The sequence below is a fragment of the Lygodium microphyllum genome, chromosome 12 (genome assembly GCF_053477565.2).
Source record: "Lygodium microphyllum isolate KBCC chromosome 12, Lygodium_microphyllum_v1.1.10, whole genome shotgun sequence".
Taxonomy (NCBI): Eukaryota; Viridiplantae; Streptophyta; class Polypodiopsida; order Schizaeales; family Lygodiaceae; genus Lygodium; species Lygodium microphyllum.
Window position 1 is genome coordinate 23359056 of NC_141146.1, and position 72089 is coordinate 23431144.

Below are 72089 nucleotides of genomic sequence, written 5' to 3' on the forward strand. Positions count from 1 at the left end.
AGCTTGGATGCTATTTGGCCCTTAATGCCCCAATTATGGATCTTGGATTTACTTGGATGCAAATACATGTTTTGAGCAGTGCTTGCTCCATTGTCTTGGAAGTTTCTTTACTCCTTGATCACTAGACTTCTTGATAGTGCTTGGGCTTAGCAGTTATGGCTTTGTTGCTTCTCTGATGCCTAGCTTCTATACTAGTTGGGTTGCTTTTGCCCAAATAGGTCAGAGAGCAGTTGCTCTGGATGCTTACCTAGCTATGTACTTTGTCTATTGTCATGTACTTTATAGAGTCACCTATTTGGATGTTGTTGTATAGACACTTGGGCTTCTCTTGGAGCTTGACCATTGTAGGATCTTATGCCGCTTACTGATCTTGCATTGACTTGGATGCTACTATGTGGTCTGATGTATTGCAGATTCATGTTTGCCATTATGGTTATGGGCTGATTTCATGGCTGAATACCATATGCTCTTATGACAGATGTCTTATGCTTTACTGTACTATGGTTGGTTATGTCATGTAGTTGGCTATGACTCTTCTTCCTGTGGGAGCTTTTGCATCCTTGGTTGATGCCTTTATGTCCTCCCGTTTGTTGAGGTTTCATGAGCCTTTGCAGCATGCTTCTACCACTAATGTACTTGCAGATGATTGTCTTTATGAGTAGGTTCCCTCCTTGGGATAGCCCTTGACTGCTTGAGCTCCGTGGATACTATGGATAGCCCTATTCATGATGACTTGGATTCCTTATCGTCTTCTACAGGTTCTTCAGTTATAGATGTTGTATGCTTCCATTGTGGAAAGCTTGGGCATGTTAAAAGAAAATGTTTTAGATGGATTAGAGAGCAGTAGAGACAGAGACGGACTCAACATGAGCATAGAGTCAGAGATACAGGAGATGCAGTGGGTGTTAACACTGTTACTAGTGGTGAGGTACATGTTGTTACCCATGAGGATGTAGTTGAGCATGTACTCTTGTCATCTAGTTTTCCTATAACTTTTTTGCTCAATGATATGGCCTACACCTTCAATTGGCTATTGGATTCTATGGCATCTTGTCATGTTACTCCACATAGAGCATGGTTCTCTACTTACAGGGAGTTTGATGGATGCATTTCTTTGGGCCTTGAGCAGACTTATTCTATTCTTGGTATAGGGGACATACACCTAGCTTTTCCTAATGGGAGTTCTCTTATGCTTAGGGATGTTTTATATGTTCCCATGCTCAATAAGAGCTTGATTTTTGTCAGTCAGTTGCATGATGCAGGCTACTCTATTTCTCTTCAGGATAGGTCATGGAAGATCTGTCGTGGTTTCTTGGTTTTGGCCAGAGGTTCTAGAGTTGGTTCTCATTACCTAGTGCATGTCTCTCATGTGGGAGATTCTATGGTTGCAGTTATCTGGATACCACATGCATTGTTATGGCATTATCGCTTAGGCCATATGCACCATAGAGAGATGGAGATCTTGTCTCATTTAGACTCATTGCTACCTCCTATGTCACTTACAGATCTTGATGCTTTCCTTGAATGTACTCTTGGTCCTTGTAGAGCCCCCTTGGCTTATGGCAATCGTATAAGGCATGCTCCTCTAGATATTGTCCATTGTGCACTATATGGACCTATGCCTTCCCAGTCACTTGGTGGAGCATCATACTTTGTGACCTTTGTTGATCATGCTACCCACCATGTTTGGGATTTTCCATTGGTGTAGATTGAGGATGATGCAGTTATGCTTGACAAGTTTATGGATTCTACTAGTAGCAGGCGTAGGGGCTTGTAGATGGATTATGAGAGTCATGCTCTCTCTCTCAGCTTTCGGACCTCTTGTCAGTAGTATGGCATTGATTTCTTGTGCCCATAGTATTATGAGATTTCTCATGGCATCTGCCTGACCTTACATGCAAAGGTTGCTTCTATGCTTACCACAACTGGGTTGTCTTATGGATTTTGGGTTGAGGCCCTTATTGTAATTTTTCCGTTTGAAAAATATTGCTAGTCCGACTTTCCACAACCCGTGTGAAACTCATGCAAAGGTTAATTCCGGCATCGGAGTTACCGGCAGTGCAATCTATAAACCGTACCGAGGAATCATGACCTCTCCATTGGCAAATCGGGGCCGAGGTTCAAAACCCGCATAACCACAGGTGAACTCCCTCTTGGGAGGAGGTCAAGAGGATAATGATAGGATTATTGCAAATTTTTTTATTTACCTTCCCCAGCCGATGCATGGCTGAGGGAAGGGGATGGGTCATTAAGGGCAACCTGAGGAGGTGGGGGGGAGGATGCCATACAAGGGGGCCACATAGGGGGGGAGGTCCCCTCTCCCTCAGACTATAAATACACCCCTCTAAGGGGGTGAAAGTGAGAGGATGGACCAAACTGTGGAGGCAGTGAAGCTGCCATTGTAGACATGGAGGACAAAGGAGCTGCCACCGTGCTGCAGAAGAGCCGCTGCCTGAGGCTCGATAGCCACTACCAATCCGCCAGCTCTGCCTTCACTATGCCACGGCTGGCTATTGCTGACACCGCCCTTCCCTCGTCCACGTGGTCCTGTACTGACTTCCCAGAAGCTTCTTAGAAGCTTATAAGGGGGCTTCTCTAAGCCCCCTTCCCATTGCAACTCCCACAAGTCCATATTAGTCTCGGTTTTTTTTTAATCCCCCCTTCCTGTGGATTCCCCATAAAGCCCATTTTATCTCTGGAATTTAAGGCCCTTCATATTGGATCTCCGTAAGTTCATTTAACCCCTGGGATTTTTGAGTCCCCTTCCCATTGGATTCCCCCACAAAGTCCATTTACCCCAGGATTTAAGCCCCCTTCCCATTGAATCCTCAAAAAGGCCATTTTCACCCCCAGGCTTTGAATAGGAAGCCTATAAGGCCTTCCTACCAAATATCCCTTAAGCCCCAAGGCCCAGTTCCTTGTAGTGAAAAAGAGGGGTTTCCCTAAGCCCTTCCCACTCCGTTTCCCCCATAAGCCCATTGAAGAGGGTTTCCTTAAAACCCAGGATTTTGAAGAAATTAAGCATAAAGGCCTTTCCACCAATCACCCATAAGGCCCTAGGCTTGGGATTTAGAGTTCCCTTTTTCCGCAAGGCCCACAAAACCCTTCCTAAACTCGAAATTTCAAGGTGAAGAATAGCTCTCAAGCCTCCGTTGACCAAGGGCCCTCAAAAGAACCCTAAGGCCTTCCAAAGCGAAATTCCACAAGTCGGAACTTCAGTCAAGGAAGGCATACCTCAAAGGGAATTGCGCGTACGAGGGAGATGGGCCAAGATAATAAGACTGCGAGCCAAGGCAAGAAGTTCGAATCCACAAAGGCAACCCAGAGGTTGAATTCACGATGGCCCCTAAAAAGTCACAAGGCACAACCGTAGGAGGATCATCTCCTAATATTCATGTGGACATTTCACTGAACCCAGAAGTCCCAAGTTTTCTTGCTATTTTTGATTTACGTCGAAGTATTGCAATTATGCATGGTTAATTCATGGAATTAGAATGCACTTATGCTTGTCAAATCCACTAGTTTGATGCGATTAAAATACTTTGGCTATTTTAAAGGAAGTAACTCACGATTGAAGATCGGTCATTTGTATTGGAATGAACGAAAAAGAACATAAGATGTCTATGCATTCTTAGCAAGTTGTTTTTGTGCATTGTAAAGTAACGAATCTAGATCAACTAATGACTATCATTACAAAGTCAAAATTATTGTAGTACACATTTGATTATGCATGGAAAGATTAAATCGCATGTCGCATTATTAGACAAATCTTTCTTCATAATGATTCATTAAAAAGTCATTATCAACCATAAGAAACTGCAAAGCATGGAAAGATTCTAAAGTTGCATGAAGTAGGTTAACTCTAGCTTCAATTGGCATAAATATCATTTAAACTGTGTAGTAATTAGGAAAGGTTGCATAATGCCCCTTCGTCGTACGAATAAATTCATTCAGAAACGTAGTTAGGGAAAGGCTGCATGGTTCATTTTAACATAAAACCCTAAAAGCTTAGTGGCATGAATCCTGAATGCATGTCCTAGTAGGATCAATGGAAATTATGCCATAACTTAACATGCGCTTTGATCTTAACAAGAAAAGTTAGGGTTTGTAAATCTAATCATACGTAGAGGCAATGAATCGTGTGCTTACAAGAATTGTATCGTAATGCAACTAGTTTTTCCCTCTTTGATCAAGACAATATATTTAGGAATAGCTTGTCCTTGTCGTAAGACAAGTAAATTGGTTTACCCAAAACACCTAAACCGCAAAGGATTCATTTAGGATGGTTAAATCGATACAATATACTCCAAGTGCTAACTAGGGTTTAGCACGTTAAGGACTTGACCTAGTCGCACTTATCGCTAAGTCAAAACTCTCATATCCTAAGTCCTCCCTACATTCATGGAATGTAGGGACAATTGGACGTACTTGCAAGAAACGAACTAGGGATTCTGCCCTAAGGACCACTCGTTCAAAAGATGAAACTCGGATTGAGTTGGAACCCCTAGGACTGAACGATGTCGGCCTAGTGCAATCAAGGAATGGATTGGATATGAGGACACCCTAAACCCTATTTCTTATCTAATCATGATTCCATGATTAGAAGATGTCGTTCGATGGGTCAAATAGTCCCATGGATTAGATGCGATACTTGTGCAACAAGTTGTAATGTCGCATGAACTTGTGGTTTGATCACAAAAGAATGGCCAATTCCTTGGAATGAGATTGGCAGATTCTTACGCAAGTTTAACTTGTAAGAGGATGAGTAGTCATCCTGTTATATCACCTTTCTTGGGAAAAGTTTCCAAGATAAGGGAATTAGATATTTGCTTGGAAGCAAAGGACCAATCAATAATTTGGAGCAACATATTCGCCATGATTTACTATTAATAAAACCTAAGGTATTGGTTAAGTTGGGTTAATAGGGTACAACCCTAACCCAAGGACATAAGGGTTAATAAACAAACCCTTGGGGATCTTGCCAAGTCGTAATTGATCCCGGATCGAATGTTGGATGCATTCGGAGAGAAGGATTCACTCCTTAGCAGTTGGCCAAATAACGACCACTGGAAATGATTGTGCTTGTAACAGTTTAGAGAGCACTATTTGCTTTGTTTGCTTAAGGAACTAAAGGATGAAAATATATCTAATGCTTCAAGTTGAAGGCCTGAAGGGAGAGGTAGCCTAAGTTACCACCGATTGTCTGCCTGACCCTAACCAAGGGGGTTGTTAGCCATGCCGGGAAGGTTGACCGAACCTGCCACGTGAGGTCTCTCCATTGAGCGATACTTGGAGCAGGAGGACGCTTGGGTGCCAGGGGGGCTCTGGCCGTAAATCCCTCACCTTCCGGGCCCTGCATAAGAGGCCAACGTGACTTGGGATTGGATCTCGAGGCTCGCATACTAGTCTACGGGTGGAATCTTGAATTAGTAATCCTTGTGGATTGCTGGATAGCCTTCGGGCGGATTATGGATAAGCCTGCAGGCTGGACTTTATGAATGTATTCCAAAGATAAATATGATAACCTATTGAAAATGAACTTGTTTGACACTGCTTTTCTATGTCAAGTGCTAATATTATGTGAAGAAACCAGTATCTAACAGGCTAATTACGGAAGCTGCTTGATGTATGTCCAACTAAATGTGGTAGATAATTAGACAACTAAAACAACTTGAGGAAAGTGCAGTGGATGTGGCCATGGGTCCGTCCTACGGACGGGTGGTCCCGGTTGGCCGGGAACTTTTCTCAATCATAAAGGACAGCAAGGAGATCTTCTTAAAGGAAATGAATAGCAAGGGCGCTGACCTAGAGTCTAGATTATAATAATCCCAGTTTACGCTATTTTAGGGGAACGGAATGGGACTATGCCTTATGGCAGAGAGGTCGATCCTTGCATCCCTCTCGTTTTCCATTCTCCTTGAACCAAGTGCAGCGTGAATTCACTTCGGCCCTAGCGTTTTTGCGTAAAGTAGTTCGCTCCGGGTTCGACGCTAGTTGCTGTTTAGGAAATGACCATTAGGGGAAACCTTGATTCAGGTCTGACCCTAAGTGGGAATGGCCAGAATACTTCCGCTACATGGCAGACGTGGAAATTCCTAGATCGCAAACCCGGTAACATTCCATGGGAGTGTCGGGCAGAGCTTTATAGACGTCCTTTCCGATGGACTGCTAAGACGTGTCCTGAAGGGAACAGGTGGACACGTTATACTTATGACGACAATCTATTTGATGAATAGGATGATGTGCTTAACCTTGGATCATATTACACCCCATGAGGCATGGAGTGGCATCTAGCCCTTCTATGATTACTTGAGGATTCTTGGCTGCTAGGAATCTATACATATGCCAGATGAGCCTATGTCATGTAGATGTATCCTCCTTGGTTATGGAAATGGTGACTTTAAGGCCTACATATTATGGGATTTAGATGCCTAGTGTGAAGAATCGTGTGGTGGGGGGACTTGCTTGAGTTGCTGCGCCAAATACATACTGTATATACAAGAGGAAGCTCACTCAAGAACACAAGAAGAGAGATGGAGGCCAAAATGTCTTCTTGCTAGTTTTTTCTTCTTCTTCCACATACTATACAATGTACACAAAGTATAGATAAGATACAACATAAAGAAAAGTGGCCTACTAAGTCAAACAATGTATAACTAACTACACTAATCGATTGGCGCTATGTCTTTGCAATTGTAGGTAGGTGTAACAAACTAAATATAATAAATGATAAGTTAGTGGCCATGTAAGTATTATAATGACCACCAACGTGCTAACTGTAGACGTGTGGACCCATCTAGCCAGGCAGTCCATCATCAATGTCCCCACGTGTTGAGCTTGTCATCTCAACACTCCCCCTCAAGCTCAACTCTATCTCTGCAACTCCAAGTAAGCTTCTAAACTTTTGAAGCTTCTCTGCACCCAATACCTTTGTGAAAATGTCAGCTATTTGATCCTGTGTACTGACATATACCAAGTCAATCTCTCCTGCAAGTACCTTCTCTCTCACAAAGTGGTAGTGCACCTCAATGTGTTTTGTCCTAGCATGGAACACTGGATTCCTAGCTAGTTGTATGCTGCTCATGTTGTCACAATGAATGAAAACTAGACCATCTCCCTACACATCCAAATCACCTAATAACTTTTGTAGCCATATCACCTCACATGTTGCCATAGCAACACCTCTATACTCAGCCTCTGTACTCAATAAAGCAATTGTAGGTTGCTTTTTGCTACTCCATATAACTACTGCACTACCAAGGAAAAACATGAATCCACTTGTAGATCTTCTGTCTGACATGCTACCAGCCCAATCTGCATCTGTGTATCCAAAGACTTGTACATCCTTACATACCTCATAAAAAGTCCATAATGTAAAGTGGACTTCATGTACCTCAATATACATCTAATTATATCCAAATGAGGCTTTCTAGGCATCTGCATAAACTAACTGACAAGGCCAATAGCATAGCTCAAGTCTGGTCTTGTGATACACTACAAGATATAGGCCTTATACCGATGTTAAAAGTGACAAAAATATAAAGAACAAAATTTGCCCCCATCGTCGCAAAAAACATCGTCATTGGCGATGCCATAGAACTGTCAGTATCAGTGTTGCTATTTGCATCGGTATCAAATAGCGACAGTGATAACGACACTCTGTGATGCTAATAACGACTCAAATAATGATGCGTGTAGGTAAATTTGTGATACTAATAGTGACAGTAACAGGGATTTTTTTTTTTGGTGGCAGGGCAGCATATAGCACTATGTGCTTTATTTGGGCCATACAAAATAGTTTCTGCACTATGTACAATGCTCATGTAAACAAAAACAAAGTGTACTTAAATCATAACACTGATACATGAAATAAATACATGATCGCATAATGAAAGCGACTGGTACAATCATGACAAGATATCACTACTACATAGAAAATGTCTGCATAGATCAGGCGACCAAAAAAGAAGGGTGTGTGAGCTCTAGGGATCCAAGGGTGAGCTATATATCCTCGCCATCCAAAAGCTCCTCTCACCACAAAGGAGCATCAAATGGGCTCTGCAAAAAAAGAAACAACTACACATCAGTTCACTATACAATAATGCATTCTAATTAAACATGGTAACTACCGACAAGAAAGATGAGTGACTTACATGGTCGTCGCGTGTATACAATTGGTCGATCAATGCAGTGAGACTGTGCCTCTCTGCATATCGAGTCTCAAGGCCGATCGGATAGCAATTTGTAATGGAGTGCTGCAAAGAAAAAAAAATACTAACTATTAGAAACATGATTGTTAGTACAAAGGATATTGCAAAAAAATAAGCAAGCAAAACAAAAGAAAAACTTACAAAATCCTCTAGATATGTCCTATGGCCGCCACTCCCAAGATGATGGACCACTCCGGCCTCTAGTCGTGCCCTCGCTGCCTCGCGCTGCTGTCTCCAATGTCTTGGAGAATCTATAGTCTCCTCCCTTAGTCGGCGCCAGTCACCCGCGTCTAGCCACTCGGGCTTTGCAGCCCCACTCTTGAGTGCCTTGTGTGCGTCTGATTGTCTGTGTGACATATATGCACGCATGCAGTTCATCATCCAGCCCATAGAAAATCTATCTACTATGGCTGGAAGAAGAAACTCCTCATGCAAGGATGCTACTATGTAGTCCTTGCTCTCCTCCAGTATGTTTTTTCAATTATCTAAGACGTTGTGCCAAAAAACTTGTTGGCATAACTCTCTCATGTGAGCCATCACCCTCCTCCCCTTATCATTCATGATGATGGCTCCTGACCTATCATCGACAAGATAGGCATATCCCTCTGGAGTATGCCTAAGATGGGTCCTCTCCCACATGCGTCCACACTCCTGGGTATATCCAAGAGACCCCTGTATATCCGGTGTACCGACCGGGGTAGTATCTATTAGTGTAGCACCCATAGGGGTGCCATCTGCAAACGGCTGAGCAAAAGCCAGAGTAACTAGAGTAGACGTCTCCACAGGTGTGATAAATCCTAGAGGTAACACAACTCTAGTAGAACAACGAGACGGAGACATCGCGTCCGTGCCTCCATAGCAACCACCTGAGCCATGGTCCTTGGAACTGCCATGAGAGCGAGGAGTCGCACCTATATCTCGTGCCGAACGTGGGCTCACTCCCTCCGTATCTCTACAACATCCCCCTAACCCTGAAGCACTTCCTCTCTCTAGCCTAAGTCTAGAGTGTTGACCTCGTCTGCTCGAAGGTGAAGCATCTGATCGTGCCAAAGTAGATCTAATAGAGCGGCCTGACGATGTCCCAGACAGCTCCTGGTCCGCCATGTCTCTGAATCTTGCCATCTGATCTGGAGACATGCACGTGAAGATATCCTGCAACTCCTCATCGCTCATCCCTCAACTCATCTTACAAAGGTCACCTGTAAGAACCAAAAATGATGTTAGCATAATCAATTTAAATCATACAAAGCGGCAATATAAATCCTAAAAAAATGATCTCACTTAAAATGCATATCTTATGTACCCTTATAAGCGATTAGTCAATAAATTGAGTAAGTGGATGCTCCAAGTATGAAGTATCCTATGGTCCCATGTCAATCTCCTGACACAACTTTGCATTCACTGGAAGGTCGATAGACATGTCACCACAAAAGGATGAGTCCACCTCATTCACAAAGAATTCTTGGACTCTTGTATTTCCATCATTGTTAGCCGATGCTGGCTCCTCTACATGCTCCAAGCTTTCAATGGCCTCCACCCCTTGCAATATCCACCCCTCTATTTGCATATTTTCCTCATCTATGCTCGGAACATCACTTTGATCATATACTCTCACACTTCGGGGAGCTGAAGGTATAACATACCACCATCCAGGTTGTTGGGGGTTTGGATAGAAGATTACCTATTCACAAACACGTACAAGAGAGATTAAACTATTGTGACATGTACCATATTGTAATACAATTAACAAACAAATGAGTTCATGCACTTGTTCACAATGGGCCCGCAACACAAAGGTGTCACGCAAATCCGTCCATTTTTTTTCAGAATCTATTTTGAGAAATCGAGATGGACCTCATCAAACTGTTGCTCCAACTCCTTTAAGTACCACTTTGAACCACTGCACATTGAATAGTATCATGGAGAAGCTACGATAATCCACCGTAACAATACTTTGCAAGTTTCCAAAATACTCCATCTCATCTATAACCATGTTTGGATCCATTGCTCGTCGTTGGATCTCCTGCTCGAACCTTGCCATGATACCACAGTCCATTATGGAGCGCATTTTGTCAATACGCTCCACGCGAAAATGCCTTCTGCAAGACCACTCTGCACTACATTTTTTGTACTGTACATTGAAACACTCAAATTAGTTGTTGCATATAAAATATAGACACGAAAAATCCTAAACGCATCATCACCTTTGGACTACATCCCCTCGAGAATTCCCACTCCTCCATTGAGACCTCCGCCCCTTCGCGAGACGCTGCGGTCAAAGCTCCATGCAACCATCGCGTTGACATGAACCGCGGCATCTCCTCCATGCCCTCAGGATATTGAATCGGTCGATGGCACGTACTACCGTCGAAATTCAAATCGTGCTTCCTCTCGATCTTGCCTAGCGATCTGGTACCTGGCGAGCCACTTCTCCATAGAGGCATGGTGCAACATAAAAAAGCGATTCACCTTCTCCTCCATTTCAGCATTCATTCTTTTTTCTACCCCATTTCCAACCACCACATCTTCAGTCAGTCTATCATCATCCTTCAGTGACCATAGCATTTTGTTGTCTAGATCCACCGTTGGTAGCCATTGTGAAATATGCACTAGTGTCTCAGACACCAACCAACCTTTAGCCATGCTACCTTCTGGCTGAGCTTGTTGTTGCACAAAGCCTTTCAGGGTTTTCATAAAGCACTCCAAGAAGAACATCCATCGCGTATGGACAGGTCCAACAATCTCCACTTTATCTACAAGATGCACAAGAAGTGGATTTGTATCGTGAACATGCTAGTAGGCAGGTATTTCTCAAAGAGATAGACCGTCTCCACTGCTCCCCGCCTTACGGATTCAATAGAGGACGTCTTAATCTCCTTCTGTGAGATCCATTGCACCAAAGTCGGCAACCTGTAAATGGCCTTGGATATTTCTAGAGTAAGGCATCTTGCGATCGCAATTGGTAGTACAAACTGCCACAAATGAGAAAGCATTACGAACAATGGCTACACTCCAAATAGCAAAATGCGCATGCCAATTACAATCCATTCGTAGTAAAAACCTGACATATCTTATGCCAGTCATGGGATTTTAGCCCTAATAATTGGTCGTCTTTAGAAAATGCAGACCTAAGAGAACACATCATACCGTCAGAGTGCGGATAGACTTAATTACTTGCTTCACAATGCACTCTTATTTAGTGGAAAAACCCCAAGGAGCGTGAGGTAGCTGCACGCGACCATCAGCACTCGACTGTGGCCAAAGCACCTCCATCTTGCCTACCTCCTTCAAATCCATTCGTGCCCCTATAGTGTCTCTCTTTCCTGTGATGTGGTCCCATAGCAAGTTGCCCACATTCTTGAAAATATGCATGGGATCCAACAAGTGGTTGATCTGTAAGTGGGTCCGATATGGCAACTCATAGAAAACTGAGAACCGTCGCATTTCGTTTGGATGTGACTCCGTGTGGACCATTTTCAGCTTATACTAGCTTGCGGCACTCATACGTGTTGGAGGTCATCCAAGAAAACCTTCCCTGAGTTCATGACCCTCTGGCAAGAAAGTGGCGTGTCCTTGATATACCTTCTTCTTCATAGTTCGTGACCTTTGGGAGTCTAACTATGGCCTACACAATGGACATGCATGATAACTTGAGGTAACCAGACCTGTTCCAATAGCTCTATCTAGTGAATACAAACTTGAACGAGATAAAATCTAGATATTACCAATGAGAACGGAAGCCTATTTACTTGAGCAATCTCTGAATCCTAAAAATTCATGCATCCTCCATATGAGAATGGCTCAAATATTGGCGGACCGTCGACCATCATGCTTGCTCATATCTTGCACAGTTGTTGAGACTCAAGCTCATTAGTCTTCTGTCAGTTGTTTACCTTAGTGAATAAGGTTAAGTCACACTAACTTAACCATGATTAGATCTAGGTCAGTTGATCTTAGTATGTGTGTTGTACATACAGTTGACTTTTAGTGTGATTATGTGTTAAAGGAATGGATTACAGAGAGCATGTCTGCTACCCTTTGAGCTTGTGCCTTTGTCTCCATCTCTTTCTCTCTGAACTGTAATATGGTATTAGAGCTAGAAATATTGATGATTCAAAATCAAATTCTTCCCATTTGCACACGACACTGATCCGATCTTGTGCTGAAGAAGCCTTGCAAAGGCTCAACAGAGTTGTTGTTGGCCCAGCAAGCAATCCATTTGTCCTTAACACTCTCAACACTAGATCTATCCCAAGTGCGCCTCTGAACAGCAATGCATACAATCTTTGTTGACTCAGCAGGAAACGATAGATCAGCTTCATAAACTTCAGCTTAGCAAACCTTCTGCCACTGTACAGGGGAGTCAAACTAGTCATCAAGGGAGGGCATGCTGAGTCAAGCTGTGCCTTTTGCAAATGGACTGGCTTCTGTGCAAGCAATGAGGTGTGGATGGAGGCCATATGTGGGTGTTGTGTGTAATGAAGGAGTCAGAGATTATCCATCAAAAAATGAGGGTAAAAGGGGGTGCAGAACAACGTGATGCGGTACACTAATGCTAGAGCTAATGTCAAATACGTTGCATTTCTGGAGCTCCGGTAGGTACTTGGTGACGGAGCCCAACTTGGTGGTGCAGACATGAGTGAAATAAGCTAAAAGTGGGAGAAGAACTTCGTGGCAATCTAAAGGAAATTCATGCTCCACTTCTCATCAAGGCTGGATTACTGGTTTGACAGCTGATAGACGACGCAGATACAAGGAGATGTTGTTGTCTGCGTTGGAGAAAAAGAGGCTACGTACCTCACTACTGGACATGCAGGTTCATATTCATGATTTGCTTGCCTTATGCACACGCTTGCTAGCCTCATTGTCAGAATGTTTAAGGATTGGCTTGTGGCATCTCTCAAAGCATGTGTTCGTATTGGTCATTCATCATTCTAAAGTACGACGACTGCAGGCTTCTCTCAGCTCTACAAAGAGTTCAAATCCTTACACATGCAGAATAATAGGTGGCCAAATTAGCATGGATAGCAACATAAAAGGGCATAGATTCAGGCTTACTGCATGGAGGTCTCGGTCAATGTCATTCACATCTAATAGAGAGTATCATCTTTGAAACACCTTGAGCATTAGCAGTGAATGTATCAAGTAGGCTTGAAGATATGTACTTGATTCTCTCTTCTACACTGGCAATGATTAATGGCAGCCCATTGTTAATGAATGTCATACTGGCAAAGGGTACAATAACCGATAAGTGATCATGTCAATACCTTTGGTTGGTTAAGCACTTGTGGAAGCTATTGAGCTTCATGTATAGGCAGTTCACAATAGACAGACTGTTGTCATAGTCTTGGTATAATCTGAGTCTTAGAGTTTTGAAGATCACAGGAGTATGCATTGATGTCTAACCATGCTTGGATGAGATCACATGGGTATTGAATGACTTGTGGAATGTTGTGAGTATTAAATGCTCAATTTTTAAACTGATTTACTACAGTTTTTGTAGTGGGGTTGACTGTTAACAGTTTGCAGCAAGCATATGTGGCATTGTTGCCTGAAGAGCTAGACAAGCATTGGTGCCTATTGAGTTATGTATTGACTCCCAGAGGTTGTGACACCTGGTTGTTGTGGTTTATGGATTGTTTGAGCTAAAAATAACCTCATTTTGATAGAGAATATACAGCTGGTTACTTACAGACTGCTGATTACAGATTGTTGTCAGTCATTGAATGTTGTGTATGCCTACATGTCTAATGATAAGACAATGCTACTTGGTTGGAATGCTATTACATTAGATGCTTTACCACATGTTTGGAAATGTATGATATTGTTGTGAACTAAAATCTACTGGTTTTGCAAAGCTTAAGACTTTGAAATGGCAAACACAAGAGAGAAAGATACTATCACTCAGATAGTTGGTGAGAAGCTGGACTACAACAAATTTGTTCTATGGAAATTCAGGATGTCTAATTTTTAATTGGAAGAGGCTATTGGGACAGAGTTACAGGTCTTGAAGATGAGCCCAAGCTACTGGAAGATAGACCTCCAACACAGGATCAGTTGAAGGCATACATGACTTGGTTGGAAAAGGCCAACAAGGTCTTGCATTGGTTGTCACTATGTGTGTTAGACACAAAGGCTATGCAAATTGCAAATTGTACTTCCCCAAAAGCTGCTTGGGACTTATTGATGAAGAATTATGGGCAGGTCACTCATGCAAGAAAGACACAACTAATGCAAAAATTTAGCCACATCTAGGAATGGAAGGTCTATTGAGGACTATGTCAGTGAGATCAAATCCATTGCAGAACAACTAGGCTCAATTGGAGCTGAAGTTGAGGATGATGATTTGGTAACTACTACCCTCCATGGACTTGGATAGGAATATAAGTAGTTTGATACTTCCATTTCAGTGCGTTAGGAGCAGCTTGACTTTGATGAACTTGTAGCACTTCTTTTGCATAAAGAAGTGAAACTTGGACTTAATACAAGTTCCAGTGGGTCTAAAAACAGCAGGGACAATGTCTTCTACTCCAATCAAAGGGGTAGAGGTGGAAGAAGAAGATCAAATTTTCGAGGAAGAGGTGCTAGAAATGCATATGCAGCCCATGGACAACAAGCTACTGGATGGAAAAATAGGCAACCTCAAGCAAATAGAGGTGCCTAAATGCACGTGGAAGAGGAGGGTATTCACCTAGAGGAAGAGGCACTTGGTAGCAACCTCAACTGAGTCATGGACAGCAATCAAATGCAAATAAGGATTGCCATTATTGTGGAAAATACAGGCATGTAGCTAAGGATTGCTACAAAAAGCAGAATGATCATAGAGCAAGAGGGAAGCAACATGGTAATTATGCTTATTCTAGTGGTATGCAGGAGGATGACAAGTTGTTTGCAATGCAACATGTGAAGAAAGGGTTGCCTATACACAGCAAAGTAGATGATGTATGGTATATAGACTCAGGGGTATCTAACCACATGACTCCTCATGGAGAGTGGTTTGACACATTGGTAGAAGGTGCTCATGGATATGTTTGCACAGGGGATGATACATAACATGATATTATGCATACAGATACTGTTCCCTTGTCAATGCATGGTGACAGGAAAAAGAGTCTCTATGATGTATTACATGTATCCTCCATAACCAAAAACTTGCTTTCTGTGGGATGAATGGCTAAACAAAAGTTAGATTCAATAGAGATGGATGCTACATTGAAGAGTATGGTCAAGGATGCAAACTCATTGCTAAAGGCAAAAGAAATGGCAGGATGTTTACATTGGATACGAAAATTCCAGCATTGAATGCTACTATGTACTCACATGAAAATGCTGCAATAAGGGACATTGAGATATGGCATAAAAGGATTGGACATGTAAATGTTCAAAAGTTGAAGAATATGCAGCATAAGCAAGTCGTACTTGGACTTCCTAAGTTCAAGCATGCAGAATTGGGACATGTATGTCAATCTTGTCAATTTGGAAAGCAATCAAGGCTTCCATTTATGAGTCATGTAAGCACTACTACTAGACCATTACAACTTGTACATTCTGATGTATGGGGACCCTCACAGAATGCATCTCTTAGGGGATCACGTTACTATGTGTCATTCATAGATGACTATAGTAGGTACACATGGTTGTATGTGCTAAAGCACAAGAGTGATGTCATGGATGCTTTTCAGGATTTTAAGAGACATGTGGAGAAAGAATTGGCTTGCTACATCTCATGCTTGAGATCTGATAGTGGTGGAGAATATGTTTCTAAAGACTTTGATCACTTCTTTGAAGCTCATGGAATTAAAAGCCAATTGACATGCAAGTACACACCACAACAAAATGGTGTGGTAGAGAGGAAAAAGAGGGTGATCATGGAATCGGCTAGAGTCATGTTGAATGAGAAAAGCCTACCAAATGCATATTGGGCAGAGGCTGTAATGACTACAGTGTATGTCATGAATCGTACACCAACAGCAGGTATACATGAGGTGACTCCTTATGAGAGGCTTTATGGGATAAAGCCGGACATCAGCCATCTTAAGGTCTTTGGATGCTTGGCATATGTACATGTTCTTGATGAAAAGTGGAAGAAGCTTGATCCAAAGGCAGAAAAGGCCATCCTTATTGGGTATGCACAAGATAGGAAAGCGTACAAATGCTATAATCCTTCTACTCATGAGACATTGGTCTCAAGAGATGTGGTATTTGATGAGATGAAATCATGGCATGAGAAGAAGATCACTTTGATGAATGATGATTATGGTTGTCAAGAGCCTTATGTACATGCAGGTACAAATGAAAGTGCAAAAATTTTTGGGCCTTCTAAAGATGCTACTACATCAGTTAGTTCTTGGATAGGTAGATTGAGGACTTCAGCATCTTTCTCCACTAACACGGGTATGTCAGTGAGGGGGAGAGATGTGGATAAAGGCAAAGGAAAACTTGATGATGTTATAGGGCCACTCACTTGTGGTTATGATTCACCTGGTACTGACAACTTGGATAGTGAGTTTGGTATTCCATCAGTTGTGACTCCTGGTGTGAGACATAGATATATACCACCTCATGAGAGAGGAGAGTCTCATACTGCACCTCAGTTGAGGAGATTAGAAAGAGTCAGGAAGCCTATGGATAGGCTTACATACAGTGGCTACATAGTGAGACACTATGCATATATGGCAAAAGTCACTAGCTTCAAGAAACCCACAAAGTTTTTTGAAGCTATTTTGGATGATCATTGGTGTAAGGCAATGGATGAGGAATATTCAGCATTGGCTGAAAATGACACTTGGGATTTGGTTGGTTTTCTTGAAGGAAAAATGGCTATTGATTGCAAATGGGTATACAAAGTGAAATGCAAATCAGATGGCACATTGGAAAGGTACAAGGCAAGACTTGTGGCAAAAGGGTATGCACAACAATATGGTCTTGATTATGAGGAAACATCACTACAAGGATTTGAGCTAGTAGCGACGCCGATTAGCGACGGCGAATAGCGGCGTCGCTATTGGCGTCGCTATTTGCGTCACTAATAGCGTCGCTATTTGCGACGCAAATAGCAATAGGCCGCAGGGAAAAAACGCGGCCAAAACCGAGCGCGGTTTTCATTTCGGGTTTGCTCCATTGAGAGTTTTGAGAGTGAGAGCGAGGGAGAGAGCGACCGTCGTGAGAGAAGGAGAGGAAGAAGACTTGCCGCCGCCGCCGCTGCCGCCGCCGTTGTTCGCGAAGGAGAGGAGGAGCCTTCATCGCAAAGAGGAGCCACCCCACGCTCGCCATATCTTATCGGTGAGTCTCCCTCTCTCTTTCTTTTGCTTGTTCAAGGTTTAAATCACTCTCTTTTGCTTGTTTAGGAGAGGAAATGAAAGAGAAAGAGAGGGAGAGGGAGAGAGAGGGAGAGAAAGAGAAAGAGAGGGAGAGGGAGAGGGAGAGGGAGAGAAAGAGAAAGAGAGGGAGAGGGAGGGAGAGGGAGAGTGCAATCTCTCTCTCCCTATCCCTTTTGCTTGTTTAATGTTTAAATCACTTTCTTTTTTGCTTGTTTAGGAGAGGAAACGAGAGAGTAAGAGAGAAAGAGAGGGAGAGGGAGAGGGAGAGAGAGAAAGAGAAAGAGAAAGAGAAAGAGAAAGAGAGGGAGAGGTAGAGGGAGGGGGAGGAAATGAGAGAGGGAGAGAAAGAGAAAGAGAGGGAGAGGGAGGGAGAGTGCATTCTCTCTCTCCCTCTCCCTTTTGCTTGTTTAATATTTAAATCACTTTATTTTTTGCTTGTTTAGGAGAGGAAATGAGAGAGAAAGAGAGGGAGAGAAAGAGAGGGAGAGGGAGAGGGAGAGGGAGAGGGAGAGGGAGGGGAAGGAAATGAGAGAGGGAGAGAAAGAGAAAGAGAGGGAGAGTGCATTGTCTCTCTCCCTCTCCCTTTTGCTTGTTTAATGTTTAAATCACTTTTTTTTTGCTTGTTTAGGAAATGAGAGAGAAAGAGAGATAGAGAGGGAAGAAAGAGAGGGAGAGGGAGAGGGAGGGGAAGGAAATGAGAGAGGGAGAGAAAGAGAAAGAGAGGGTGAGGGTGAGAGAGAGAGAGAGTGCATTCTCTCTCTCTCTCTCCCTCTTGCTTGTTTAATGTTTGAATCACTTTTTTTTTTTGCTTGTTTAGGAGAGGAAATGAGAGAGAAAGAGAGAAAGAGAGAAAGAGAGGGAGAGAGGGAGAGGGAGAGAGAGGGAGAGAAAGAGAGGGAGAGGAAGGGGAAGGAAATTTAAGATAATAGACTTATCGATAATGGTATGCAATGTGCTTTTCCATGGGCCATGTACATTGGTGACTCTTTAAGATGGCTTAAAATTGCATGTCCTTCATAATGTCCAAGTAGGGGATCTAATTGTGATATGCATAAATCATTGTTTTTGTATAAACTTTATGGGCATAACAAATTAGAAATCATGCCAACTAGTCAACGAAAGGACTAAAAGAAAATGATACCCTAGCTAATGGTCATTACGGTACTTCATCAAAATGAACCCAAAAGTATTGTTATAGAAGAAGAATCCCTTAAATTGAGTATAGGATATTTTCTCTCAGGTCTTATGACTATGAGTAGAATTGATTGAAATAAATTTTATTACTATAGTTGATAAATTTCATAGATGGCATTAATTTTAATACGCGATCCTAGGACAAAAAAACCACATTTCTAAGATGCTTTTTGTTGAGATTGATTTATTATTAGACTAAGAGATCCTCAATGATGCTCAAAATGGATTACTTACACTCAAAGCCCTCTAGTGCAGTTTTTTACAATAACGAATAATTATCTACTGGGACAAACAAATCCTTGAGCATGATACAAGGCCGAGATATAACATCGGAAAATCTCTCAACTACTATGTACAATGCAAGATTTATGGTCAACTTGCAACTTGACGTACATCTCCATAAAGCTATCCATTTAAGCCTCGTTTGCTGTAATGTAGATAATATGGAAAACGAAGAAGGTCTTATTGTTCAAGACCGCGAGACGTATCTTAATCAGCGTGTCCCATGTCCTTGCTCTCAATGCAAGTTGGCAATTAGACGAAAATGCCGATTGTCTATAGAACACGTATGATGATTTGGCGAGTTTCAATCTGAGATCATTGATCAAGTGATTGCGGATTTTCAGCAAACAGTAATTTGAAGTTAATATTAATCATGCATTGTACTTGCAAGCTAATTGAAAACCATACACAATAAGATTGGGTCTTGTTAGCAAATTTTCTATCCAGGGGGGTGATGTCTCGACCCAAGGGGGAGTGCACCCTTTGCAGCCAATCAGAAGAGTTCGTGGACGTGCGATGGATGGATTGCAGGAGCCAATCCACCACTCGTAAGGCCCATCTATACCGTCAATGCCAGAGGAGACAGACAACCTTCCCGACCTACCTACAATCTTGGAGCCTGAGATAGAGGCAATGATCAATGCATTGATTCCCATGGATGTGGAGACATCTGACCCGCTTAGAGAGGAAGCATCCATACCATTATATGATGGGTGCTGAGTATCTCGGTTGAAGACATTGCTTGCACTCTTAAGTGTGCAAGCAAAATACGGTTGGAGCGATACGGGTGTGACTGAGTTATTCAGGTACCTTGCACATAGACTTCATTGAATTTTTTTTTTCAGTATTATTGCAAACATTTGTGCTTTTTCAAGGTGTTTTATGATTTTTTTCAGGTTATTGAAATATCATATATTACCACCTGCAAATACCATGCCTAAGTCTCGTGATGATGCATGACATGTTTTACGGAAGCTTGGCATGGACTACAATAACATCCATGCATGTATCAACGACTGCATACTGTTTCGAGATGAATACGAGACTATGGAGACATGTCCAAAGTGTGGTGCTCACAAGTATCGACAGGACTTGCAAGGGCAAACCATCCCTCAAAAAGTTCTCAGACACTTTCCGCTCATCCCCCGCATAAACCACATGTTTCGCACATTTGGCATGGCAAGCTTGACAACGTGGCATGTGCAGAATAGGTCCACGGATGGAGTTCAACGAATATCAGTGGATTCAAGCGCATGGAGCCACATTAACTCTACCTTCCCAGGCTTTGCATGAGAGCCAAGGAATCTTCGGCTCGGTCTCGCCATGGATGCTGTGAACCCATTCGGTCTGCGCTCGACTTCTTACAGTGTGTGGCCTATAGTGCTTGTCAACTACAACATCCCTCCATGGCTTTCTACGAAGAAATGACATCTCATCCTTAGCTTGCTCATCCCGGGCCGCTACAAAGTAAAAAATATGGACGTGTATCTTCGTCCATTAGTCGATGAGCTTAAGATTTTGTGGGAGGAGGGGGTCACTGTGCAAGATATGAGCAGGCGCGATGGTCGACGGTTAGCCAACATTCGAGCCATTCTCATGTGGACGATGCATGACGTTCCGGGATTGGGAGAGTGCTCAGGTGAGCAGACCTCCATTCTCGCTGGTAATATCTATATTTTATTTCATTCAATTAAGTATTCACTAGGTCGTGGCTCGCCTTACAGGTCTGGTTTCCTCAGGTTATCATGCATGTCCATTGTGTGGGCCACAGTTAGACTCCCAAAGGTCACGAACCATGAAGAAGATGGTATATCAAGGACACGCCGCTTTCTTGCCGGAGGATCATGAACTCAGGGAAGGTTTTCTTGGATGACCTCCAGCACGTATGAACGCTGCAAGCTGGTATGAGCTGAAAATGGTAAACCTGGAATCACATCCAAATGGAATGCGACGGTTCTCAATTTTCTACGAGTTGCCATATTGGACCCACTTATAGGTCAACCACTTGTTGGATCCCATGCATATTTTCAAGAATGTGGGCAGCTTGCTATGGGACCACATCACAGGAAAGAGAGACACTATAGGGTCACGAATGGATTTGAAGGAGGTAGGTAAGATGGAGGCGCTTTGGCCGCAGTCGAGTGCTGAAGGGGGAGTGCAGCTTCCTCGCGCTCCCTGGGTTTTGTCTACCAAAGAAGAGCGCATTGTGAAGCAAGTAATCAAGTCTATCCGCACTCCGACGGCGGGTATGATGCGTTCTCTCAGGTCCGCATTTTCTAAAGATGACCAATTGTCGGGGCTAAAATCCCATGATTGGCATAAGATATGTCAGGTTTGTGAACAGAATGGATTATAATCAGCGTGGGCATTTTGCAATTTGAAAAGTGGCCATTATTCATAATGCTTTCTCGTTTGTGGCAGTTTGTCCTACCGATCGCGATCGCAGGATGCCTTACTCCAGAAATTTGCGGGGACATTTACAAGTTGTTGACTTTGGTGCAATGGATCTCACAGAAAGAGATTAAGACGTCCTCTATTGAATCTGCAAGGCGGGGAGCAGTTGAGATGGTCTGTCTCTTTGAGAAATACCTGTCCACTAGCATGCTCACGATACAAGTTCACCTTCTTGTGCATCTTGTGGACGAAGTGGAGATTGCTGGACCTGTCCATACGCAATGGATGTTCTTCCTGGAGCACTTCATGAAAACCCTGAAAGGCTTTGTGCGACAACAAGCTCGTCCAGAAGGTAGCATGGCGGAAGGTTAATTGGTGTCAGAGGCGTTAGTGCATATCTCACAATGGCTACCAACGGTGGGACCAGACAATGAAATGCTATGGACGCTGAAGGACGATGATAGACTAACTGGAGATGTGGTGGTTGGAAATGGGGTAGAAAAAAGAATGAATGCCTCAATGGAAGAGAAGGTTAATCGCTTTCGTATGTTGCACCATGCCTCCATGGAGACATGACTCGCCAAGTACCAGATTGCAAGGCAAGATTGAGAGGAAGCGTGAGCTGAATTCCGACGCAGTACGCGTCACCGACCGATTTGATATCTTGAAGGCATGGAGGAGATGCCGCGGTTTATGTCAACACGATGGTTGCATGGAGCCTTGACCGCAACATCCAGCGAAGGGACAAAGGTCTCAATGGAGGAGTGGGAGTTCTCGAGGGGATGTAGTCCAAAGGTAATGAGGGGTTTAGAATGTGTCGTATATAAATTTGCTTGCTACATCTAATTTGAGTGTTTCAATGTACAGTACAAAATATATAGTGCAGCATGGTCGCACGGACGACATTTTCGCATGGAGCATATTGACAAAATGCGCTCCACAATGGACTGTGGTGTCATGGCAAGGTTTGAGCAAGAGAGCCAGCGACGAGCAACGGATCCGAACACGGTTGTGGATGAGATGGAGTATTTTGGGAACTTGCAAAGTATTATTACGATGGATTACCGTAGCTTCTCCATGATACTAGTCGATGTGTAGTGGTTCAAACTGGTACTTGGAGGAGCTGGAGCAACAGTTCGACGAGGTCCATCTGGATTTCTCGAAATAGATTCTGAAAAAACATGGACGGATTTGAGCGACACCTTTGTGTTGCCGGCCCATTGTGGACAGGTGCAAAGAGTCATTTGCTTGCTAATTGTAATACAACATGGTTTATGTCACAATGGTTTGAACTCGCTTTGTACATGTTTGTGAACAGGTAATCTTCTATCCAAACCCCCGACAACCTCGATGGTGGTATGTTATACCTTCAACTCCTCGAAGTGTGAGAGTGTATGATCAAAGCAATGTTCCAGGCATAGATGAAGAAAATATGCAAATAGAGGGGTCGACATTACAAGGAGTGGAGGCCACCGCAAGTTTGGAGCCCGCATCGGCTAACAATGATGGAAATATAGAAGTCCAAGAATTTTTTGAGAACGAGGCAGACTCGTTCTTTTGTGTTGACATGTCTATCGACCTTCCAGTGTATGCAGAGTTGTGTCAGGAGATTAACATGGGACCATAGAATACTTCATTCTTGGAGAATTGTATTACTCAATTCGTTGTTTAGATCTTCCATAAAGGTACATAAGATATGCATTTTAAGAGGGATTTTTCAAAAATGATTTATATTACTGTGCTTTGTATAGTTTAAATTGATTATTCTAACATCATTTTTTATCTGTGCAGGTGACATTTTCAAGATGAGTCGAGGGATGAGCGATGAGGAGTTTTAGGACATGATGGCACGCATGTCTCTAGATCAGCTCGCGAGATTCAGAGAGATGGCAGACCAAGAGCTATCTCGTTCTTCGTCAGGGTGCTCTGCTAGATTTACTTCAATGCGATCAGATGCTTCAACTTCGAGCAAATGATCTCGACGCTCACGACTTGGGCCAGAGGGAGGGATTGCATCGAGATCATGGGGGTGCTGCTCTGGAGACACGGACATGGTGTCTCCGTCTCGTCATTCAGCTAGAGCTGCATCACCTCCAGGATTTGTCACACCTGTGGGGACGTCTACTCCAGTTACTCCGGCTTTTGCGCAGCCGTCACAGCAGGTGGCACCCCTTTTGGTAGCACCCCCTTTGGTGGCACCCCTTTGAGTGGCACTCTGAGAGAGGGTACCCCTGTCGGTACACCGGATGTATAGGGGTCTCCTGGATATGCCCAGGAGCGTGGATGGAGATGGGAGAGGATCCATCTTAGGTAGACTCCTAGGGGTTATGGATACCTAGTTGATAGTAGGTCAGGAGCCATCATCATGAATGATGAGGGGAGGAGGGTGATGGCTCGCATGAGGGAGTTGTGCCAACAAGTTTTTTGGCACAACGTCCTGGATCATTGGAAGAACATACCAGAGGGGAGCAAGGACTATATAGTAGCATCCTTGCACGAGGAGTTTCCGGTGCCAGCCGCAGTAGATAGATTCTCTACGGGCTGGATGATGGATTGCATGCGTGCATACATGTCACATAGATGATCCGACGCACGCAAGGCAATCAAGAGTGGGACTGCAAAGCCCGAGTGGTTAGATGCAGACGACTGGCGCCGAGACTGAGGGAGGAGGCTCCAGATTCGCCAAGACGTTGGAGTCAGCGGGAGGCGGCGAGGGCACGACTCGAGGCCGGAGTGGTGCATCATCTTGGGAGTGGCAGCCACAGGACATATTTGGAGGACTTTGTAAGTTTCTCTTTTGTTTTGCTTATTTGTTTTTTTGAAATATTCTTTGTACTGACAATCATGTTTCTAACAGTTAGCATTTTGTTTTCTTTGCAGCACTCCATTACAAATCGTGATCCGCAAGGCCTTGAGACTCAATATGCAGAGAGGCGCGGTCTCAATGCATTTGATCGATCGATTGTATAGACGCGGCGGCCCTGTAAGTCACTCATCTTTCTTGTCCGTAGTTACCATGAGATATTTGAATGCATTATTGTATGATGGATTGATATGTTGTTTCTTTTTTTGCAGAATCCGTTCGATGCTCCTTTGCGGCGGGACGAGCTTTCGGGGGACGAGGATTTCTAGCTCGCCCTTGGATCCTTGGAGCTCACACACCTTTAGTTTTTAGTTGCCTGATCTATGTAGACATTTTCTATGTATTAGTGATATCCTTTCATGATTGTACCAATCGCATTTTATGCGATCATGTATTTATTTCATGTATTAGTTTTATGATTTCAGTATACATTCTTTTTGTTTGCAAACGCTTTGTATGCAGTAGTGCAGAAACTATTTTGTATGGCTCTCATACAGCACACAAATTTTTTTTTCCCTGTTACTGTCGCTATTTGCATCGCAAATTTACTACTCGCGTCGCTATTGGCCTCGCTATGAGCGTCGCAAATTTACTGGTTGTGTCGCTATATGCATCGCTATATGCGTCGCAAATGCGACGCATATAGCGACGCATATAGCGACGTTTCTATGGCGTTGTCAATAACGACGCTTTTTACGACGATGGGGGCAAATTTTGTTGTTTGTATTTTCGTCGCTTTAAACATCGGTATAAGGTCTATATCTTGTAGTGCATTCAGCACTGTTACTAAAATGGCAACCATGAGGACAGTGATTGCTTTGGCAGCATCTAAAGGATGGAGTAAGGATGGAGTATTTATCAGATGGATGTGAAGAATGATTTTCTCAATGGTGATTTGGTTGAGGAAGTATACATGGATCAGCCCGAGGGCTATGCACACCCATATTTTCCTACATATGTGTGTAGATTGAAGAAAGCATTATATGGGCTGAAGCAAGCACCTAGAGCTTGGAATGCTAAGATAAGTGCATGCTTACAAAAACTTGGTTTTACTATGGGCAAGGCTGTTCATAACCTATTCACAAAGAAGACAAGAGATGGTTATGTGGTATTAGTCATCTATATGGATGACTTGATCATTATAGGTGATGATGTCACAGAAATTGGAGAGATCAAGGAAATGTTACATGCTGAATTTCAGGTCAAAGATTTGGGAGATCTGAAGTATTTCCTTGGGATTGAGGTTGTCTCTACACCTCATGGTACTTGGTTGTTGCAGAAGCAGTGTGCACAGGATATGTTAACCAAGTATGGTATGTTGGATTATAAAGCATTGAGCACTCCATTCGAACAAAATGTTAAGCTACTTGCAAATGTTTGACATGAGATTGAGAATGTCACTATGTATAGACAAATGGTGGGTAGCTTGATTTACCTTACCATTACTACACCGGATCTTAACTATTCAATTGGATTGATTAGTTAGTTCATGCACAAACCTATGAAGCCGCACTTAGATGCAGTAAGGAGGATCTTGAGATATGTAAAGGCTACATCAGATTATGGTCTATTCTATGAGCATAGTAAGCCTTTGGAGCTTACAGGATATACAGATGTTGACTGGGCAGGAAGTACCTATGACAGGAGATCTACTAGTGGATATGCATTTTCCCTTGGTAGTAGTATGGTCAGCTGGAGCAGTAAGAAGCAAGCTACATTTGAACTCTTAGTACTAAGGCAGAGTATAGAGGTGCTGCACTAGCTGCATGTGAGGCAACATGGCTCATGAAGCTTCTTAATGATTTGGGCATGCACGAAGTCAGGCTTGTCACACTCTATTGTGACAACATGAGTAGTGTGCTCCTAGCCAATAATCCTGTCTATCATGCTAGGACTAAGCACATTGAGGTACACTATCACTTCATAAGGGAAAAAGTGATTGTAGGTGACATTGATTTGGTCCATGTGAGGACAGAAGACCAAGTTGTAGATATCTTTACCAAGTCATTGGGTAATGTAGTGGGAGCTCACGCTCAACCGTCAAGACCCACGGACTGCTTATTGCTTCAAGCGTTTCAAGCAAGCTCTAATGGCTATCTCTCACCTAGCTGACGCGCCATCGATCCTATGAGTGTAGTGAGCTTACCTTGATGCTGATACAAGTTGCCTCCTCTCTCGCACACCCCAGTAGCTCCACGATCCTAGATGCGAGCTCAAGCATCCTCAAGCCTCCTCCATCTCCAAGCTCCATCCTCCATAGCCGCACGTGTGAGAAAAGAGAAGAGGAGAGGAGATGGTGAAGAGCTTCACCCTCTTGATCCCTCACTCTCACACACTTACTCCCTCACACTCTCACACTCCCTCTCTCAAGAGCACACACAAGCAAGAAGATGAGGAGAAGAGAAGAAGAAGAGAGCTCTTGTTAGCCACACACCAAAGAATGAGCTTTCATTCACTTTTTGAACTTTATATATACAAACCCTAAAAACCCGATGGGCGCCCATCCCTTTTTTACATGACCGGCCATTGTGGCAAGGTCATTTTTCCATTTCCCTCTTCTAGCCTTATGCCTCTAGCCTACACCCATCTAATATTTTACAATTGGCACAGCAGGGAGCCTGGCACTCTTTTACAAGAGTTTTCCAAGTTTTTTGAGGCGCCTTTCATTTAAAATTGCGCTTTTTACCCCGGCTTAGATTTGGAGGTTGCCTGCGTGTCTTTGCTCTTTTTCCATGTTTTTTTCTGCTTTTTCCTTCCTTTTTCCGCCATCTCGACTTGGGGTTAACATTACCCCCTCCTAGCTGGGTGTGAGTACCATGGCACTTCTGTGTTGTTGTAGGTTGGCACGCAATTTGCCAAGTGGTGTAAAGGTGAGGGCCACTTGGAGACTCAGGTGCTTGTGGAAGCTGTGAAATGATTTTTGTTGGAGAAGCCAAATGGATATTGCGTGGTTGATGGGGGCCTCCGAAGTTGGTGGTTTGTTGCTTTTTGTGATGCTTGAAAGGAGAAGGTGCCGTGCTGTTCCTAAGGGGAGTGCCTACCTCATTGTGTTAGTGCATTGTGCTCGTGCTAGTGGAATGGGGAGGTGGGTCTAATCGTAGGCAAGCCTAGGTGATGTCCTATACTTGAGGACCCCATTTGTGCCAAGGGAGGTGCGGTGCAAGTGGCTGAGGGTGATAGGTCTAACCATAGGTGAGTGTTACCTCCCTAGGTATGTCCTACCCTTGATGTGCCTTAAGCGTGAAGTGGGGGAGCAAAAGGGCTAGGGGGTTAGGAGTGGAGCCGGCCGACCAAAGCCACCAGGCATGCCTAACTTGAGAACCCCTAGGTGCAGTGATCTCGTGCTTTATGTGGTGGTAAGTGCTTCTGCAAGTGGGCTATGTAGTCCAGTAAATGGAGTGTTTTTCGTGCCTTTCCTTTCATGCTGTTTTTTTTTTTTTGAAGTTACAGTAGTGGAATGACAGCCAGGGCCTAATTCTCTTCATCTGAATGAGGAGGGGAAGGGGGTTGGATGGATTTGCTCAAAAATTGGTAGCTTTGCATATATCATTTTAGATTCATGCGGACGTGGAGAGAGGTGGTGGAGAGGAAAGGGTGATTGCATCTAGTAAGCTGGCTGTCATTCATGTCTTCTAGGAGGGCTAGGAAAAAAGAGGGGAGGAGACTAGCCCTCATCATTAGACAAGCCATGGCACAACTGTCAATGGCGTTAGGGTTGAAGAAGAGGGGAGGCAGGCCGCGCTCTTGTGGAATCAGGTCCTGCTTAAGTAATAGCTTAAGTAATCTAAGGTAGTTACATGTAGTTACAAAAGCTGGATCGGGGCATGAAGAGAAATCTACGAGGAAGTGTGTCATAGAGTCATCTAGGCTTTCTGAGTTAAAGAGGAGGGCATGTTCGAAGGATACTACATTGGAGTTATAGATAATGGAAAAGTCGTAACGCCCGTGGAGGGTGGCATCAAAATGCACACCTACCCTTCGAGGGTATGCCATGTATGTGGGGTTTTTCCTCTCGAAGGGCAGTGTTACAAAATGCCATCCATGCGAGCATACTAATGTCGCATACTTGCCTCCTCCACAGGGGTTGGCTTTTATAGCCCTGTACTGTATGTAGAACTTCAAAAAATTTGTTTTGCTAGTAGTCGGCCTCTTCAGTTCCCCAAGAGGTGGGGGTCTTCTCTCTCTCTTCTTGCCACTTTTGCCCTAGTCGGCCACCAATCGCGATCACCTCCTCCATCACCTTAAGCGGCAAGACCCTTCGCAAGCTATTGGGTAGGAGAAAGCTAAAGGTGAATGGATCCTTTTCTTTTTCTTGTCTCTCCCAAACCACTAGCTCTGCATGGAATCCAACTGGGATGTCATCAAGGCAAGGTGGGAGGGGTGCGGACGGCTGCATGGCTCGCTTGGCCCTTAATTGCTTCCTGGCTTCTTCGACTAACTTCCTGTGTCTTTCTTTAAGTGTGGCTTGTCTCTCCGCAGATGGGTCCTCCTATTGTTGCTCTTGAGATTGCGACGAGGGGGGTTGTGGGATCACATCCTCTCTGAATCTGCCCATGTCGAATTTGAGTTCTGCTTCCTCCCCCTGCCGGTCTTCCTGTTGTGCTCCCTCTTCAAATCCTAATTGCTTTCTGGCTCTTCGACTAACTTCCTACGTCTCTCTTTAAGTGCGGCTTGTCTCTCCGCAGATGGGTCCTCCTATTGTTGCTCTTGAGACTACGACAAGGGGGGTTGTGGGATCACATCCTCTCTGAATCTGCCCATGTCGAATTCGAGTTCTGCTTCCTCCCCCTGCCGGTCTTCCTATTGCGCTCCCTCTTCAAATCCTATGGCATCTATTTCCTAGGGGGTTAGGCCAGCTAGCAGTAGGTATTTCCTTTGCTCTTCTAGGCTCAGTCTAACCTCCGTAGGTTGGGGTGGCATTTGCAGTCCTGCATGCAGGGCTTTGCGTGCAATGTTAAGCTTCTTTTGTGCCACCTCCAATGATTCTCCCTCCTCTGGGTGGGTGGTGTCCATGATTGTGTTGAGAAAGGCCTTTGGTTGGGCATCGAAGGCCACCTGGACGACTTCTGCCTTGTTCTCTACAATGATCTTATCTTTTTCCACCAGAGCAAGGCGTCGTGCCAGTGTCTTCACCCTTCTTTCATTCTGCGTGGCCCACTCCTCTGCTCTCTTGTTCATCTCTTCTAGGCTCTCTCCTTGCCTTAGAGCTAGGATCGTAAGCCTTTGTTCTTGGTCTTCCTGTTCTCTGACCAGTTTCTCCTGTTCTTCTTTTTTGGAGTTCAGCTGATCGGTCAGGGACTTGATCTCGTTCTACTGCTGCTCCATGTTCTGTTTTCTTTCCTCATCCCTGGCATTGAGCTCAGCTATAAGCACTTCGACTTTGGCGGTTTTTGTAATGAGCTCCTCATACTGCATGATCAGGAGCTTGTGTTCTCTCTGCATTTTCACAAGTTCCTGTGTTTGATTGTCTAGTAGTTGCCTCCAGTGCTCTTCCCTATCGTCCTTAGCCTTCACTTCTTGCTTGAGATCCGAGATCTCCCTTTGCTGCATGGCTATCATCCTAGTTTTGTTAAGTTGGAAGGCAGCTACTGGCTCCTTTTTAGCTGCCAACTCAGCCACAGCTATCTTTCGTTCCTCCTTAGCTTTCTCTAATTGGGAGAGTAGCTCGACAACGTACTCGTTGTAGTTAGCTGATGGCGTCATCGTTGTGTGGATTGGTGATGTCGAGGCTTCCACCTTCTACCGTTTAGGGTCTTGCCTTGATTTTGCATAAGTGATTGCCCTGTGGCCGTAGTTTCGGTGCTTTGTCCCTGGGCCATTTCTTTGTTGATGAAGTATTGCATCCATGCCACGAAATTTGAAACATCAGCATTGGTCGGGATGCTGGGGGTGATGGTGGTTGGTTCGATGGGAGGCACCATGAGGGGAGGAATCGGGTGAATTGGGGCTTTGCCCCTACCCTCAATGATAGCGGGCGGCACAATTTTTGGCGCCTGTGTGCTAGAACCAGGCCCTTCTTCTCTTTGCGGGCTCAGATTCCCCAATTCATTTGCCATGCTTTGTTGTTCGATAAATCGGCATGTAGCCTCAGCCAAGTCTTCTTCCTCCTTTCCTCTTAGTTTCTCTTCTTCCTCAACGGCTTTTCTTTGCCTTTCCGCTTTTGTTTTTCAGTGTTCTTCCTCCTTTTTGTCTTTTTCTTCCTTTTCCTTCTTTTTTCTCTCCTCAACCTCCTGTTTTGATGCCTTCTTTGCCTTTTGTAATTCCTCCTTTTCCTTTTCTTCTTCATGTTTCTTCTTCTTCTCCCTCTCATTGGCCTCCTTAAGGGATTCTTTTTTGGCCCTTTCCAAGTCCTCTTTCTCCTTCTTGTGGCCTTCGTCATCCTTTTTCTTCCTTTGGGCTGTTTTCTTCTTGGGTTTCTTGGTTATCTTCTTGCTTTTCTGTTCTTCCCCTTCTTCCTCGGTCTCGGTTCTGTCCGGTGGACCCTTCTTTGTCTTGGTGAGGGGGCAACCTATCCGGCATTTCTCCTTCTCCTTCTTCTACATTCTGTGTCTCCTTTATTGCCTCCTGGATGAGCGTAGTCAAAATGCTTTCGTAGCCAATAAATGAGGCCTTCTTTCTTTCTGTGGCCTTGGAAGCTGGAGACTCTCCACCTGCTGGTGTACTTTCCAAAGCCAGTGCTTTAGCCTCCTGGTCGATGGCTTTGCGGATATACCCATTCCAATCAACTTCATCTAAGGTGTGGGCTACTACATTCTCCAGCACAAGCACGTTAATTCGATGCATTAAGGCATTGTAGCGTTGGCTGGAGAAGAGTGCGTGCACTAGCTTTGCCTGTAGCCTGGCTTCAGCATTAGGGATGTCATGGATGCTGATACTATCATTGGTTAGCACCTCCTCTCTTTTCATTTTCAACATGGTGTAGACATCCCTTTTATGTTTTTTCTCTATCCTCGGTTCCAATCCCAACGCCTTCTCCACCAAGGCTGGGTTCAAGTGGACGTGTACCTGTTTAGCATTTTCTCCCCTTCCCACCATCACGGTGCCACACTCCTGGTCGGGGTTGTATGTCCTGAGAAACTCCACACACTTTGTGTGGTCAGACTTTTGCACAAATTTCTCCAGGTACTTGGTGAGGTTGCACTGCCCGACGACTCTCTTGGCTGCTTCCTCCTTCGACTCTACTTCTTCGATGTTCCAGATGGTCCAAAACTTCAGTTGATTGTAGGCGTGGTTTTCTAGGGATATGCCATACTGCGCTCTTTCCTCCTCCGTGAACGGGAGTTGGTGGGCACGGTCTTGTTGCGACATTTTATGTTCCTGTCATAAACCATAATTTTCATTAGTGCTTTCCACATAGTAATATGTTGATTGCTAAAAAAGAAAAACTCTATGCTTTTTGAATGAGTTCATTAAGAACCAATGTAGATTTTCCTTTTCATACTTTGACTTTTTGCCCTTTACTTCAAAGTTTCCATGCCCTTTTTCCTAACCCATCCATTTTTCATAATATATGTTTATGTGTTTCACTAATTTTGATTTTGATTGGCCTGATTTGATTCACCTTACCCCCTCCCCTTCTAGCTTGAGAAGAATCCTTCCTAGGATTTAGGGTCAGAAGGGCAAGGGCGTTCGGCATGGTGGTGTAGGAGTTACTTGTGAAGGAGCCAATCATAGAACTAGGGGTTGTATTCTAAGTGAGCTTCGTGGTCCAAATCAAAGGGTCGAATCTCGACTTGTGTGATGTATGTGAGAACATATGTTAGGAAGTCACCAGAGTTGACATGGCTAGCAATGTGTAACTCTTCCTCAGTAAATAAGCGATCGAGGTAGGGGTGTCCTTTGATGTGTTCTTCCATGGGTCAGCCCTGAAGAGTGGTTAACACTCTATACGAGGTTGGCACGACATATGTGGGGTCGTATTCCGATGTTTTGATAGTGCGGCACTGCTCAACGTTGGTCATTATGCGGCACCCTTCAACTTCCCATTGCAGCCTAAGAGTGTACCAATGCCTCGAGAACAGGGAGTCAGTATCAGCAAGCTTTGATAACGCTATGATTTCTTGATCAGTGATAGCAGAAGTGGTTCACTAATTGTATGACGTGATGAGGCACTGTTTGATGGCTTGCTCCTTGGAGATCTCGCTATTGAGTAATTCAACAGCGAAGCGAGAAGCTTTTTACGAATGCGAATTCAAAGGTCTCCCAGGAGCATGGCATCATTTTAACTTCAGTTGCAAAGGGTTCCTCCAGTAGTCCTAAGTCCAAGCGGTCGTAGCTTAGTGCTAGTGACATGAAGGTGGTGTCTAGTCATTTAATGCATTCCACCACGTCATCCATGGTGTCCTCCAGCGAGGTCGGCAACCAGCGCTAAAAAGGATTTGCATTCATAGGAGGGCGTAAGGCCGACGGGTAGTCGAGGTTTGCTAGAACTATAGCCTGTGACAACGAAGAGTTGCGGTTGGGAGTGTTCTTGAGTTTGCGGTTGGGCTGCTTGGATTATGGGTGGATTAGGAGCAGCCACGATAGACGGACTGCTGCATTCAGGTTGGATGGTTTTGGAGAGCACTGCGGCTTATGGTTTGGAGGGTTTATGGGACTTGGGTTGATCAAGCTTGAGGGCAGCGTATGAGTAGTGCCTTTGGCCGTGTAGGCCTTAGGGATCCACAACTAGGTGTTGCCCATGTAGTAGCCTTCCGCCTGTGCAAGAGGGCTTTAGGGACCCATCTTTGCTTGATCATGCGATGCTTTCTGTGACTGCGTCTTGGCCTCCTAGTTTTAGAGTTTTTGGTTTTATGAGGATAGGAGTATTGACTCCTAGGCAGCGGTTGCGGCTGCTTAGGCTGCCATTGAAATCTAGGCTGTTGGGCCTTAGGTTTTGCTGTTGTGGGCTGTGATTCATGAAATATGGGAGATGGCGACTGCGCACTAACCCCTTCCTTGGACTTGGTTACGGATATTTCTATCGGTGGCATTGCGGATAGTGATGAGGTCGCGCAGCCCTTGCTGAAAGCTGTGACAATGCGAACGTTGCCTATTGCGAGGTGGATGTGCTGCGACTCATAATCAACATTGTAGTGAGTCTGCTTTTTGAAAGTTTTCCCCAGCAGCAACTCTGTGCCTATGTTTTTATCATTTGGCAACACGTAAAAAATCATTGGGACAGTCTCAGACTCGATAGAAACGGCGGCTCTACACTTGCCAAGAAGTGCGTAGGAATGGGCCCCATATGGGCTTAATTTTGCATTAGTGGATTGAAGTGGTGGTCTGATAAGTTGAGTCCAATGATCGTGAGTTAAGACATTGAAGTCTTCTCCCTTGTCGATCAAAGCATTGAAAGCGCATGTTTGTTTTGAAATGACCCTGATATGGAGGTATGCGGGCTCTACGACTTCCTCATCCTCATCATCAATCTCAATGATTGTGGCCACTCGTATCCTGACAGGCGGTTCTAACATCAGGGGCTCATGCAAAGGATGGGTGGGAGGGTAGTACTTCTTGACACGACTGCCATTGAAGAAGCCTATGCCCTCACCGTCTAAGGTCTCGAGCTTGACATTGCTTTTGCGGTTGATCGCACGAACTTTGAAAGGTCCAAGACCTCTAAATTTCATTTTTTGCTTATGCCCCTTAATTGAGTAGAGGAGCACTAAGTCGCCCTGTTCAAAGTCGCGCTGCTTGACATGCTTGTCAAACCAACTCTTGCGTCATGCCTTCTCACATATAAGCGCATGGTGGCTAGAAGGCGAGTTTTTGAGAGGCTTTTGAGTTCGACCAGGCGTTGCGTCCATGCCTCCTTCCCTTCCCATCGTTCTTGAAGTGCTATTCTTAGGCTAGAAACGAAGAATTCTAATGGTAGAACCGCTTCATTTCCATAGGTCAGCCTGAAGGGGGTTTGACCAACAGCTATTTTATAAGCTGTGCGGTAAGCCCACAAAGTTGCCATCAGCTTGTTGTCCCAGTCGCTCTGTGAGGCTGAGACCACCTTGGTCAAGACATTGACAAGAATCTTATTTGTGGATTCTACCTGATCGTTTGCCTGAGGGTAGTATGGCGAGGATTTGCAATGGATGATGAGAAAGCTGGACAGGAGATGCACTATCACTTCATTGATGAAGTGCGTGTCTTGGTCACTGACTAGTTCGATGGGGCAGCTGAATCGTGAGATCACTTGCTTCCATAAGAACTTGGCAGTTGTCCTAGCGTCCTTTTTTTGTGTTGCTCTTATCTTTGCCCATTTTGTGAGATAGCCCATGGCCACAATGATGTACTTGGCCTGTGAATACTGTGCCGCAGGACTGATGGGTCCTATGAAGTCAATTCCCCATTTTTCGAAGGGTTGTCGTGCAATAACTAGGGTCAAATCCATCTGATCCTTGTGAATCGAGACTTTTGTCTATTGGCACTCATCACAATGCTTGACGAATCGCACTGCATCGCGAAAAAGCATGGGCCACCACAGTTGAGATTGCAATACCTTTTGTGCTGTCGTACCTCCACTAAAGTGCCCTCCAGCAATGCCGATGTGTGCCTCTGAGAGCACATCGTGCATCTCGTGTTCGCATATGCATCTACGCACCAATCTGTCTTGCCCCAACCTATAGAGTTGGCCTGTGATCAGCTGATAGGGCTGGATGTTAAGGATTAATTGCCTAAGTCAGGCTTTTTCTATCGGTTGATCAGGTAGTTCGTGTTCAAGCACTTGGACTATGTCATCCGCCCAATATGGCGTTAGATCAGCCTTGAATAAATCTCTCTCACAGGATAGGTTAAATAGATGGGCGTCGGGTAATTCATCAACAATGCCTTGTCCAGCGGCTTCTCCCGTGGGAATGCGTGACATATGGTCAGTCATGTAGTGCTTTTTTCCTTTTCATACAACCACGGAGAAGTCGAATTCCAAGAGCAAAAGGAGCCACCAAGCTATGCGTCCTATAGCGCAAGGTTTGTTTACTAGATAGAGCAGGGCTTGATGGTCCACAAAAATGGTAAAAGGTGTGGCCAATAGATAGTGCCAGAATTTCTTCACAGCAAACACCATGTCTAATCCTTCTCTTTCTGTCGTCAAGTTGTTCATTTCCATCTCAGTGAGTTGTCTACTAGCAAAGCTCACTGGATAGTCTAAGTTGTGTTTGCCAGGTTGACACAACACTATCCCCACGGCAAACTTAGAAGCATCGATATGCACGTGGAAAGTAATGGTCCAATCTAGGGCTCGTAGAATTGGTGCTGTGGTTAGAGCCTTTTTCAACTCTTCATATGCTCGTTGGTATGCCTCGGTCCATTCAAAGACAATCAACAGCTTCTTGTACAAAGGTCTGGCGATCAATGCATAGTTCAGTACAAACCACTGATAGTACCCCGTATAGCCTAGGAAGCATTGAACTCCCTTGTAGTTGATTGGGGGTGGAAGGTCAACAATAACCCTGACTTTCGAGAAGTCAGTGGCAATGCCGTTCTTCGACACCATGTGCCCTAAGATGCATCCATGCTTGACCCAAAACTGGCACTTTAAGGGGTTCAAGGAGAGACGATATAAGTGACACCACTCAAAGACTGCACAGAGTTTGTCTAAGTGTTCAGGTCGAGTGGACACAGAGGTCGTCGACAAAGACTTCCAACTCCTTGTGAAGCATGTCTTTAAAGATGGTGCACATGAGGCATTGGAAGGTGGTAGGGGCATTAGTCAACTCGAAGGGCAGGACTATGTAAGTAAAGATGCCCCACTCCAGTGGTGGCGAAGGCAATCTTGTGCTTGTCTACAGGATGCACTTGCACCTGGTTGTACCGTGAGAAGCCGTTCAGAAAACTATAGGCTTCCTTGCCTGCTCAAGCATGTGCTTGGTGTACGGCAATGGATAGTTGTCCCTCTTAGTAGCAGCGTTCACCTTCTTGTAATTGACATACATTCGGATTTTTCCATTCTTCTTCATCACGATGACTATGGGCGATACCCAGTCTGTGTGTTCCATTCTTCTTCATCACGATGACTATGGGCGATACCCAGTCTGTGTGTTCAATTTCGTAAATGAATCCTACTCTCATCAGCTTATCACTCTCCTCTTTGACATCATGAGCGTATTTTGGATTCATAGGGTACAGTTGCTGCTTTGACCGGCGTTGCATCTAGCGTCATGGGTATGTTATGAGTCATGACACTAGAATCTACCCCCTTAAGCTCTTATAAGGACCAAGCGAGCACGTCTATGTACTCTCACAAGAGAGCGACAAGACTCGTTTCTTCTTCCTCAGTCAAGTCATCGGCAATGAAAACTGGTCGGGGTGTTTCCCCTTCCTGGGCTAGGTTCACCTCCTTGACCTTGGCTGATCGGTTCACTCATTTGCCCTTGACGCTTGGCACCTAACAGAACTACTACCCTATCCCCTTTTTTGAATTTTGTAAATCGTTTAGGGAGGTCCTGCGGTTTTCGTTGTTCTTCCGTTCGTGTATCCCTGGGTTGCTTTTCCTTTTTCTGCCTTAATCATCTACGCCTCAGGTGGATGGGTAGGTCCCCCTTGGTGCGTCTGGCTGTGGGCGGCCTAGGGGTTTCTGGATCACTATCAGAACTAACCTTAGACTCAGAGTCAAACTCCCCGTCCTTGCTAGAAGAGGTGGTTTCCCTTGGTGGGCGCAGTTCGGATGGCGACTCTGTCCTAAGCATGATGTCTTTCCTGGTTGGGCTAGGCCTACTTGCTCAAGGTCTATGGCTCACTCAAGAACACAAGAAGAGAGATGGAGACCAAAACGTGTTCGGATGGCGACTCTATCCTAAGCATTGATGTCGTTCTTGGTTGGGCTAGGCCAGCTTGCTCAAGGTCTATGGCTCCTATGTGTTCCAACCAGGCACGATCACATTCCATGCGCATGACTCCTCGCTCTATCCTGAAGATACTCTTTTTTGCGGCTTGAAATCTGTTCGTATTTGCTCTATTTCTTGTCCTTCGGTGTTGTATTCCACGGTATCTACCTCACCCTCACTTTTGTCACACTGAAGGATTGGCAGTCTTCGTATTCGTCGTTAGAATCCTCTTCATCAGACTGCTCGTCATCTTCTAGGGCTTGGTATATCTCTTGTCGTTGGTCAGGAACTAGGGCCCAGTTATACATGAGGTTTAAGTCATGCACTCTAGTCCATTGCCACTTGGATTCATCTAAGAGATCCTAGAGTGGTTTGAATTTGCAACTGGATTGCCAGCTAGCTTGTTCGTTAAGTATTCAGTATCTCCTGGAGTTCCCTTTTGTTGGTTGGGACTTGGAAGTTGACAGGCTTATGTTTGCCACGAAGGGTTCCTGCCATCATGCAGACTGGTACGGAGGGTGTGTCGTTAGACTTGCCAATTGTTTTGATGGCTTGCTCATACACCTCATGATCTAAGAATGGTAGGTCGATTGTAGCAAGGACATGCATCCAATCCTGCTCATCCTTTGGGCATGGTATATACTTGGTCAAGGACCCATAGGACTTCTTGACCTGGGTGTTACCCTTGAGCATAGCAGAGATGGCATCTAAGTCGACAGGTGAGGTCTTCCAAGTGTCCATCTCTATTCTCATGACATCCATTCTATTGCCAAGGAAGATCAAGTCGTTACCCCAATCTTCGATGACTCTAGCGTTGCGCATCTAGGGTCGGCCTAATAGGATATCGTAGTCCACTCCCTTCATGACTATAAAGTCCACAGAGAATTGGACACCTGCGATCTTCACTAGAAATTCTTAAGCACCTCAAATGGCTTGACTCTCATACTGTTTGCTAATGTGACATTAAACCTAGTAGTTTCGACAGGTGGGTTTTCCCAAGCCTGAAGCATTGCATGGCTAAGCACACTAACCCCATCTCCCGTGTCCACGATTCCCTTTCTCGTTGTATTGCCTAGGGCTAGAACCGGTAAGACCGCATGCATCTTGGAACCTTCCTAGAAGGCATTGGCGTGTAAGGATTTAGGCTTAGAGTGCAGCGTCAAACTCCGTATTTGCGTCTTTGCATCATGGTCATGAGGGTCTGCTGTGACCTACTCTCGTGACCCTTCAACCCACTGCTTAAGATATTGCCATAGGGTGGGATGCTGCCTAAGCAAATCTCCCAGGCTAAGTGTTACAGGGGTAGTCACCAACGTGGTTAGGAGATCGTTGGGTGCTCGTCTTTCTCCTAACCTAGATTGTCCTGGCCAATGGTCGTGTGACTGATCTACGGCCCTGTAGCATCAAGGCTTGGCCTTAGCGGCACTGCTTGTGGTGCAGTTGCTTCTCCTGACTTTGGTTGAGGAGGTGAGATTGGCATGCTTATGCTGGAGAGATCATCGATCTCGTCCTCTATGATGGCCTCAACATCTTTTAGATGCTCTTGAGCTTCCTTCACCCATTCCTTCACTTTTTCTATGGCCTCTAACTATCACTTCGGATGTGGGTATTCCCCTACCTTAGCACTTCCCTTTTCGGCCGTCTTAGGGGCTGAAGTCTCTGCCTCTGTGTCAGAGACCTTCTTTCCAGTAGGCAGAGTTGTAGCACTCTCCATTTTTAGTGCGATTTTAGCTTCTGACCTCTTCTTCTTCCGCCTATGACTTTTCTTCCCGATCGAATCTGCGTCAAGGTTGCTAGGTCCTGGTAGTGATATGTCGGCCTGCTTTGTCTGGGCACGGGTCATGACTGATGTGGCCTCCCCATCGAGGTTCTCGACACCAAACAGCCCCAATGGGACAAATGGTACGTTGGCTGAGCTAGAAGATGGCTTTCGCTTTGGGAAATTGACAAAAAGATGAGTGATTCCGCACTCAGCACACCTTTGGTCAACCTTGTCTCTATTTTGCTGCTCCCTTTTAGGGCAGCGTGATGAGACATGACCTGGGTGACCACAAGTCCAACAGGTGATAGGATCTTGCATTTGCCCTCCTAGGCCTCTACCTTGTTCTCTTCCTAACGCCATCACCGGCACGGGGCGATAATACATGAGGATAGCATTGCCCTCATCGTCATGCGAGACGTAAGGGCATATGTAAGTTTCTTTCTCATTTGGTTCTTCCACATAGTGGACTTGAGCATTGCTCGGTGGATGGGCCACGTAAGGACCAGGTGCTCTAGGTATGCTAGTAGGGTTTATGTCTATCCTAGGAACAGCTGGCTTAATGTCGTTAGGCACAGGAAGGGCCAATGGGGCTCCCCTTCCGAAGAATGGCTGTGGCCTGTTTGCTAGGTAAGGCTAGCCATAGGGTTGCGAGTACGGAAGTCTTCTTGGTAATTTGCAATGCGCGACGTCATGACTAAACCTACCACAGTTAGCACAAGGTCTTGACCAAGGGTCTTGACACTCGGTTGGCAAGTGGTTTCCACCATAGTACACGCATTGGACGTGCTAGCGCGTTGGTCGTCTCAACATGTCTTGCAACTTGGCTAACTCCATCTTTACATCATCCAAGTCTTGGTTCGTCTTGGTGGCCTTCCCCTTATCTTGCGATGATAGGACTAATTGCTCACTAGAGGCTGACACTCTCTCTGAGCTTCACAAGTTGGTCTCTTCTAGGTTCGAGCTCCTGGAGCTCCGCTCTATCAGTTGATCATCAACTCTGATGGCTTCCTCAAACACTCTAGCTACTGCGTCTCGCTACAACCTCGAATTGCCTGCCAAAGCCTTATATAACTCCTCGTCTCGAATTCCATTGATGAATACAGTTAAAATTGCTCTTTCAGTCGTTCGCTCGCCCATAGGGATTCTCTTGAAGAGACTCCTCACATGGGTTACATAGTTGCGAATATCCTCCTTCTCTTTATGCTTGACGTTCATCAAGAGTACTAGCAGATTATCGGAGTATCTAGGCTTGGCAAATCTCTTAATGAAGAGATCCTTGAGGCCACTAAAGTTGGCTCATTCTGCAGGATTTAGGCTTGTATACCAAGTCCTTCCCTTGTCATCTAAGCAGAACCTGAACGCTTGAGAGTGTTGAGTCAAGTCGTTGAGGCCGTTGGCTTCACAGACTTGCTTGAACTGCTCTACAAAGCTGTATGGATTGTCGTGGGGTTGGTATTTGTCGAGTTGCTTGGCAACAATAGGGATTTTAGACTGGGTCTTTGAGCCTTGGTTCACTCCTAATCTTGCAAGCAGTGATGTCACTAGTGCCGCGGCACTTTGCTCTGCTGTCGTGTTATCTAGCAGTCACTTCATGAGAAGCTCGCTCAATGTCAAGTCTCCTTCTAGGGCTCTCTCGTGATCTGTTCAATTTCTACTTGCTAAGTTCAACACTCGCTATACCTCACGTAACTGGCAGATGACCTTGATCTCCCAAATAAATGTCCCGCCTTCTTGCTCAGTCACCTTATATCCTTTGCTCCACCAAATGAGCTTTCCCTGATGATACCTCTGTTCTAAATATGGGTGTTCTAAATAAGGGATCAGACGACCCATCAACCTCTATCATGATTTCCTTGCAGATATTTGATCGATCTCTCCTAGACCTGCAACGCAGTCATAGTATTAGTGCAATCAGAAATAATAAGGTTTAATCTTATTAAGATTAACCTTATTTTTAAATTCTATCCCCTCAAGGTCAACTAACAAAACTGTGGATTTATTCTTTCCTATTCTAACGATCCTATAGGGCCCGTCCCATTTGGGCTCTAGCTTGCCTGGAAATAATTCACGTCGTGCATCATAATACAGAACAAGCTATCCTTTCTTGAAGGTGTATTTCTTGGCTTTGAGGTCGTGTAACTGCTGCATTCGGCGCTTCGCCACTTCTTGGTGCAATAAGCTCTGTAGCTTAAGCTCATCTAAATGTGCCAGTGTCGTCAAGCGCTCAAAAAGTGCGTCTTCATCACTCAAAGAATGATTGATGGCAAACCGAATATTCGGCAGCTCAATCTCTAAAGGCAAGACACACTCCTCCCCATATACTAACTTGAACAGGGTATGGCCAGTGGCTCATTTGAAGGTCGTATTATAAGCCCACACTTCCACATATAACTTTTTATCCCAATCACGTTTCTTTTTCGACACAATTTTGGACAGGATGCCCACAAGCTGCTTGTTGGTGCTTTCAACTTGCCCATTGGCTTGCGGGTTATATGGGGTTGTCTTGTTATGCTTGATTTGCCACATCTCTGTCAAACCTTTGATCATCTTATTCAGGAAATGGGTTCCGCGGTCCGACACTAATTCTTTCGGCGGACCAAAACAGCATATTATCTGCTCTAAAAGGAAACTAGCAGTTTCTTTAGCATCATCTTTCCTTGTTGCATGCGCTTCTAACCACTTTGTGAAGTAGTCAGTTGCTACGATGATATACCTCTTTTGCGCAGTCGACGATGGAGTAATAGGACCCACAAAGTCTATTCCCCACTTCTCAAATGGAAGTATCGCCATAATAGGGGTGAGTGGTCATTTCCTATTCTCTCGACTATCATGCTGTTGACAAATATCGCATCTCTTAACATACGCAAACGCATCCTGGAAGATGGTAGGCCACCAATAACCTGCTCTTAAAGCCTTCTGTGCTATAAGCCATCCAGCAAAATGGTCGCCGCAAGCAAAATCATGGCACTCTTCCAAAATGAATGGCACCTCATCAGGCATCACACATCGGCGATAGATGTCATCAACCAATTGCCGATATAATATACCTGCGATCAAGGCAAACTTTAACGCTTGCTGCTTAATTTTCCTTCTCTCAGCTTTAGATAATTCGGATCCCGCCTCTCCCGTCGATAAATAATGCGTTATTGCAGCATACCTGGAGGGAATAGATGCCGTATGTATTCTAAATAACAACTCCATGTCACTACCTTCAGCCACCCACAGATTCTTTCGGCTCCCCAAAGTCCACAAGACATTCCACGATGCCTTGCAACCTTGGTGGCTTACTCTTGATTTCATAATCAAATTCCTGCAAAGTGATCAACCACTTTGCTAGACGATCAGGCGGCTGTAGCTTATTCATTAATAATCGAAGTCCCTCCGCCTTCCTATAAAGCACGACTTTCTCATAGAGAATATAATGCTTGAATTTCTTGGTCCCAAAGACCATCGCTAGACACAACTTCTCCATGTAGGTATAATTGATCTCGATACCCCCAGCTTCCGGCTAGCAAAAGCAATCGGGTGGTACCACTTCTCCTCCCAAATTTGGGCTAAACAACAGCAGCTGATACTATACATGGTGGCTGCTGAGAATATATAGAACACCTCGCCTCTTTTAGGTGCTTTTAAAACGGGATCTCTTGCTAGCTCTTGTTTCACATCCTCGAATGCTACCTTACAAGGGTCACCCCATACAAACAAACAGCTAAAGGACAATAAATTTGTAAGCGGCAACGTTCTTTCTGCCAAGGCGTTTATGAATCTACGGTAATAACCAACCGAAGACAGAAAACTATGAACTTCTTTCGGAGTGCGTGGTGGACCCATGGCAACTATAACTTTGACCTTCTCGGGGTTTGTCGCAATTCCTATCGAACTGACCACATGACCCAGCAATAGCCCATAAGGTACTCCAAAAACACACTTCCATGGGTTTAGGGCGATGCAAAATTGTCTACAACGCTCAAAGCATTTTCTTAAAATGATCAGCTGCCTTCCTCTCACGGTGGCGGCCCCTAAGTCATCAATAAACACCTCCAACTCTTCAGGGGATATGTCACTGAATGTCTTATCTGCTGTTCGCTGCCACAAACCAGGTGCATTGCATAAACCAAAGGCCATCACATGGTACGCAAAAATACCAAATACAGTAATAAAAGTTGTTTTCAACTTGTCCTCTTCTGCAATTGCCATCTGGTTATAACCTGCAAAGCAATCCATAAACGAATATATTTCCCTACCCGCTAATTGATCCAAAATCTGGTCAATAAATGGCAACGGGTAGTAGTCCTTAACTGTCTACTTATTCAGCTCCCTAAAGTCTACACATAATCGAATTTGATTATTTTTCTTCTTTCTGATCACAACCGGCGAACATCATTCCTTGTGTTGCACAGGAAAAATCAAACCCGCTTTCTGAAGCTTCTGTAACTCTTCAAATAGCCCGTCCCTTAGTTCGAAAGGCATACGCCTTACTTTCTGCCGTACAGGACGACTGCCCTCTTTCAACGGAATTGTATGAACAGCAAGACTAGGAGGAATGCCTCTCAGCTCATCATAACTCTAGGCAAAGATATCACGGAATTCTTGAATCAAGGACACATAGTCCTCCCTTTCTGCTGAGCTGAGAATAGAACCTAATTTAATTGGCCGCGAATCATTTGGCATGCCAAGGTCTAGCTCGATAACACCTGCATCTCTTATAAGATCTTGGGCCTCTATTGGCTCGTTCAAAGTGATCTGATAGATGTCTTCCGTGGTGGATCCCTCTTTGGACTCATCACTCGATGATGTCTCACTGGCAGATAAATCTTATAATGTCTCCAATTCTGTAGAAGATAGAGGAGCTCTCTCACTCTGTGGGGACTCAGGATAAGCATCAACCACCACGCACTGGGCACCTCTACCGAATATTAGTCGACCAGCAGGTATATCTACTTGGCCGTCTGCTTGCAAGATCCAAGGTCGTCCGAGTAATACTTGGTAACTTGGACGGCCTGCAAAACGAATCACCCTAAAGTCCAACAGGCATTCTACATTTGCAACAGTGACATGAACCTTAGTAATGCAGCCTTCTGGCTGTCTCAAACTATCATCTGCCATTCTGAGAATTGTGGAGGTATCTTTCTGGATCGCAAGACCCAACCTTTCCATCAGTTCAGAACTCATAATGTTAACAGATGATCCCGTGTCGACAATGGCATAATCTACTAATATCCCATCTACATAGGCTGCAACCCTTGGGCAATGCTTCTCAGCATGCTCGAACCAGTCATCACCAACCCGCGCAATACCCAAAGGTTCTACGATATACCCGGCACGTAGGATCTTTCTAAATTCCTTGCGTACTCCTGGGGAAAGCTTAATAAGCTGTAAAAGATTCACATCCGGCTTGACTTCACAGAGAGAGCTCGCCAAATCGAATTCATGATAGTTCGATAGAATTCGCTTTTCACGCCAAACCATCTGCTCTTTAGGTCGCTGAACCGGCTTTATTGCCTATTTTTTAACTTTCACCTTCTTCTTTGGTGGTTCTTTATCGGCTTTACTCTCCACGGGCTTCAAAGGTCCCCCTTCCATGGCAAGATCCAAAACTTGTGTTCCTTTGTCGCCTTGTTTAGGGTTTCCGTTGACAGGCTTATCCTTGTCGGCTTCTCTACTCTTTTGACCTCTTGTAAGAACAGCTCGCAGATTAGAGGTTTCAGCATCGTTAACGCATACAGCCTCAATCAAACTAACCCCACTACCACTTGGTAGCTCCTCCACTGTAGTCTTTGGTCGTTGAAGTATTTGTTTAGGCCCATCTTCTCGCTGGGAATCATTTCCTTGCGCACGATGATTAGCAGGCCCTGGCTGCCGACTACCTCGCTGGAGGGAACTGATCTTACTCCAGCAAGTAGCTGCTAAATGGCCGGATTTTCCACAGATGTCGCACTTAACATTTGGGCAATTTCTTGGATAGTACTGCCCACCACACCATTTGCAACTAAACCTCGACAGTGCACCCTCATCTGGGTATCTACTTCCTATCAAATTTTGCTGTTTTTTAAGGAAGTTGACATCAACGGCTATTTGCCGATACTGCTCCGTAATTATGTCGGTATAATGCTTCATCATGTCCTTAACCTCGCCAAGAACATTGGAAGCGCTCGACTCATAGCCTTGGTCATTACCATGTCGTTCCATAGGCCTAACAATTCGATTAGGCACTAGTTGTTGGGCCACAGGCATGGTATTAGAATTGACCGCCTGGCCTCCACCATTTGGAGTCATTTGACTGCCCGTAGGCATCGACATGCTAGGGGGAGCTGGTAATAAAGGGACATTCTACATCATGTTCCCTCTCCCATTAGGGTTAGCCATCGCTATCCCTTGACCACTACTGCCATTGGCCATCGCCACATTGTTTCCCAATACTAAACCCATATTCGAATTGCCTCGAGAAGCATAGGCTGCTTGTAGTCAGGATTCCACTTCTTGTGCTCGTGTAATGGCAGTATCTATATCCCCCAAGGGGACACTACTCAACTGCAATTGGATGTTAAAGTTCAAACCATGTAGAAAATATTGCAATTGGGCAGCTGCAGGGATAGGAATAGAGGTGTCCAACTTACGGAAAACCTCTTTTATTTTCTTCGCATAAGCACGAATATCCTCGTGTGGTTCTTGGCGGGTCACGTTGAGTACACACAACCAATATTGCCCACCCCTTTCAGGGGCAAACTCCCTTCAAAAAGCTCCATAAAATGAATCAATATTCAATATGGTTCCGGCTTCTAAACCATGATACCATATAGCGGCTCTTCCTTTGAGAGTCATATTGAAGAACATCATTTAATGTCCTTCTTCTTGGATGCGACAGTTAAACATCAGCTTTTGAAACTCCCTAATATGGAGTTCCACATCTTCCTCAACTAGCCCATTAAAAATGGGTAGCGGGTAACCTAGAGCCGAAAAATCTGTCGTTCCTGCTAGAATTGCAATAGGCTACGCCATGACGAGGATTGGATTTGCACTAAGAATAGGGGACGGTGAGGTTACACCTCCCGCACTTGATGTAGACTGGCTTATGGAAGAAAGGGGAGCACTAGAGCTTCCACCTTCTCCTAACTTACTGCTTGTGGCCCCAAGACCACTAGATCCTCTCCCTCGTAAGGGTTCAGCACCGCTACGCTTAGGGGAATATCTCCTAAAAATTTCAGCACGTCGCCTAGCTCTTTCGTCTCTCTCTTGCTTTTGGATTTCTGCTAGACGATGCTTATCGATAAATAACGGATCAATCACAGTATCCTTTGGCATAAACTACTAGTTGGTCCCTAGACAACCAGGATTCGAGGACCGCCACTTTTAAACAGCTCCCGGTAGACGCACCACTGATGGAACCTAGAACGGGCCAGCACTGGCTCGTGCACTAGCCGGACCTCTATCTCACACGCCCAACAATCCCACGGCCTCGCGGCCAGGAGCGTTGATGACATATACATTGTCTTCCTAAATGTCTTGCGTTTATATTTCATCGTTTGTAGTCCACTTTTCTCTCACCCACTACTCCTCAGAGGGAGTCCCTTACACATTGCATAATGGCGCGAAGCACAGACATAGGGGGTCCTCCAACGGCTGAATGCCGCCACCCCTCTGCGACTCTCCTACACCTTGGGGATTGGCCCCTCGATGCGTCGCTCAACATATAAACATGTCGCACAAAATCCACTCAAGGTACCATTTAATTGTATACAGGAATGTACCATTGTCCTTACTTCTCTTTCCCCTAGACCCCACGACTAGCCTATGGCTTAGGGTATCCTGTCTCTCACTCAACGTGGGTCAAGGTCCTAATGAAAGCAATTATTGCGCATCCAGGATTTCTGATACCTTTAAATATTTCCATGATTTATGCATAGTGTGGATGCCAAGTGCTCAAACAATTATGAAATCAATATTGTGCACATGTGGAAAACATCCTTTCAATGATTTTCAACTACCGTTCTTATGCGGCGTTGCACGAACCTAGCACCGAGGGAACCCTCGTGCTACTAGGCTCTCATTCTATAATTATTCACCGACCTATATGGCATGCAAACAAAAACAGCAATCTTTTAATCATATTACTCCACATTTAGACACACTTTAACCACTCTACCCTCCCATCGATCAAATGTTGCATTGTGGTATGGATTTATAGGGCATTTTGCCACCATTTTATGTGTAAAACGCGGGGAAAACACACTAGAACAAGAAGGTGGGGTTGAATTGAGGCAAATCCTCATGCTTCATTCCTCACAAACATTCACAAACATTGTTCTTAATTTTCATTAATTTTCCGCACCCAAAATGCATTTTTCCCCTATTTTTAGTGATTTTCCTCTATTTTCCTTGTATTTTCCCTTATTTTTTGCATTATTTAATTACTAAAAATTCAAAATAGGTTATGGGCTGTGGCCCTTAGTTCCTTCTTGCAGCAAAAATGAAAATTTAGTTGGTGTTCCTATTTATTCCTCCATTTTTATGCCCAAAAACATCATTTTTCCTTGATTTTCTAAATTTTTCTGATTTTCTAATTATGATCAACAAGTACTCATGTAAAAGAGCAACATAAACAATTTTTAGCCCACATGAACAACATTTTATCAATCAAAAGCCATGAAATCTCAAATTTCCTTTGAAAAAATTGAATTACCGCTTATTTGCGTGTTTCGGGTTTCATGTCCATGGCTGCAAATCTGAAAATCAGTATCACTTCATGGCCAGCACGATCACAAATCACCATTTCCAGCCCGTGGAGCAATCCGATCCATGTTGGACAAGCCTCCATCATTCTTTCTTCTTCCTTCCTCTTCCCACATGAACTTGCCTTTAGAAGAGAGAGAGGGAGGAGAGAGAAAGACTAGATTTCTATCTCAGCATTCAGGCCATCAATTGACGGGCGAAGGGCGGCGATAGAGTCATCATTCAGGAGGGAAGCAAGGGCCAATGTCTGTTGGGTAGGTTGCTCACAGCCAGGAAGATGATCATCAAGACCATGAGCGCAAAAATCGGGCGCAGATGGCGCCATCCCTTCTCCACGTTTTTTCTCATCTCTCTCCTCAAAAGTTTCATGCTACATTTTAATTTTTGGGCTCCCAAGGGTCATGCCCACTTTGGCCACTCCAATGTCCACCTCTTCAAATCTTGCCCAACTTCTTGGCCATTTCCCCGTCCGGACTTGGAATTGAACTCTGAAAAATCCTGGGCATCCGGCTTGGCATCCCGCATTGGTCAGTAGCTCGTGTCAACCCGCATGACTGTCTGAAAAATTATGAAAAATCAACAAGTGTCGCTCGGGCACCTTTAAAGCACTTTGGTGCTTAAAATCGTCCTGGATCGAGTCGCCGCCTTTGACGGTGAATATTTTTCCCTTGATATTCATAATTTTTAGCTATTTTTAAGCACTTTTCGGCACCAAAATTCCGCTCTCAATTGAGCTCCTGCTAGTAGCAGATAGTTTGAAGTATTATCATCAGCAGATGTCTTGGTGTAAGGGACATGCTTGGCATCCACCTTTGGAGGCTGACGCTTTGGAACCTCGTCGTCTTCGGAGTGTTTTTCATGAATTTGATATCCAGCCATTACAATCTCAGTTGTTGAGCTTTATAGCATAGCTTGATTGGCAGGTGCAGTACCACTGCTTCGAAGTAATCCTCCATGGATTCAATCCAAATTTCAGCATCAGCTTGAATGGACCTGCCTCTCCCGTCAAACTTGGGCGGCTCAATCTACTTGAGAAGAAACTTCTTCTCCTAGATTACAGCAGTACTTGATGTAGGAGGTGAACTTGGAACCTGTACCTGGGGTTGTGCCTGGATAAAGGTTTCTTAACGTTATTATACGATAATCGTTATTGATTTATATTACATCTTCAATTCTGCTATCACGTAAGCAATGTAGCTACTTAACTTTTTATCAATTCTCATGCACAATCAAACATTGATAAAAGGAAGTCTTATTCGTATTTATATGGGCATAGCCCTTTCAGAATACAACATTTCTTGCGATGATAAGCCAATTGTTATATTTAGTGGTTTTGTGCAAGAGAAAACTATCAATTTGTGGCTCATAATTGATTGTTAATAGTAAGAAGCTCCTAATAGAGACGAGAGTACTATCTCCAAGCCCACTCGAATGGAGGGTGATCATCACTGACTTCCTCACCACAATCAACACAAAAGCTTTATTCACTCCCTCGACAAAATAAGCTCTCCACATCTAGTAAGTCATCTTAACAAGGAGTTGTGTCCTTGGAGCGAGCAATGGTCCTATGCCAATCGAGGCATTCTTCGCTACTAGGACAATGATCCCTTCATTTGCCTTCTTTTTATGATTTATCTTATCCTCCTTTACAATGTTCTCCTCTTATTCCATTGCCCCCTTCATTTGATTATATCAATCTTCCTCCCCAGTCAGTGCTGGATACTCCAGGATATGACAGTGACATACTCCGTCGAAGACAAGGACGTTACATGATAGTGTGACAGGACCGGTATTTAACTGGCCTCTCATTCCAGGGTCCTGGGATACATCTGCAGCATGTTCGAACTCTTACCTTCATTTTTCCAAAGTGCATGCTACTTCTGAGGATACCTCTGTTCGCCTTGCAGCTCATTTTTGTTGGTATCTTGCTTTCATGCATCAGCAGTCAAAGCTGAATACTCGAAAGAGTATCCCTCAGTTGCTCATCAATCCAAATGTAGATGTGAATGTTGCTCAAATGGATGTTATGTACTACTTTGCACAAGCCTTCCCTACCAGGTTCCTCATCTTACTGGAAAGGATGTGTTCCTTACAGTTCCTCCAGAATGTGCCTCAGCATTTTGTTGATGAGAGTAAAGCTTTGGAGTGTTTAAAGCTTAGTATGCAGTTTAAGAAGAAATACCTTCATCCTACTTAGCAATGGAGCTTTTTCATCATTGTATCATTCCTCCTTTATTAATGGAAAATATTTTTTTACTCTCCAATTTTTGGGGATCCATGCCATTCAGACTATATTTGTATATGGGTATTTTTCGTATTGGGTGATGTTTTTTCTCAATTGTGTGGAGCTGATGAAGATGAAGCTGTGAAGATTGATGTAGTTGGTTATCACATGGTTGCAGTTGCAGATTTGGATGCAGAACTCTTATATCCTTTAATAGTTTGAGTTTATAATATTGGAATGGTTTCTTTTTGTGTTATTGATTTTCATTTCATATGTGTTTCAGATCCAGGTTATGAAGCTGATATGTTGGGGTTGTGATCAAAGTGGGTGATTTATGCTGAATTGAAGATTCTTTTTAGCAGATCATAGAGCTTTTATTCTTCCATTTTCCTGAGGTCGCGAGGACGCTTCCTTATTAAGTGTGGGGATATGTTGAGTGTGGAAATGATTGGTTTTTGGGCTGATTTTTTTTGTTGTTTTTGTTGCTGAATGGTTGTTTTTGGTGGTTGATTGTTTGAGTTTGAAGATGTTTTGAAGTGTTTGGAGTGGTTTGAGTATGTTTGAAAGGGTTTATATTGGTTTTTGATGAAATATATTATTCTAAAGAGTTCTGTAATTCTCTCTGTATGGTTCTGTAATGCCTGATTTTCTTATGTTTTGTTATGTTTTGGTTCTATTTTGGTAGTAAAGATAGTTGAATGGATGTTTTGAGAGATGATTGAAGTGATGTGAAGAGGTTTATGAGATATCAAATTGGTTTTGTTTTGGTTTTTATGGGTTTTGTTGATCTTTTGTAAAGTTCTGTAGCTTCTGTGCTTCTGTAGCTCTGTAGTCCTATTGCTTTGTTGCTCTGTGGTTCTGTTCTGTTTGTTTCTGTTGAGTGTTATGATGGATGTTTTGGGAAGTGTTTTTGTCTTAGGAAAAGGATGAATGGAAACTCTATCCAAGCTAATTGAAGTGAAGAAGTAACTGCTAAAGATTTACAGAAGATTCACAGAAGGTTACAGAATGACAGTGACAGAAGCTAGATCTCACAGGACACTATGAAGTCTCTGGTGACCTTTCATATCTGACATACCTCTTGGGAGGTGCATCCACGACCTAATGAGGATTATTGTGAGTGATTATTGAGTGATTGTAGTGAGGATACGATGTACTATTGATGGAGAGAGAGAGAGAGAGAGAGAGAGAGAGAGTTAGAGATAGTAAATTCTATCAAAACAGTGTGATTGTATATGAGAGATTGAGGGAGAAGACTATGAAGACAATGAAGATGAATACTATGTGATTTCTTTCCATCAAAAGTTGTGTTCTCTTTGTCTATTAATCAAGAATATGAAGACTATGAATAAGATGATCAAGTTTGTTAAAGATAAATCCGTGGGAGATATTTACTATGATGTTGCGTGAAGAATTGTTGTTTTCTTTGTTTTGATGGTCAAAAGAATGAAATAAAAGCTTGTTGATGTTACAAGATAGATTTTCTTGCAAGACAATTCCTTTTTCCTTGGTGTTCCTCTTGGGTCTCCAGATGGTCAAACAAAACGAGTCAATCAAGTCGTTGAAGATATGCTTAGGGCATACTACTATTGCAAACCCAAAAAGTGGATTCAATACTTGCCACTAGTTGAGTTTGCCTACAATGCTTCTTACCAACGTAGTATTCAGATGACCCCTTTCCAAGCATTGTATGGGCATGATTGCCGTACCCCTTTGAACTTCTCAGATCCAACTTTGAGGGTAGAAGCTTCAAGGCAGATGCTGGAAGACATGGATGATCAAATCAAATCAATAAGACAAGATATCCAAGCTGCCAAGGATAGACAGAAGGCTTACACTGACTTGAAACGGCAAGACACATCCTTCGTTGAAGGTGATATGGTCTTCATCTGTGTATGCCCTAAAAAGAGTTCATTGTCCTTGGGAGAGTACAAGAAGCTAAGTCCAAGGTATTGTGGACCCTATAAGATCACCAAGTGCCTAGGGCCTAATGCTTACGGACTACATCTGCCCGCAACTCTAAAGATTCATAATGTATTCCACATTAGCCCATTGAAAAAGTATCTACCTATCCGAACCATGTACTTGCCAATTGTAATGCCTAGCCAAGGAGTCCTTGATCTACGGCCCAATAGAATCCTAGATGTTAGGGAGAGGCATTTGAGATTAAAGACCTTGAGAGAATACCTCATCTAGGGGAAAGATTATCCAGAAGAGGATGCCACCTGGATGGATGAAAATTCTCTCAACCAACAATACCCGCAGGTCTTCTCAAGATGAGGACATCTCGATTCCTCTAAGGGGGAGAGGATGTAATATTCCCCGTGCCTCCCCCCCATGAGAACCCCCCCTTTAAAAAATTTTCAAATTTTTTTTAATTTTTTTTACTCTCCCCCTGCCAACTACATGGCCAGGAGAGAGAGTGTGTGTGAAGGGGGGGCTGCATGTGGAGGGTGCCGGCTGTGAACAACCGTCTCCCTCCCTTACCACCTCCCCCCACCTTATAAGAAGCCCTCCCCTCCCTCATCGGACAATGCGCCCCCCCTCCAGCTTCGTCAGCAGCAGGGAGCGCCCCCCTTCCCTCGTCGACGAATGGAAATCCCCCCCCCCCCCGGTGATCAAAGAGAGAGAGAGATAGAGAGAGAGAGAGAGAGAGAAGAAGAAGAAGAAGGAGAAGAAGAAGAAGAAGAAGAAGAGAGAGAGAGAAGGAGAAGAAGAGAAGAAGAATAAGAAGAAGAAGAAGAAGAAGAGAGAGAGAGAAGGAGAAAAAGGAGAAGAAGGAGAAGAAGAAGAAAAGAAGAAGAAGAGGGAGAGAGAGAAGGAGAAGAAGAGCAGAAGAAGAAGAAGAAGAAGAAGAAGAGAGAGAGAGGGGAGAATAGAAGAAGAAGAAGAAGAAGAAGAAGAGGAGGGAGAGAGGGAAGGAGAAGAAGAGAGGAAGAAGAAGAAGAAGAAGAAGAAGAAGAGAGAGAGAGAGAGGAGAAGAAGAGAGGAAGAAGAAGAAGAATTTCTGGTCCCCCTTCATTATTTTTTTTCCCTACTCAAGGAGAGGCAGCGAGGATCTTGCATAGGAGAGTGCAAGAACTCTATCACACGTACACGCGTCTTCGAGTATGGCCCCGAAGCGTAGTTCCACAAAGATGGCCAAAAACCCTGCAAGCATGGATGGAGGTTCGAAACAAGGTGGCACCGCAACCGCGAACAGTTCATTAGGCATCAATACCACTAGAATCACAACATCACTCCAAACCCAGGTTACTCTATTGTTAAAACATAGGTTATAATTATCATGGTGGAAATCATATTCATATGCATCACATTAATTGCGTGATTCACAATTTCCTAGGTATGGACTTAGTTGTGACATATGTAACAAGCAAGATAATTTCCGTCATAAGATGTCATCACAATAGGTGGGATTGATTAGAAACTGCATCGTAAATTACCAAAAATTCTTGCATAGAGTGCATTATTCCTTGCACAAGTTCTTGCTTAGAATAGAAGGATTCTAAGGTACATGTAATAAACTGCAGAAAAGATTAAAGTGTATTTAGATTCATACAATGATCACATAAAGTTAGATCATTCAAATAAAACACATGGATTATATCAAAATTGTAAGTATTGAAATGAAGGCATGGCATTACGTTGCATGCCACAAAGTTGTTGGAAAAATTCAACGTTATTTGTAATTTACCAAATGGGACTGAGATCCATGAATCCCATCACAAAGTCCTTGGTGACTTCAAGAGGGATAGATTAAAAAATTAAGCGCATGTGAGTATTATTAAGAGGGCTTAAGAAGATTATACTTAAGGCGGATTAGGACTGTTCTAAATAAAACCATCTTGACCAACCATGGTCAAGGGGATAGACAATCTTGATCAATTAAGATCAAAGATAAAGGTACATAGGTACCACAAGGGATCTAGGAGATAATCAGCAAGTTGACCAACCGAGGACAACGGGGTTGTCCATGATCTATTTTACAAGAAGACCTAAGGTAAGGATAATTAGGTCGGCAGGATGCCCTTGGGAACTCGCCAAGTCGCAAACGATCCAGGATCAAATGCTAGGAGCATTCAGGAAAAAGGAATCACACCTTAGCAAGTTGGTCGTACAAACGACCTTTGAAATGATCGTGATTGTATACTTAGGTACATTGTTTGAACTTCTTTGCTCAAGGAACTGACTCAAGGCAAAACACTTAATGCTTCAAGTTAAAAGCCTAGAGGGAGAGGCAGGTTCAGTTACCTCCGACTGTCTACCTGGCCCTATCCAAGGGGGTTGTTAGTCGCGCCGGGTATATGGACCTAACCCGCCACGAGAGGTCTCTCCGTGGGTGCTGCTTGGAGCAGGAGGACGCTTGGGTGCTAGGGGAGGCTCTCACTATAAATTCCTTGCCTTCGGATCCCGCACAAGAGGCCGACGTGACTCGAGATGAGATCTCAATGCCCGTGTACTAGTCTATGGGCGAAACTTGGAGCAGCAATCCTATAGATTGTTGGGATAGCCTTCGGGCATGATACTTGATGTATTCCGGGACTATGATAAATAAAGATCAGATATTTAAAAAAGAAACTTGCTTGACATTGTTTTTGTGTCAGTGTCTAAGTTATGTGAAGGAATTTGTGTTTAAATGGATTAATTAAGGAAGCTGCTTTTGCATGTCAAACATAATGTGGTAGGTAATTAGATAACTAAGCAAACCGAGGAAAGTGCGGTGGACATGACTTGGGTCCGTCCTACGGAAGGGTGGTCCTGATTAGCTGGGAACTTTTCTCAAAAGACGTGAAAATGATACTGTGAAGACCCTAGAATCAATAGAGTTAGAATCCCAATTTATGCTATTTTAGGGGAATGGAATGGGACTATGCCTTATGGGCAGGGAGGTTGAGCTTCGCATCCCTCTCGTTTCCCATTCTCCATGAACCAAGTGCAGCATAAATCTACTTTGACTGTGTTGTCCTGCTCAAAGTGGGTCATCTGGAGCTTGATGCTAGCTACTTCCTAGAGACTTTGCTGATAGGAAAGGAACCCTGACTTCAGGTCGATCCTAAGTGGGAACAGCCGGACACTTCCGCTCGGGGCAAACTTGGAAGACCTAGATCGCAAACCCTGTGACATTCCTTGCGAGTGCCTGGCGGCGCTTTCTAGACTCTCTTCCCGATGGGCTGCTAAGACGTGTCCCACAAGCAGACGAGCGGACACGTTACAAGCATGTATCAACCCTCTCATATTTTGATATGAGTTTCAAGTGTCTTAGGCATAGAGCATTCTCAAAATTATATCAATTATCTCTTTTTGCCAATACTTTTGAGATAGGTCATAAAAAGATCTTGAGCATGTGCTCAATCTTGTCTCAACTCTCTCTTTCTAGGGGAGGAATCCAACATGATTGTTTTGTCACTCCCTTAATGGAGACCATGGCAATTTAGTTTCTCCTTCCCCATTAAGATGGCTATGAGATGGAGCTTGAGCACATGCTCAAACTTGCATTGACACTCTCCATTTGATATGAAGCTTTGAAATGTCTTTTAGATAGAGTTAGAGAATATGCTTAATATTGTCTCAACCCTCTCTTTCCTGGGGAGGAGCTTGGTATGATAGATTCATAGTCTCTTCTCCATTATTGAAGTGCTTTGGAATCCACCTTGTGTACAAGCCCCAACAAATAAATATAGTTTTATGGAATCCACTGCAAAACCTCACGGAATCCACCGTGGAATATGCCTCCTGATATCATATCGCGGGGTGGGATAAAAATTTTCCTCAATTTCTATTAGCTCAATGTGGAGCGAGCAATGAGGGGTAAGCACTTAGGTTGCAGACGTACATCCATTGGGCCTCTTCAGCAGGATGATTTTTAAACTTAACCAAATATCTAGAATATCTACGCCAATTCTAGTGGTCATAAAGTCAGTGTTTAGAATAGTTTTAGGTTCAAGGATAGTTTCAATACTTCATAGATGGTGTCTACAATACTTCATATCAGGTCTCCATTTAATAGTGTCAATGCTAAAATAGTTTCAGGTTCAAGAATAGTTTCAAGTTCAAGGCTATGAGGCCTCTAAAAGGTCATAATTGTCAAGAATAGCATGGTGAGGGGACTTGCTCAAGATGCTGCGCCGAACACACACAGAATGCACAAGGAGAAGCTCACTCAATAGACAAGAAGAGAGATGGAGGCCAAAACGTTTTCTTGCTGATTTCTTCTTCTTCTTCCACACACTTTACAATGTACACAAAGTATAGATAAGATACAACATAAAGGAAAGTGGCCTACTAAGTCAACCAATGCAAAACTGACTACACTACTAGTCGACTGGTGCTATAACTATGCCAGCTGTAAATAGATGTAACAACTTGAATATAATAAGTAATGAGTCAGTGGCCATGTGAGAGTCATAATGACCACCGACGTGCTAAGTGTAGACGTGTGGACCCATCTAACTAGACGGTCCATCATTAATGTCCGCATGTGTTGAGCTTGTCATCTCAACACTCCCCCTCAAGCTCAACTGCATCTCTACAACTCCAAGTAAGCTTCAAAACTTTTGAAGCTTCTCTGTACCCAATGCCTTCGTGAAGATGTCACCTATCTGATCCTGTGTGCTGACATACACCAAGTCAATCTCACCTGCTAGTACCTTCTCTCTCACAAAGTGGTAGTGTATCTCAATATATTTTGTCCTGGCATGGAACACAGGGTTCCTAGCCAACTGTATATTGCTCATGTTGTCACAATAAATGACAACTAGACCTTCCATCTGCACATCTAAATCAGCCAATAACTTTTGTAGCCATACTACCTCACATGCTGCAACAGCAGCATCTCTATACTCAGCCTCTGTACTCGACAAAGCAACTGTAGATTGCTTTTTGCTGCTCCAAGCAACTGCTGCACTACCAAGAGAGAACATGTATCCGCCGGTGGATCTTCTATCAGACATACTACTAGCCCAATCTTCATCTGTGTATCCAAACACCTGTACATCTGTACCTGCCTCATAGAAAAGTCCATAATGTAATGTGGACTTCACATATCTCAATATGCGTCTGATTGCATCCAAAAGTGGCTTTCTAGGTACTTGCATAAACTAACTCACAAGACCAACAGCGTAGCTCAAGTCTGGCCTTGTAATGGTCATGTAGATCAAACTTCCCACTATCCTCCTGAACATAGTAGGGTCTTCTATCTCATCCCCAACATCAACACTCAACTTTACATTCTGCTCCAACGGGACTGAAAGTGGTTTGCATGTTGTCATACCATACTTGGACAACATATCCAAGCCATACTGTCTTTGGGACAGCCATATACCATCATCACATCTGATCACCTCAATGCCAAGGAAGTACCTTAGCTCACCTAAATCCTTCATCTCAAACTTCTTCTTTAAAAAGTCCTTGGCTTCAACAATCCAACTATCACTATCACCTGTAATAATCAAGTCATCCACATAGATGACTATGATGACCAAACCTGCATCTCCCTTTCTCACATAAAGTGAGTGATCAGCATCAGAAACATAAAAGCAAATATTGACAAGATACTCTCTCATCTTGTCAGACCATGCTCCAGGTGCTTGCTTGAGCCCATAGAGCACCTTCTTCAACCTGCACACATACGTGGGATGCTCTAAATCTTCATAACTTGCTGGCTGATCCATATACACTTCTTCTTGTAAATCACCATGCAAGAAGGCATTCTTCACATCCATTTGCTGCAACCTCCAACCTTTGGCTGCTGCCAAAGCAGTCACACATCTGACAGTTGCCATCCTAGCAATTGGACTAAAGGTTTCATCATAATCTATGCCATATGTCTGGGCATAGCCTTTTGCAAACGCCCTAGCTTTGTACCTACTAATAGAACCATTTGCATTGCGTTTAATCTTATAAACCCACTTACATCCAATAACTTACTTGCCCTTCGGCAATGATACTAGATCCCAAGTCTTATTGGCCTCTAATGCAGCCATCTCCTCATCCATTGTTGCATCCCAATGAGTATGACCAACAACATCCTCAAAACAAGTGGGCTCAACATCCTCAACTAGTTTCACCATATAAGCATAATGGTGAGCTGCATAACCTTCAAAACCAAATCTTTTAACAAGGTATCTGACCCTACTAGATCTGTGTACCACCGGATCACTCAATGGAGCCTCTACATTATTATGAGCTCTCTGTACACCTAGTGTCCTAACAGAAGGAATACCAAGCTCATCATCTAAGCTCTTTGAGCCACTAGAGTGTCCATCAAGAACCGCATCAATGCCATTTGACACTTTATTCTTTTCTTTGTCTTTACCTGTAGTGCTACTAGATGCACCTAAAGATGTAGAGCTACTCCTTAGTCTCCCAGACCATGGACTACCAGATGATGTCTCTGGCCCACTAAGAGTCCGTGATTCTTGCTTTTTAGCCTGCACATGAGTGTCATGATCATCACCATCATCCAATGCATCACCACTAGATGCATACCAACTACTCATTTCATCAAAGATGACATCCCTGCTCACTCTGAACTTACATGTGACAGGGTTATAACAGCGATACCCTTTTTGCTCTAAAGAGTATCCAATCAAGACACATTTTTTTGCCTTTGGATCAACCTTCTTCCGTAGTTCATCTGGCACATGAACATATGCAACACAGCCAAATACCTTCAAGTGCGATACATCAGGCTTCTTTCCAGTAAAGCATTCTTCAGGAGTCATCCCATGAACTGCAGCTATGGGAGTTCTGTTCATAATATAAATAGCAGTATGAATAGTCTCAGACCAAAAATGCTTAGGCATATTCTTTGCAGCCATCAAGGCACATGCAACTTCTACAATATGCCTATTTTTCCTTTCTGCAACACCATTTTGTTGTGGGGTATACCTACATGTGAACTATCTCTTTATCCCATGAGACCTGAGAAAATCATTGAACTCATTCGAGAGATACTCTCCCCCTCCACCTGACCTCAAGCACTTTACTTTCAAGCATGTTTCTCTTTCAACTGCAGCCTTGAAAGTTCTAAAGTGCTCAAACGCTTCACTCTTTTCCTTCATAAAATATACCCACAACTTGCTAGAACAATCATCAATGAATGTGACAAAGTATGAACTGCCTCCAAGAGATACATTTTGTGTAGGCTCCTGAATATCTGTATGCACAACATCAAGGATATTTCTGCTTACATCTCTGTCATGTGAAAAGGGTTGTCTTGCCTGCTTACCAAACTGACATGCTTCACATACCTTATGAAATTTTGCAACTCTAAATGTAGGCAAACATGTAACCAACCCTTTGGACTGCATTAATTTCAACCTTTGTACATTTTCATGTCTGATGTGTTTGTGCCAAATTTCAATATCTACAACAACACCTTTTCCTTTAGCATACATAGCAGCATTCATAGTAGGAATTCCAGCATCCAGAGTAAACATACGTCCAACTCTACTTCCCTTTGCTACCAACTTGCACTTGTCATTGAAGTCTTCTACAAAGCAGCCCTTTGCATTCAATCTGACTTGCAGCCCTTACTCTACCATTTGACCAACTGACACCAAGTTCTTTGTAATAGATGGCACATGTAATACATCTGAAAGACTCGTTGTCTTACCATCATGCAAGGATAAGGAAACTTTTCCAATGTGTGAAATTGGGTGGCATGAATCATCACCCATCTGCATATAGCCTGCATTTTGCAAATCCTGCATCTCTCCAAACCATTTTGCATGGCTGGTCATTGCTGCATAACAAACAAATGTTCATTTTTGTCTTCATTATGTCGTGAAGACGATGCATAGTTTCCTTGCTGCGACTTACCACTGTGAATATCATCTTTCTTAGCATAACATTGGGCTGCAATATGACCTATTTTGCCATAGTAGTGACACACAATACCAGAGTTGTTAGAACCTCTGTTCTGCCATCCACCTCTTCCTCTAAGGCTCCCCCTACCTCTAAAGTTATCACGAGCTCTTGAAACCTGTATATCACCAAATTGTTGATTCAATCTGTTTTGCTAGTTGTCACTACCACGTCTTGTACCACGGCCTCTTGAAGAGAACCTGCCACGTCCCCTTCCTAAAGTGGAGTAGAAAGCTTGGACCTGTTCGCCACTTCTTTCAAATGTCTCACTCTGCATGTTGATCTCTTCAGTGATCATAAGGGAGACCAACTCATCGAAATCTAAAAATGGCTTTTTGACATATACGGAAGTTACAAAAGACTTCCAAGCCTTTTCATTGTTAAGTCCACCCAAGGTAGACGACACCAAATCATCATCATCGGGCATTGCATCAATCGTTGCAAGGCATCTGCAATGCTCCTTACCTTCAATGCATACTCATTGATAGACATATTCCCTTTCTTCAATGTATTCAACTCTTGCTTGAGTTGAATCTTTCGTGCCTTTGTATTTACGGAAAACATACTTTCAAGTATGGTCCAAGCTGCATATGAATTCTTTGCATTTCTGATATGTCCCAGCATATTCTTGTCAATTACTGCAGACAGCCAATACATGACCTTTTTGTTTTTTGCATTTCATTCCTTCCGTGCCTTTGTCTCTTCTACAGTTGGAGGATCACTCACCTCCGGCTCCTTTTCTTCACCTGACACAAACTCATAGAGGCCTTTTCCAATAAGGAAGTTCGTGACACGGAACTTCCATGAAGGGTAGTTGTTCTTGTTGAGCTTCTCAATGATGGGGTTTCCACTGTTCTCTGACATTATCACAAAACTAATACCAAACAACAAGCAAATCTTCTGTAACCCTCGACCTGTAGTGCACAGCAATACACGAGACAGCCTTTTTCACTGTGTGCTCAATAATACATGCAATCTGCAACTAGTTTGTAGATAAACCTTGTGTTTATTCACTGGTAAACACCTTTGAACTTACAGATCTGAAATCTGTAACCTGTGCACCTGTATATGCCAAACACAGCTAAAATTGTAGGGTATCTCGAACTGTTGTCTACAACCTTGCAGCTCTAAAACGGGGCCTGAAATAACCTCAGATGGCCAAAATAGTAGCGAGACAGCCCTAAAGGGCTAATCTGCAGAATACACAGTGCTCTTTGTGTACACCAAATCTCACTGCAATCTGAGATTTTTGCTCTGCCCTGCTTCTGGTGCCTCCACAGGCACCATCCAAGAGAAAGAGTGGAAGAATGGGAGAGCTTCTTACCCGCAGCTTGCTTGCTTGAACCTTGCTTCTTCTCCTTCACTTCAGCCTTCAAAATCAGCCTCTCTCAGTGGCGCGGCTCTGATACCATGTCAAGAATCGCGTGGTGAGGGGACTTGCTCAAGATGCTATGCCAAACACACACAGAATGCACAAGGAGAAGCTCACTCAAGAGACAAGAAGAGAGATGGAGGCCAATACGTTTTCTTGCCGATTTCTTCTTCTTCTTCCACACACTTTACAATGTACACAAAGTATTGATAAGATACAACATAAAGAAAAGTGGCCTACTAAGTCAACCAATGCATAACCGACTACACTAGTTAACTGGCGCTATAACTATGTTAGTTGTAAATAGGTGTAACAATCTGAATATAATAAGTAATGAGTTAGTGGCCATGTGAGAGTCATAATGACCACGATGTGCTAAGTGTAGATGTGTGGACCCATCTAACCAGGCGGTCCATCATTAATGTCTGCATATGTTGAGCTTGTCATCTCAACAATAACAAACTAATATGAAAATTATTGTGGATTTTTCAGTATTGGGATAATTGTAATTTAAATGCATTGTTATTGATTTTTTGAATGATTTTGAAAGGTCCATAAAATCTAGGGGCTAACTTGACAACAGGGTGTTTCTCAACACTTTGTAATCTTCTCTTTTCAATGCGTAACCAAACATAATCATCAACTGTGAAAGTCATAGCTTTTCTTTTCTTGTTAGCTTATTTAGTGTAGGATTGCTGGGCTTTCGCAATCATGTCTGACTTCAGCAAAAATTGTAGCATGCATATTGGCAATATCATCAGTAGCTTTAACTTTGTTTGATAATGATGTAATAGGTGCAGTCAATCTATTTCCATAAATGATTTCAAAATGTGCTTTCTGTGTAGCTGTATATGGTGTATTATTGTATACAAATTGAAGTAAATGCAAGTGTGTATCCCATGTTTGTGGTTTTGAAATTGTGTATGTACACAAAAGATCTAAAATTGTACTATTAGTATCTTCTATTTGCCCATCTGTTTCAAGATGAAATGCAGATGAAAAATCAATCTTTGTACCTAAATTAGCAAACAAAGTAGTGAGACAAGCTTGAGTGCATTCTCAACCTTTGTCTAAAAGTAATTTCAAAAAAGCATATCAAATAGAGAGTGTTAATGCAAGCTTGAGCATGTGCTCAATGTCTTTCTCATAGACATCTCAATGGGAGAGGAGAAACCATGTTACCAATGAAAGAAGATGGGTAACAATTGTACTGCTTTCCTCCCCTAGAGAGAGAGGGTTGATACAAGCTTCAACACAGGGGCAAGCCTATATCAACCCTCTAAAGCCTTTTTCAAAAGAGAACCCAAAGACACATCAAAGAGGAGAGAGTCTATATAGGCTTGAGAACTTGCTATCTCTCTCTCCCTCTAGCATGCCAAGTTTCCTCCCCCTTTTTCCCCTTTCCCCCAAAGAAAGAGAGGGGTGATACAAATTGGACCACATGCTCAAGCTCTTTTCCAAGGTCATCTCAAAATCTAGCCAATAAGAGATAGTTGATACAAGTTGAGAATGCTTTATTCATAAGACACCTAAAACTCATATCAAAATATGAGAGGGCTGATAGACACATAAGCACATACTCAATGTTGAGAGAGTCAAGCTCATCTACTACTATATTATCCCCGACATGACAACTATGTTGCTTAGCTATCACCAACATGTGTGTGTCTTATGTAAGTCACGTACACTTGACTTATATAGTCATGGTTAGTTACTATGGTCAGTCAGACCTAGTTTGATATAAGTATTGTATGTTTTTCTCAGTTAGAGAATAATGAAGAAAGATAAGAACACACTATTCTTTGTTGAATCCATGTCTATTCCACACTTTCTCTCTTGCATTTGAACATGGTATCAAATCTTTAAGGCATGGTATGACAATGAGCATAAGCTAGATCAAAGGAGTTGGGAAGTGAAGAAGATTGAATCCCTATAGCAAGACATTACATGCCATAGCTTGAACTTGAAAAAGTTTGTTAAGAGCCTATTGAGACTTGTGAACTAGGTTAGTGGCAAGTATTAGAGCTCATTTTGAATGAGCATTGACAAAAAGAAGTTCATTTATATCAAAAATGTGGATTTGGAGATGATTGTGCTTGTTTTTCTCTTCCTATTTGGACAATGTGGCATCAACTACATCAAGCATCCATTGTGTGAGTGGACTTCAACTATATCAAGCCAACATTTTGTAGAGATCATGACAACATTTTGGAGCACTTGAGCATGAGAATTGAAGCTTTCATTTGGAGCAGCAGAAGAACTTGAAATTTAGCATGTTTTCACTCAACACAACATCTATTTTGTGATTGGTAAAATGGGCCAACGTGATAAATGAATGAGAGAGAGAATGTTCAATTGAAGATCACTAGGCTTGGTTGGAAATGTGCTTGATGTTCTCTTTGCATTTGCAATGATTAATCTCAGCATATTATTGATGAATACCATACCTGCATAGGGTAGAAATGACTAACAGTGATCATGGAAATACTTTTGTATGGTTGGGCACTTGTGGAATCTAATGAGCTTCATGTATAGGTGCTTTACAGTAGACATACTACTGTCATAATCCTGGAACAACCTGAATCTTGAAGTTTTGGAGTTCATTGGAGCATGTATTGATGCATAACCATTCCTGGATGATTCCATATGGTTATTTAATGGTTTATGGAATGCTCTAAGCATTAAATGCTTAGATTTGGACTAGTTTACTATTGTTAATGCAATGGGATGACCATTTATGGCAAGCATATTTAGCATTGTTGCTTGAGGACTAAACAAGCATTGATGCCTATAGGATTATGCATTGGATCCCAGAGGTTGTGACACATGTTTGTTGTGATTTGTGGATGGTTAGATCTTGAGAATATCCTTGTTCTAGCAAAGAATTTACTACTAGTTACTCATAGACTACTAGTTACAGACTGTTGTCTATCATTCAATGTTGTGCATACATACATGTCTACTATGCAGACAATGCTACCTACTTTGAATGCTATTCTATCTAGATGTTTTGCCACATGTTTGAAAATGTATGATATTTTTCTTAAATAAAATCTATCGATTGTTGCTACTGATCTTTTGACAGTCATTTGCTCTATGGCTAAAACTTTCCTACATAAACAATGACTAGTAGAGACTTTTTCAGTGAAAGGTTGACTTGATTTGTAGGGAGTCACTTGGTGTAAAGAAGATCTATTCTACCATGATGACCATGCCATAGACATCTTTCATTATACCACAACATAACATAGCCATGGAAGTTGAAATTAAGATATAAGAAACAAAACTTGGTACTCACCCCAAGATGGTGATGAACAAGAAATCTCTAAGAAAATTAGTGTAAGTGTCAAAAAGAGCCCTGACTTTGGCTAGGTATGCCTATTTATAGCAAACCCTAAACCCTAGTCCTCTAATCTTATAACATTGTCTTTTAGCCTGCCATTGGCCTTATTTACTTCATTACAAACCCTCCCTGCTTCAATTATCTTTTTTCTCAAAGCTACAAATGGGAAGATACTCTAATGGATGTAGCATAAAAGTTCAAAGGCACAAGTTCAAGAAGAATCCATGGTCCAAGAAGTTCATGACTATCTTCATGCTGCTGATGCTATCCAAGAAAGAGCTGTCATAGTAAAGAGTCATAACTTTTGAAATATAGTTCTGAATCAAACAAATGAGGTGTCATTTTGAAGAATAAACCTAGGAGCATCACATCCAAGCATAAAATCTTGACTTTGATGACATCATACCATTTATTTTTATGACAAAAATTTAGTACAACAAGTTGTATTAAATAGTGAAATCATACTTCTTCAACTGTTTCTCCCATAAACCAAATAAAAATCAATGAAGACAAGCTGTCAATCATATTTACAGGTCAAGGGATCGAAAGTTCCATCCATTCTTCCATACCAATCCTCCTAGATCAAATGGGAATCCATCAAAGTGATCATCATCATCATGAAAACAACTGCCAAAACTATCAATGATTATGCCCGGGTCAAATGGAAAAGAAGAATCATCCCAATGATGCCTCGAATCAAAAGGGTAATGAACATTCTCATAATCTGCCTCATAGGCATCATGGTCAAATGGATGTAGAGGATCTTCATTATCCAACATGTACATATCTCAATCACCTATGGGCTGATATGCATCATCAATAGCATCACCATAGAAACAAAAATTTGCATAATCATGTCCCTCTTGAAGGATAGAGGTCTCATGAAAGTCCTCCTTATGTTGCATGCTGCCCTTAGTGAGGTTCTCATGAAGGTCCTCCTCATTGTCCTCATATTCTTCAGCATTATTCTCCATTTGCTCTTCTTCATTATCGTCATTACCACCTATGATGTCCACATCTGCATGTACTTGCTCTTCTTCATAGAAATCTTCAGCTTGCAATGCTTTAGGTGGCTCATGTGGCACATAACCCATATGGTTGGGCTGATAGTAAGTGTCATAGCTCTCATTCCCATAATGTTGTCCATAAAAATGATCATAACTACTACATTCATCCATGTCATGTTGAGCATGATGACTGACATTCTCATAGACATTACCATAGGCATCTTTATAGGCATGATGTCCAAAGTCATGTGGATAAAACCTTGAAGGAGAAACATGATAATCATGATGAGAAAATTGATCAAATACATCATGTTGTTGTCCAAATGTATGTACATGTTGATCATAAGCAAAAGAATCTTCACAAGCATTATATCCTTGCTCAAAGTAGCCATGATAGTCATTGCTTCAGTAAGGAATACATGCATGATATTCTTGATCAAATCTGTCATAAGAAACATCATCTTGTTGCTGACCAAAATGGTTTGAATGATACCCATTTTGCTCATCATGACATAAAATGTAGCATCCATTTTGTTCAAGACATCTACCAAAATTTTGCTCATATGAGGGAGAAGTGCCATATGGTTCATATGCTGAGTTGCCATGAAATACATACTCATTCACTGTAGTGTCATGATATTGCTAATCATAGTTCTCACAAGTGGAAGGACTTGAGTCATTAGAAACTATTTTAGGTGGTAGTGATACACTAGGAATACTGGTCTCTAAATGGTCTCATGGCCATGCTAGATCATCATCAACACTTAAAGAAAAGTGAGTCATTAATTTATTGACATGAATTTATTAAATAGAGAATGCGTAATAAGCAATCAATTTAGTGACATCCCTCTGGCTTCTAAACAGTTGACCTCAACTGTAGAGGAGATAGATAGTCCTTAAGAAGATGTGGAAAGTCTTGTAGTTCTTTCTTAGTCATAAACTGAGCATCCAATGGGAGATGATTCTTAAACTTAACCAGATACTTCCGCAATACCTTACCTGACCTTAGAGTATTGTCCTGATGGTGTAAAATTCTTTTAGGCACAAGGAACTCTTTTTTTTCTTCTATGTCAGGTAAATCTTCCTTGATTGGTTCCATTGGAGGTTCTCTAATATAGGGACGTAGCAAACTTATATGGAAAGAATTATGAATGTTCCAATGACTTGATAGATCCAAACAAAAAGTCACATAGTTTATCTTATCTGTGATCTTGAAAGGGCCATAATAGCGATTAGAAAGCTTAACCACTTTACCCTTTTGACATTTCTACTTCTTCAAGCGAGCCTTCTCAAACTTAAGAAGAACATATTGTCCCAACTTGAGATCTAACTTACGACGATGCTTATCTGCTTCACGTTTATACTTCTCTTGTGTCCTTTGGATAGCAGCTTTTACTTGAGTGAAATTTGTATCAATATCTCTAACAAACCCATCTGCTGCAAAGATCTTTTCCTTCGTAAGAAGAATGGGTGGTAAATGAGGCTTACCATAGATGATCTCAAAGGGTGCCTGACCAGTACTAGAGTGCACCATATTATTGTATGCAAACTCTACTAAAGGCAAATACTTTTCCCATTCTCTTTGATTATCAGAGACATAGGATTTCAAAAGGTCCAAAACAATAGAATTAGCACTTTCACTTTGCCCACCCATTTGAGGATGATAAGAGGATGAAAACTTTAACTTTGTCCCGAGGTTCTCGAAGAGAGCTTGCCAAAAGAGGCTGGTCATGCGAGGATCTCGATCACTTATAATGGACTTAGGCATGCCATGATGCTTGAAAATATGAGCAATGAATAGCTTAGCCATATGATCGGCTTTGATTGTCTTTTGCACAGGTATAAAGTGAGCTTGCTTACTGAATCTATCAATGATAGTCCAGATTACAACATTGCCTGCTTGTGTGCGAGGAAGCTCCATGATAAAGTCCATGGCTATACTTTCCCAAGGCTCATTGGGAATAGGTAATGGCTTCAGTAGACCAAGTGGTTTATGCCTGTCTTACTTTACTTTTTGGCATATCTTGCACTCGCGGACATATCTTTCAATGTCAGCTCCAAGAGTGGGCCAAAAGAAATATATTTCCAATGCTTGAGTAGTGAGTAGAATACCCCTATGTCCAACATATGGAGATGCATGTGCTTCTTCCATTACCTTGTGTCGCAATGGTAATGCTACACAAATTGCTTGATGATGATACAAATAACCATCTCGAATCGAGTAAGGTGTAATCGAGTGACCTGAGTTAAGTTGATCTCATATGGTTGAGAAGTCGGAATCAGTTGCATACATTATGGGTAAATCCATGAACTCGTTATGGTAAAGATTTGTGATTGCATTCACTTGAGGTCATCGTGATAGAGCATCTGCTACCACATTCTTAGTTCCAGATGTGTGAAGGATTTGAAAATAAAACATAGATAAGAAATTTGCCCAACGCATCTATTTCTCTGAGAGCTTCTTCTAAGTGAGGAAGTATCTTAGACTTTGGTGATCTGTTTTAATAACAAAATCTACACCAAGTAAATAGTGTTTCCATACTTGAAGAGCACGTACCACCGCCATAAGCTCTTTCTCATATACTGGAGCATGTAGCTCATGGTCCTTGAGGCATTGGCTCTCAAATGCTATTGCATGATGCTCTTGGTTAAGCGCAGCTCCAATGCAATCCCTAGAAGCATCGCAGTGAACTTCAAAAGGTTTTTGAAGATCCAGAACTATGAGAATTGGTTCTTGAGTCACAAGAAACTTAATTCTTTCAAAGGCTTATAGTTGCCTTGATCCCCAACAAAAAGGCATTTGCTTCTTAGTAAGGTCATGTAGAGAAGATGCAACATACACAAAACCTCGTATGAACCTCCTATAGTATGAACATAGACCCAAGAAACTTCTAACTTCATGTACAGAAGTAGGTGTAGGCCATTCAACAATGGCTCGAATCTTCTCAAGATCCATTCTCACCAAATTGTGAGAAACAATATGGCCTAAGTAATGAATTTCTGAAAGAAAAAATTCACTCTTCTTAGCATTGACCTATAGTCTATGCTTGCAAAGCTCTTGAAAAACAATAGACATATTTTTCTATGCTCTTCTTCAGACCGTGAAAATATTAGAATGTCATCAAAGAAGACACCTGTGAACTTTGAGTGAGGTCTGAAAATTCTCTCCATCATTCGATTGAATGTGGCGGGTGCATTAGTCAAACCAAATGGCATGACTAAGAACTCGTATAGTCCAAATGTCATACGAAAATGTGTCTTATGAACATCTTCAAGTGCTATCCATATCTGGTGATAGCCACTCTTAAGATCAATGCGACTAAAGATACTAGCCCCTTGCAACTTATCCAAGATATCATCTATCCTTGGGATAGGAAAATGATTCTTGATTGTGATCTTGTTCAAAGATCTGTAGTCTATTCACATATGGAAAGAACCGTCTTTCTTTTGAACAAGTAAGACTAGAGAGCAGTATGGAGAAGAGAGGGGTTGAACTAACCCTTTTTCCAACAATTCGTTTACTTGTGTTAGGATCTCCTCTTGCTAACTTGCACTTACTCGGTAAGGCAGTTGGTTAGGTGGTGAACTGCCTGGGATAAGATCAATTGTGTGATCTTCGAAGCGCTTAGGAGGTAACTCTCCTAGGAGTGAATCACTAAAACAGACTTCATATTGTTTAACAAAATCATGTCTACCTTGGTCAATTAAAGAGAGGGGTTCTTTTAAAGTCTGAGACTTAGAAGCATTAGTTGGTATTGTGTGTTCATTAGAGGCACCAAGTGCCCTTGAATCATTAGTTTCTTTTGACTCTCTTACAAAAATCATGTACGCAAAAATAGCTTTCTTCATTTCTTTAGAAATGCTAACATGACTAACCATTGGCACAGGCCAATCTCCAGCATCAGCAATGCATACTCTGTTCCGACCCTTGAATCGAAATACAAGGGTCTTCTTAAACAAATTAGGAAGAGGTCTAATCTTGTAATGCCAAGGCATGCCTAAGATAACATCACAGTTACCTATGGGTGCAAGTAGAAAAGATTCTTGGTTGCGGTAATCCCCAATTCTAAGATTCAACTTCCCTTGAATGGGAGTAGAATTGGTTGTAAGTCCTTCAAATGTCGAACCTGATCCAATTGGTATTCCTAATCAATCCGATGGAATTTATAGCCTTTCAACAGTATCTCCTGACACAAAATTATCTGTGGACCTTGGATTAAAAAGTATCAAATCTCATTGATTGTTAAGTGTCCCCCAACCCTTTAAGAGCTGTCTTTTCTTCTCATTTGAATGAGTGTGAGCTTGCACATCCAGAATAGAATTTAAGGATGGCGGAAGAGGATCTTTAACCACATTTTCTTCCTTCCTTTTGTGAGGACAACCAGGCTTCATATGCCCTAACTCACCACAAAGAAAGCACCTTCCTTCCTCTTTGTACTTTTGTATCTCAGAAGGTGAGAGATACTTGTGCTTCTTCTTGTTACCCTCTAGCTTTGAATATTGGTCATGGGTAAAGGTAGGTCTTCTTAGATTAGTCATGTCCCTTGGTTGATCATAGAGCTTCTCTTGTCTAGCTCTATAAGAACTCATCTCCAACTTTCAAAATGTACTGGGTGTATGCAAACTTTCAACTATGATGGCAAACTCCATCATGCGAGATAAGGTTTCATGTGGATACACCTTTACGATTCTGTGTAAATGAGGGAGTAGGCCAGCTTCAAACTTCCTTTTCTTCTCTTCATCACTGATCTCCATGAAAGGAGTAACCTTGAGAAGAGTAGACCAAAACTTGTCCACATAACTAGTGACCTTTTCATGCTCTTTCTGGCCTAGCCAATCCCACTCCTTCTTGACATCATTCTCGAAATCAGGAGGCAAGAACTGAGCATAAAACTTCTTCTTGAACTTTTCCCAAATCATAGGTTTCCTTCCCTCCAAAATGAGATTCAACCACCAATTGCTAGTGGTGTCTTTCAAGTGCATGCCTACATGCCTTAGCTTGGACTTTTCTGAGAAATTACCATCAGAAAAAGTAATTTAAAATTGTCTAACAAAGGCTAACACCTTAGCAAGATCTCTCTTACCGGAGTAAGAGTCAAACTTTATGTCCTTATCCCCATACTTGAAAGTCTTAATCTTCTTAAGCTTGCTCCTCTTATGGTCCCTCTTTATCCGTTTGTGAATTGCACAAGACTTAGAACCAAGAGAGTAGAAACTAGAAGATGAGGAGGAGGAGGAGGAGGAGGGACTTGAGTAATCATGGGAGTAGTTGGTTGCTGAGGGAGATAACTCTCTCCTTATCCGGCTCACTCAAGGTGAGTTCTTTTTACTCTTCTTGACCCGAGAATCCTTCTTCCTTCTAGGAAGCTTCTCAGTAATTGGATGCTTTGCATCTTCACCATCAATTGGTGCAATGGTGTTTCCTCCAATATCACCATTTTTTGGAGGATTCGATCCTGTTAGAAAACAGAGTTGCAGCATTGGAATGTGTGCTCAATAGGGAGAAATAGGCTCAAAGTACAAGAACAAATTCTTGTTTAATAAGTTGCTCAAGGTACAACTTGGGTACACTCTATCTCACACTTGATAGTGACCCATAGGCTATTTATATAGCCTCTTCCAAGCTAGGGTTAGGGTTTCCCCTGCCCCTAAGGCTATTCACACCCATCTACCCTCATACTCCCTTGCTTATAGTGGGTTCCTATGCCTATCTTCTAACACCCTCCCTCAATGCCAGGGTGGCATTGGATTACAAGGCATGTAAGATGTCCCCCCCCTTCTTGGGATGCCTTTATAAATCAAGCTTACAATAGTGTTTCAGGTGGATGATTTAAAGAGTCAAAACAGTCGATCTTCAGATGGATTGGAGGCATAGTTGGCCACCAATTCTTTGGGTACATCAGAAGTGTTGGGGCATTTACTAGTGATATGCCCTATCTTCTTACATTTGTTACATTTCATTTTCTCAGGATACTTCTTCCAATAGTTGTTTACAAGATGTCCTTTTTTCTTACAAAAAGAACATCTAGTGAGAGCTGTATGTACCAATACTTAATGAGGGGAAGTTGAAGATGCCTGACTGTTGCTGCTTTCTTTGTGGTTCCTCTTTTCTTCATCCAAACAAGATTGAATGGTACTTGCCAATGTAGGATCTGGAATGTTGGTGAGAGTGGTTACAAGAGTAGGAAACACCTGTTTTACAGCTTTTAGGAGAATAGCAATAGCATCTTCTTCATGTATTGGAGCTTGTATAGAGGTAAGCTATGCCATAAGTCCCTTCATGTGAGAGATGAATTTTCCCAAATCTTCTCCTGATCTATATTCCAAGCTAAAGAATTCAATTTTAAGGAAGATTTTAGTATTTTTACCAGTGGCTCCATAGAGCTTTTCAAGCTCATCCCATTTTTCTTTAGCAGTGTTTAGTTGATCAACATGATGAATCAGGGACTCATCTAAGTGTAGCATTATGATTGCTTGGGCACGTTGGTCATCCTCTATATCAATCAAATTTGCAGAGTTTACAACTCTAGTGCCTTGAATGAGAGGCCAATACCCTCTCTCCATCATTTTGTACTTTATAAGTACCTGCCATGGGTGGAAATCTTTGCCATCAAACTTTTGAATTTGAGGACAGACATCAGCATATGTTGTGGCCATTGGGAAAGTCTTACCACTTGTTAGGACAAGGGTAGTGTCTAGTCCCTTACAATTTTTCCACTGAATG